Source organism: Neltuma alba, unplaced genomic scaffold (assembly GCF_004799145.2).
Source record: "Neltuma alba isolate B1F8T4 unplaced genomic scaffold, ASM479914v2 tig00007462_pilon, whole genome shotgun sequence".
NCBI lineage: Eukaryota > Viridiplantae > Streptophyta > Magnoliopsida > Fabales > Fabaceae > Neltuma > Neltuma alba.
Genome location: NW_021634792.1, coordinates 1 through 58,952, shown reverse-complemented (window position 1 = coordinate 58,952; position 58,952 = coordinate 1). Strand labels below are relative to the sequence as shown.

Below are 58,952 nucleotides of genomic sequence, written 5' to 3'. Positions count from 1 at the left end.
TACCAACACACTGGCATATGGAACTCTTTCCATCTTCTTTTGTCAGACTCGGTTTTGGGACACATGTCAGAACTCAAAGCCACTCCAGTAGCAACAGGGGTACTCATGGGATTGCAGTCTTTCATGTTAAATCGCTCAAGAATCTTGTTGATGTAATTTTCTTGTGAAAGAGAGAGGATTCGTTTTGAACGATTTCTTTGGATTTAACTCCAAGTATGTATTCTGCTTCACCCATATCTTTCATTTCAAAATTCGACGAAAGCCATTCTTTAATAGCCACCACCGAATCTAGACTATTTCCGGCTAATAGTATATCGTCTACATATAAGGATAATATGACAAAATTACCCTCAAACCGCTTAATGTAGACGCAGTGGTCTTCCTCTATCATTTGGAAGTCATATGAGGTTATTGCTTTGTGAAACCTCAAATACCACTGTCTGGATGATTGTTTCAATCCATAAATGGACCTTTTGAGTTTACAAACTTTATTTTCCTTTCCATTTTCAATGAAACCTAATGGTTGTTCCATATAGATTTCTTCATCCAGATCACCATTCAGAAATGCGGTTTTTACATCCATCTGATGTAATTCTAAATCTAAACTATTTACTATTGCCAGAATAAGTCTAATAGAATTGAAACGCACAACAGGTGAGAATGTATCTTCATAATCTATCCTTCCTGTTGTGTGTACCCCTTTGCCACTAATCGAGCCTTGTATTTGTCAATTGATCCATCCACTTTTCTTTTAATTTTGAGAACCCACTTGTTCCCAATGGCTTTATGCCCTTTTGGAAGATCAACTAACACCCAAACTTGGTTCTTTTTCATTGAGTCCATTTCTTCTTCCATAGCTTTCATCCATTCATCTTTCGCAGGACCTGATAAGGCTTCTCGTACAGAACGGGGCTCATCATCCCCTTCTGGAGTAACTAAGAGAGATTCGCCTTCTATTTGAAAGCGTCTTTTGGGAACACTTTCCCTGTTACTCCTTCTGACGGGAGCTATTTGCTTTTCTTTCTTTCTTTGTTCAGGTCTTGGGTTGACCTTTCTTGGCTCCCACTCAGATTGACACACCTAGACGATTCTGGTTTGTCAATTTGTTCTGTACTGTCTTGTTCCTGTGTCTCATAGAGAGAAACAGTACGGTCAACATCTCCTCTATTAGGAAATTCAGTCTCAATGAATATTACATCTCTTGATTCTATTTCAGTCACGGTTCCATCTTCGTTTTCACCTATGAAAACGTATCCCTTTGATTGTTCAGAGTACCTTATGAAGATACATTTCTTTCCTCGGGGACCCAACTTCCCATGCTTATGAGAAGCATCATGGATATACGCCGCTGACCCCCAGGGTCTCAAGATGCTTAGATCTGGTTTGCGTTTTGTCCATAACTCGTAGGGTGTGGAAGCGACTGATTTTGAGGGTACACGGTTAAGTATGAAGGTAGCCGTTAACAAAGCATCACCCCAATAAGAAATTGGCAGGTTTGCTTGAGCCATCATTGACCTAACCATGTCTAAAAGAGTTCTGTTTCTTCTTTCAGCAACCCCATTTTGTTGTGGAGTGCCAGGGATAGTCAGTTGTCTGATTATCCCTTTTTCTTCACAGAGCTGTTTGAATTGATCAGATAAATATTCACGACCTCGATCAGTTCGTAATGCTTTAATTTTACTGTCCATTTGATTCTCTACCTCATTTGTGTATCGTCTAAAGCACTCAAGAGCTTCAGACTTATGCGAGATCAAATAGACATGACCATATCGTGAAAAATCGTCAATAAAGGTAATAAAATACCAAGCTCCGTGTCTTGCCCTCACACTCATTGGACCGCAAATATCAGAATGGATTAATTGCAATGGAGTTTCAGCCCTTTTTCCCTTACCGAAAGGCTTTCTTGTTGCCTTACCAGCTAGACAGTTCTCACATAGTGACATTTCCATATTGGGAATGGCACCCAACAATCCTTCTTTTGCCAGTTTAATCATTCTATTTTGATTAATGTGTCCTAGTCTAGCATGCCAGGTGTTTATATCAATGTTATTCGAAGAAACAGCAAAGCATTCATTACTATTGAAATCACCAACAATATCTAAAACAAAGAACTTCTTAAACAGGAAAGCTGAACCATAAAGAACTGAGTTGCTAAAAATGTCTGCAACTTTACCATGAAAGTTTACATTAAACCCAAATTCTAACAGACACAATACAGAAACCAAGTTCCGCCGGATGTCAGGAGCATAAAGTACATCATGGAGTATCAAGGTCTTCCCACCACGCAAAGTAAATTTGCAGGTGCCCAAACCTTTAACCTCGATCCTCGCGTTGTTCCCAACGTAAAGCCACTTGCTTTGATACGGTAACCGACGGTACTCGATAAAGGATCCTCGATCCCTGGTTACGTGGTCTGTGGACCTGAGTCTATAATCCAAGAAGAAAAACAGGTTCTGTTAGAAAAACAGTACTTGAAACATATGAAACATGTGAATTCACATAATCCACTAATACCTTTTCGCTTTCAGCCTGTTTTGAACAGTCACGTGCGAAATGGCCCATTCTCTGGCAGGCAAAGCATTTGACCTTCTTCAGGTCTAGCTTCTTCTTCCCACCTTTCTTTCCCTTCTTCTTGAATTGCTTCTTTCCTTTTTGGATTGAGGACCACCCTTCTTCCCTTTCTTTTGAAACTTCTTGCCCTTTTTGGAATCAGGCCTTGATTGGAAAGTACCGGCATCCTCGGTGTAATAAGCTTGTCCAGAGGTCTTGTAAGCCTCTAAACGTTCATCCTCCAGCTCCAAGTGTTTGGCCACATCGTTAAAAGTAACGATGTTTTCATTATGGGTCAGGTTGACTTTCATGTGTTCCCAGCTAGCAGGAAGCGATCTGATAACAGCCTGCACTTGCTGTTCATCAGAGAGGACATGGCCTGCTTCCTTAAGTTCTCTGATCATGTTGGCCATCTCTCTCAAATGTTGTTTCATTGGATTGTTTGGCTTGAGCTTATAGGTGTCGAACTTAATCGTCAACCTTCTAAGTTTAGTGGTAGAAGTACCACCAAACTTGTCCTTTAACGCTATCCACATAGCCTGTGCAGTTTTGTGCCTCTCAAACTCGCACATAATATCATCAGCCATGGCACTCAGAAGCGTAATCCTTGCTATGCTGTTTTTCTTCTTCCACACTAGGTAAGCCTCTTGGTCTCTCCTATGTTGGGCCGTATTGCCAACTTCAGGCTCGACCATTGCAGTGGTTAGAGGTTCAACCGCATCTTGTTCCTCCAAGATGTATTGAACCTTTCGGTGCCATATGTCCCAGTTATCCCCGTTGAGCTTTTCTCCCTTATTAAGCTCAGCAATTATGTTCTTGGTTGCCATTTTCAGTTCTGAAGCAAATTTATCCCACATTATTCTACGTTCTCTCTAAAAGAGACGTACCAGAGAACATCTTAGTTATATATAGCACAGCGAAGTATACAATGTCTTGTACTTATATCATCCTTGATCAGAAAGTAATGATGCTGCAAGATCTATGATCAAGAGCATACGTTTGTACCTCCCATCACACAGATACAAGCAACAAACATTATTTCCTATCAAGGATTTTATATAAGCACTTAAAAATTATGACTTTTAGAAGTCTTATCTTCTAAAAGCTCCCACTTATAAAAGGCATACATATGATATTCATAAATAATCATACAACAATAATTCAAGTAATTTCAATAAATGAAATAACATACTTAGTCTGTTTACAATGCATGAAATCACAAATTCAAGGCGAATACAAATATTACATCATTTGATATGAACATAAATGTAATCAAGCATTGCTTTTCTTAGGCTTCTAAGTTTGCGCGTTTTGTTCATAAAGGAGGACACTAGCTCTATGGCCCAGATCCAGTAAGACTTTCTTATGGGTTTGCCTTTAGGTCCGCCTCTAACTCTTATTGCTCTTATGTACTCCATTATGACTCTTAGGTAGAACTCTGTATTCTTCTTATCGGTCATGTAATGGACGTAGCTAGCGAGCACACCATTGATGCCTTTTATGTTTGTCAATTTAGCTGCATCACTTTCAGCTATTCTCATAGCTAAAGCAGGGGTACAGGGTTGATCCACCTCTTCGCCTTCCTCTACTTCGGTTTTATTGGGAAGATCTAGCGAATCATTACAGACCAAATGAGGTTCGGTACGGAGGGGTTCAGTGGAAAATAAAGATTCTGATTTAGGTCCAGAATCCATTAACTCCTCCGGGATTTCTTGAGGAACCTCTTCAGGGTCCTCTTCAGGATCCTCATCCTCTGGCTCATATTCTGGAACTGCATTATCCATGTATGAGTATTCCAATGAACCATCTTGGATATTTTCAGTGCTACTAGAAGCCTCTTGCTTCATTTTCACCTAGAACAAAATAATTTAAATTATTCTGAATATTCTGGAATTTATTTCCGCATGAAAAATACCAGAAAATACACTGAAAATACTCACAAATAGATCCTTAATTATCTCCAAAATTACCAAATTATATATCAAAATAAATATCTTGATTTTAGGGATTTTTATAGACAAACCGCACCTCAAACGGACCCTTCACGCGCCTACACGCGCCCCTAGAAGGAAAAATTAGCGAAAAAATGAATAAAATATTTTTCCCACTCGCCCTGTCGGCGCGTGTACTTCACGCGCCACCATGAAGCTTGATGCCGACGACACGCGCCGCGCCTTCGGATTCCACGCGCCACCACCTGTCAGGTGGTGGTCCCCACGTGCCAAGGTGGGGTGCCACGTGGCAGAACGCGCCACGTGGCGCTGCTTGGTCCTTTTTTTTTTTTTTAAATTCGTTTTGTTTTTTTTTTTAATTTAAAAGTAATTTGGACCGGTTGGGTTTGGGTCCATCTCGGCCCAACCGGTTACCTTCACATTTTTTTTTTTTTTTGGTCTGGGCTGGATCCTGCCTCCAGCCCAGTACACGGTTTCCCCTCCTTTTTTTTGTGTGGTCTGGGCTGGATCCTACGTCCAGCCCAGTAAAAAACCCTTTTTTTTTTTATATGACGTCAAAACGACGTCGTTTGGGGGGCTGGAGGTTGTCTTCAACCTCCAGCCGGGTCCGTCCGACCCGGTACTGTTCACGGGTCGGGTCCGACGGACCCGAACACGTTTTCAGGCGTAACTTCACCGTCCGACGTCCGTTTTCGACGAAACCGGTGCCATTTTTCTCGTTTTTGCGAGGCCTACATAATGGGACTAAATTTGAAGCCTAAATCTGTGGTTTTTCAATGACCCATTCACGGTTTCGGTCCTTTGTTTCTATCTTGGTGCGTTCTAAGCATTTCCCTCGTGTTCTGTCTGTTCTAGGACTCTTGTACTCACTTATATATGTAATCTAGCATACATATGTTTACCAAAAATAGTGAACGAACACACATATGAAAAGAAAATGCAGACTGAAGAAAAAAAAAGAGGACCGGAGTAAAAGAACCGATGCGCTGAAGTATAATAAACAGAATCTACACAAATCAGAGTGGCGCAGCGGAAGAAATGGTTTGTTAAAAACCTTGCTCTGATACCAATGATGGTTTTCGGGCGTACCTGAAGTATAAGATAGTCTCAGATAGCCACGCGGAGGTCCGGTTACTGTAGGAACTCGGATCTTCAAGACACAACAAATACACAAAGAAGGAGAGGTTCAGAGAGTAGGGGGTCTGGAGGAACGTACTGCCTTTTTGGAGAAAAACGCATTCTCTGAAAATGATCCCCCTTGGATCAGTTACGTAACTCCCCACGTTTGAAATTAATAAACCGCTTCCTTAGTCCAACCGTTCCCCCCATTTTGCATGTCATATAAAAAGGCTAAAACTGCAGTTAAGGACCCATATGTTTTGTAATTTATACCTGGACCCCAAATGATACTAGGCTTGGGTCCAATCCACCAAGGGTGTACTGGCCCATTTTCTTACAAAAGAAAAAGGATTTTATTATGGAAGAAAACACGATTTCAGTCTACAAAATAACAAAGGCAAACCCCCCCCTCCAAAAAAAAAAAAAAACAAAAAGCACCCCAAACATGCATGACTACGTAGAAACTAGCTAATTAAGCATCTTCATGGCTTTGAAGCATCTCAACAACTTGGCTCATGCTGGGCCTCGCATCTTTGTCTTCTTCCACGCACTTCAAAGCCCCACTTGCCAAAGTTTCCATCTTCTTTTTCTCAACCTCAAACTCCGATCCAATGGCTGCGTCAATTATTTGCTCCACCCAACAAGACGATGACGGCGACCCTTCCTCCTCCGACGTCGTTGTCTTCCTCTTCTCTCTCACCCACGTCACAAGCCTCTCATTATGTGCTTCTTCTCCTTCATCACTCTGACCTCCCATCATCGTCGGACTCCTTCCTGTTATCATCTCCAGCACAACAATCCCAAAGCTATACACATCCACCTTTGATGTTATTGGCAAATTAAAAACCCATTCAGGTGCCATGTATCCTCTCGTTCCTCTTACCATTGAGAAGTTTTGAGTGTTTTGGTCACTTCTATTTAGAAGCTTAGATAAACCAAAATCTGCTACCTTGGGTTGGTAATTTGAATCCAAAAGAATATTCTGAGGCTTTATATCACAATGTAGAATCCACTCCAAGCATTCTTCGTGTAAGTATGCTAGAACCCTTGCTGTTCCGAGAGCAATGTTGTATCTTCTGGTCCAATCCAAGGTGTTTGATTTGAGATTTTCTGCTAAAGAACCTTTCTCCAAGTATTCGTAAACCAACAGCCTGTACTTTCCCTCAGCACAATACCCCCACATTTCAATCAAGTTCATGTGGTTTAGCTTACCAATAATGCTCACTTCAGCTAGGAATTCTGCTTCATCTCGTTTGGCTCCAATGTTGTCATTATGAAGCTTCTTTATTGCAGCAATTCGCTGATCTGGCAATACTCCTTTGTACACAATTCCACCAGCTCCTCTTCCAATTTCTTCCGTGAACCCTTTTGTTGCTTGTTTTAGCTCAGAGTAAGTGTATCTTCTGAACCCAAAAGGTGAAACAAAATTGTACCCTTGTTGATTTCCATCAGATTTTTGCTTGGTTCTTATCAAAGAAAACCAAGTTATAGAAATGAAGAGGACTTCAAACACCCCAATTGCAACAGAAAACCAAAGAAAGAACTTCAAAAAACTGCTGACATGACTCTCGGCATAGGACCTATCCAGCTTCACTGAACAAACATGACCATCATCTTGAGCAAATTCTTCATCTGCAAAGAACGAAACATTGTTTCTTTTGGCTTTAGGAAGTCTCAGGTAGGTTGTTCCTCTAAAGTCTGGTGATCGACGACCATTGAGAAGAACTCTTTTCGTATAGCACTGAAATAAGCCGTCATTGTTAAGTGAGTACTGAAATGCCCTGCACTCACAATCTTGTAAGCATTCATTCTCACAATCACTATAACTGATGTTTTTCTTGTAAATAAAGTCATACCCATATAGCTCAACACCTGGCAATTTGAAGAAAGCAGTCTCATTCTTATCGCATGAGAGTTTAAATGTGGGTTCACACCCGTAAGACCAATCGCTATGGTTCTTCACTCTATATCCAGGAAGACACGAACACTTCCTTCCTTCTATAGGATCATACACACACGTGCTGTTAGCACCACAAAGTCCATGAACAATACAGGGATTAGATATGGCTTGCCACGACACATACCAGGGATCATTCTTCCGTCGACTGTACACTCGAATGTTTCCATCAGAATCTAGTTTCAATATTCTTTGCATTACAACCCCATAATCAGAAGTCGTAAATCCATAATTATCTGTTGAATTGAAAGTTCCAATGGAATCTAACACTGCGATTCTGCTACTATTGTATGTGGTCCTTCCTGCATCCCAACTTACTAGCCATTGGACTGGCCAGTATTTGCTGGAGACATCAAGGCCATCGTACAAAAGGCTGAGGATGTTGTCATCATTGAATGAAAGCTGGTAGAAGCCAGAGGAATGGTTGGTGAGGCTTCTATCAGAGACAAGCTTTGTGTATCTTGTGAGTTGTTGTCCAGGAAGTAGAGTGTCGGTCGGGAAATCGAAGCTCTGCCATAGAATTTCGCTTTGTTGAGGATGGAGCTCGTAAAGTACTAGATTCCCTTTATCGGTAAGATTCAGTTGCGTCAACCAAGGCAAAGATGAGGTAGTGTCAGTGGACCACACGTTGAACTGTCCGGCATCAGAGAGGACAAGGTTTCCGGTTTTATGGAGGCGAAGTGATGACCGTTTTCCGTTGACAGGTTGGTCACGGTTAGCCGTCCAAACGACGGTGGGTTTTCGAGTGAACCAAACGGAGAATACATAGGCGTTTTCACCGACGGCGTAGAAGCCGGCAGAGAAGACGCCGTTCGGTGAGAGAATAACATCTTCTGGTTTCTCAACTGAGAGGGAGAAACCACTGTTAAGTGATGGTGATGAAGATGAACAACATTGAAAAGACAGAGACAAGAGGAGAAGAACGTGTAGGATTGATGAAACAGCCATATGAATACGCATGAGCGAAGGAGAAATGGGCTTCTCATACACACACACACACACACATATATAAATGAAGATGGGAATTGCTAGGAAATAGTCGTTGATTGGCAGAATTATTGTTTATTTAGGCTGCTGGAAATTGAACATCAGTCCTTAGACTTCAAAATTCACAGCTTTCGCAGAACGTTCTTCAGTTTAGGACCACACGTCTGTTCCAATAATCCATCAAGTCAGGTACGTAAAGTTATTTAGATTTCCTTACATAAAAATTCAGATATCTATTTATTAAAAAATTCCGATACTTAATATCTATTGAAGAGCCCCAGAAAACTGTTTTGACGTAGAGCACATTCACTATGTAAGTTTCATCAGAAGCTAGTTACCTGGTTTGTTTTTTCCGGTGAATGAAAAAGCTCCGTGGTTTACTATGCACTATGTTTTCAAATACTACTTTCTATCCTAATTTACACTACAAACTAGCCCTAATAATTAAGATTAGAGGTAATAATATACTACCTCTTGTGTTTAATATAAGAACTTATTTGACTTTTATTTTGATCCTAAATAAATATAAGATCCTAATCTACTTTGTCTCTCATATTTATCTATTTTTTTCAAGATAGTCATTGTAATAATGGTAGTTCTAGCTAATACACTTGATTAGCAAGGATATTTTAAAAAAGACAACATCTATTTTTTTTACAAATAACTGACTTAACTAGTTTTTTTAATTTATTCAAATTAGTTAACTACTTCTTACATTAAGGACCGGACGTAGTATATATTACCTTCGGTCCTTAATATAAAACATTGTTTGACTTTTATTTTTATTCTAAATATAAGACTCCCAATTCACTTTGTCTCTCATTTTTATTCATTTTTTTCTAAGGTAGTCTTTCTAATAATATAGTTCTAGCCAATACATTTGATTAGCAAGGATATTTTAGGAAATACAACACCTATTTATAACAAATAACTAACTTATTTTCTTAATCTATTCAAATTAATCAACTAGCTCTTATATTTAGGACCAGACATAGTACTTATTAACATTTTGTTATCTCATATTTGGGATAACATTGAAAAACTCTTTCCCCGAACATTCACAGAAGCAATTGGTGGAGTGGAAGAAATTTTGAAAGAGTTGACATTGAATAGGTCATAGGCTTCAAGAAGAGAAATGAGGATATGTATGACAATATTGAGAGATCCAAATAATGGTAATAGTGCTAATTGATGGTAGGGGAAGTGGCGGTGGTAGTGGTCCAGATAGTGGTGATATGATATTGGTAACAGTATGATAGTGGTGGCAGTCATAATAGACTAGAAATATATATTTTAAATTCTTGACCATAAGTCATACTGAGCTAGCCAGCAATATTAAAGATTAATTGGGTTTTAACAAGAAGAAAATGATTAGCTTAGTCGTCCAAAACAAAACTAATTGGTTGCTTCTGTATTTCTCTCTGTGTCTTAATATATACACACAGAGAGAGAGCATAAATATAAAGAAGGAAATTCTCAATTGCTTCAAACTCATGAATGATGCAACTACCTTATTAAAATAGGACAAATTTTGGAGTCGCACAGACAAATAATCTTGCCATATCACAAGAAACAATATCATTAATGCGTTTTCACCAATAGCGTAGGGGCCAGCTGAGAAGACCCTGTTAGGTGAGAGAATAACATCTTCCGGTTTTCTCCACTGAGAGAGAGAAGCCACTAAGTGATGAAGAAGAAGAAGAGATAAGAGCAGAAGAACGCATAGGATTAATTAAACAGCCATATCATAATAGGTTCAGTCTTTGAATGATAGGGTTTTCATTTATTTCAGCTTCAGGAAATTGAACACTAATTAGTCCCTTGACTTTCACAGGTTCTCAATATTCTCAAGTCTGCAGATTAATTGGGCCGAAATTGCATGTTTTGATCGAGGTCCGTTGTTCTGCAATACACCATTAAGTCAGGCCGCCTTTGATACGTAAAGTTATATCTATTTCGGTACATAAGAATTCATACACTTCCTCGTATTCAGAAATATAAGTCCAGAATGATATGGCCCAAAAAATAAGTCAATTGGAAAGTAATTAATACTTATTTGTTAATTTTATTCCTGTAATTAAGGCTTAAATGTAACTTATTACTCCTTTGTCTTATTTATAAGGCAGTGATAGAAGGTTTTTCTTGGACTTATTTATAAATCACTTTATTAAATTTTTGAGAGAATTACAATGAGGTGCAAAGAAGAAAAATAATTACTACAAAATCCTAATAACAACTTAAACAACCTGTAATGACAAGTTTCATGGTAGAAAATGAAAAATTTTGAACTTGTTTTGTAATTATTTTTCTTCTTTAGGATCTCATTGTAATTCTCTCTAAAGTTTTTGAATGAATTTGCTATTTTATCCTTTATTTATTATGGTGTAGATAGTTTTTTTTGAAAGATGTACACATTAAATATAGGTAAAGTTAAAAATTTATTATATTTCAATAGAGAATTAATGCAGTTTAAAATTTTTCCTGATCTATATAAAACATGCTAAAAATGCCTTATAAATAAGAGTAGAGGGGTATGCATTCCTCTTTCTTTCGCAACCTCATTTAACATATCGCTAAAGTTGAAAAAAACTTCAAGTTGGCATAGATTTAATGAGTTAACTACTATTTTTTGATATTGATGAATTACTTAAAATGACTTATATTGTGGATTGGAGGGAGTACGTAATATTTAAGGTACTAAATAATGAATTATTTTTTTTTTAATTTTGAGTTATAAAGTGCATTTTTTTCATTCATAAAATCTCTGTTATGTTTTATTTTATATTTTTACTTTTGGCCAATTAATACAAGATTTATATACTACTTGTTCCTTACATCTTCTATCATTATTGTTTTGAGCTGCATATTATTTGATTTGGAGTTTTTGACCAAATAAATATACAGATAATATTTTTAAAAGGAGACATGATTAATTTTTATATTTTGTTTGTAAATCCACGGATATAAGAAATTAATATATAATAACAAATAGGTAAGAAACCTTGAAGATCATATTAATTACCCGGCCAAAGACAAATAAAAGATATTGAACTTGGATCTTATTTTTCTGAATTCAAACTTTCTGTATACCTTCTACTCTACGTCCGTCTTTAATTTCTTTCTTGTTTTTTTCTTGCCCTTGAAAAATACTAAGGATTTTTGTAAACAAACAATAAAGTAAATGAAAAAATAGTTGATAATTTTTTTCCGTAAAAAACGGACTTAATTACCGCATCTTGATTATTTTTTTCTTAACTACTGGCTCAAAATTTGAGCATTAAAAAGTATTTTTACTCTCAAACTATTTTTTCTGTAGGCACTGGGTACTATCAAATGATGCAATGTTTCTCTCAAAGAATTGACCATTAGTTAATCCGAAAAATTATGAAAAAAGTCCTTGAAAATCAATTTGACGTATTGCATTTCCAATGTCGTTATACTCTTTAACATAAGCGTTATTATGTTAAACGATGTAGACAGTACAATATTTGCTATGTCGTCTTATTTTTTCTTTTGGTAACGACACATGTCTTTTTACTTTTTTTTTTTTGGGTACAATATGTCGTTTTAGTTTTAAACCAACATAGTTAGTTCGTCCCCTTTCATTAATATTTATCACTTTTTTTCTTCTACATAAGTAAATACCAAATTTTAGTTGTGTAGTGCACGTGTCTTCAGTCCAAAAAAAGTTGAGCACATGTCAGACCTAAAATTCCCTTCCCATGATTACCCTTCAAAGTTGAGCATTTTTAAATAAATTTACTATTCATTGCCCAAACACTAGAGCATAAATTGGTGGAACAGGCATACGTATTGGAAGAAGTTTTGGAATGACGCCTTGGGGATTTATTATATGTATCAACAGGAAATTCTCTTAGAAAGAGAACTCCAATTTGAGGTCCAATCATATCCATTAGGAAGATACCAATATAATGCTGAAGTCCTTTTCAAGGAGTACCATGGCTTAAGCGCATAATAGTTTTCTGTATTGTAGCATTTTCATCCTTTTGTTCTATTGTTTTTCCCCCCTTGTCTTGTAACATACTCTCTATATTTTGATATCATTTTAATTTCACCTAAGAAAAATATAGTACTATCAATCTCCAATCTATTTTGTCTCTCATATTTATCTATTTTTTTAAGAATAGTTCTCGTAGTAGTTGCACATGTTATAAAAGTTTTATTAAATAATAGTTCTAGCCAATACACATTATTAGTAATGGTATTTAAAAAAAACAATACCTATTTATTACAAATAACTAAATTAACTAATTTTCTCAAATCTATTTAAATTAGTTAACTAACTCTTATATTAAAAACCAGAACTAGTATATAAAAAAAGAAATTCTTAATTGCCTAGCACTCATACAATGCAACTAGCTATTTGATATAGGAATTTTTTCAAGTCACCATGCACGACTAAGAAGTAGGGGTGTTCATGAAGCCCAATAGCCTGCTATGCCCGCCCAAGCCCGCAAAAAAATGCCCAGCCTGTCCTAAAAAAATGGCCCGAAAGAACTATTGGGCATGTTCGGGCTGGGCAAACTGTTGGGCAGGGCTGGGCATCGGGCACGATATGCTGCCCTGCCCATTTGGCCCTGCCCACAAAAATATATATAATTTTATTTATATATATTTATTTGCCTCATATTTATTTTCTAAATCAAACGCATTGTTATATCAATATTCAGTATTCATTATACTTATTTATTTTTGAATGATTTTGAGAGTTAGAAACTAGAAAAATAATTAAGTTTAATAAAATATACTAACAACATTTTTTGTCATAGTCCACTCCTCTTAGCTACTACAAAAAGTAGTTTCATAGTATATTAATTAGTAATAACAAAATTAAAGCTAAGTTTCTATTTTAATAAAGTTACATATTTAGAAGGATATAAATAATTAGTTAATTAATATAGTATATTAACTTGTTGGGCATAGAAGCCCGCCCTGCCCAGCCCGCATTTGTCCAGCCCAAATTTATTAGGGCTTTTCATGGGCAGGACTGGGCAACAGGCTGCATTTTCTAGCCCATTCATTTTTCGGGCTGGGCATTGGGCAAGGGTCCTGTCCTGCCCAGCCCTGTCCACGTACAGCTCTACTAAGAAGCATCATCTTCATGGCTTCCGACCACGCTGGGCCTCCCATCTTTGCCTTCTTCCTCACACAACAAAGCCATTTAAGCCAAAGTTTCCATCTTTCTCTTCTCGGCCCCATACTCTGACACAATGGCTGCGTTAGTTTGTTCTACCCAACACCACGTCAGCAGAAACCCCAAACCGAGGGCAATATCTTCCCAAATCAATGAATGGAAGCAATAAAGAAGCTGAATAATAACATCATCGAAGGCAAACAAGGAGAATTAAGGAGAATCCTTATTAGTTGAAGTGAGCATAATCATGAACTTGATTGAAACGTGGAAGAAGGCAAAGATGCGAGGCCCAGCAATGAGCCAAGATGTTATGAGATTCTTCAGAGCCATTAGCGTGAGTTAGATGCATGGCTCACAACACATGCGGTTCAAGCTCTACTCACATGTGTACATTTCAACTATGGCGGGTCATAGAACTTGGGGTCTCATTCTCTGCTGCGCCTCAATTTCCCCCCTACTTCCTAAATATTTTTTCTTGCTTCTTTTTACGATTAGACTCTACATAAAATAAGTGAGATTTTGATATCTCATAAGTAAAAAACGGTGTTGTTTTCAATTTTTTTTTAATGATTTTTCAAAGAAAACACACTCTAAAATTGATGCTGTTTTGTTTTTATTTTAGGTAAAAATTTTCTGAAAAATCATTAAAAAAAAGTTGAAAATATCACCTTTTTTTAACTCGTGAGATATCAAAATTTCATTCATTTTAACTAGAATCCAATGATAACAAGCAAGAAAAAACATTTGGGAAGCAGGGAAAAAAATCGTAGAATTAGCTGTCCTCTTTGCGTGTTTGATTACCCAAACTAGGAAAGTCTAAAAATACATTGGTCCTATCAATTAATTGTTTTCTTTTCAAGTCATCGTTGTGCAATTCGTTTACACATCAACAGTAATGTTATTGACATCGCATAGTCATATATTTCCAAGTTCCAACCCACGTATAACCATCAAAAGTGGGGCTCTTTCCTGAACTAGGCATCCAGAGCAGAGGAGAAAGCTCGGGGGAGGGGAATTGAAGATAAGTGTGAAGCTGGTGAAGTCGTCGCCGGTCAAATCAAATCCCTTTAGTTGCTGTTGCTGTTGATGTAGCTGTCCGATGTGTCAGGGAGGGCAAATGAAAACCTTCAAAATTGAAAGGCCATACCAATTACTGCAAAACACACAAGAAACCAGATTCTGACTTATTTATTAATTTTGCCTCTGGTTTTCCATATCAGAATAGGATATTTTATTTATGGATATTAATTAACTTAGTTAAATTGGTTTTTTAATAGATGCACATATTGAAGTCCCTAAACCATCCTACTCTTTTTCTGTCCATAATCTTATTTCTACCCTCAAATAGATAAAGAAGTGGATAATTCAGATTTAATATTTAGCCAAATTTTAACACTTTAGTTATATACTTACGTTAATAATTTTGTAGAATATTAAATATGAAACCATCCATATTTTTATTTGAAGTTGGATATGAGATTCTTTCTTTTTTTTGGGGTGGGGGGGGGGGGGAAGGAGAGAACCGAGACCCAAATATGACATGCTTGGGTCCTAGAAAACGTGAATTACTGGTATTGGCGCTGGAAGTTTAGTCCCAATTTACTGAAAAGGAACAAATACGTTCACAACTGGCAACCTTGGTAAAGAAAGCCACACCAGGCATGTCATATTCAGAAGCTGAGAAATCGAAAAGTCTAAGGATTAATCTTTGGTCCACGGAAGAGGAAATGAACGAAATGTCGTCTATCATCCAAAGACTGAACAACTTACAAATTTGATCCAAGTATCATTCCACTTGAACTACCTAGCAACTAATAACCTCAAGAAATAGAATATGGCGGCTTCATTAATGCTTCAAGTTCCTCTCCTCTTATCTCTTATTTTCCAATCTTCATCATCATAACATAATAGTTGCTTCTCTCTTTCAGTGGAGAAACCAGAAGATGTTATTCTGTCACAAAAACGGCGTCTTCTCTGCTGGCTTCTACCTCGTTGGTGAAAACGCCTATGTATTCTTCATTTGGGTCACCCAAACCCTCACCGTCGTTTGGACAGCAAACCGTGACCAACCCATCAACGGTAAGCGCTACTCACTCTCCACTCACCGCACCGGAAACCTTGTCCTCTCTGATGCTGGCCAGTACGAGGTGTGGTCGACCGCCACCACCTCGTCTTTGCCGACCCAATTGATCCTCAACAACAATGGAAATCTAGTACTTTATGAGCATCAATTACGAGGAAGCAAGATTCTATGGGAGGGCTTTGATTTCCCAACCGATACTCTACTTCCTGGGCAACAACTCAAGATATACAAAGCTTGTCTCTGCGAGAAGCGAAACCAACTGTTCCTCTGGATTCCACAAGCTTTTCTTCGATGACGAAAATGTCCTTAGTCTTCTATATGATGGCCGCGACGTCTCCAGCAAATATTGGCCATCACCGTGGCATAAGATCTGGCAAAAAAGAAGCATCAACAATAGTAATAGAATTGCTGTGCTAGATTCACCTGGAGGTTTCAATTCAACGAACAAGTATGACTTTAGAACTTCTGATTATGGGGTTTTGACACAAAGAAGATTGAAATTAGATGCTGATGGCAACATTCGAGTGTATAGCCTGCAAAATAATCAATGGGAAGTGACATGGCAAGCCATATCTGATGCTTGTATTGTGCATGGACTTTGTGATGCTGACAGCACATGCAAGTACGATCCCAAGGAAGGAAGGAAGTGCTCATGTCTTCCTGGATATAAAGTGAAGAATCATAGCGATTGGTCTTATGGGTGTGAACCCAAATTTGAATTCTCATGTGATCAAAATTTCTTGAAATTGCCCGGTGTTGAGTTCTATGGAAATGACTATGTCTGTAATCTAAACATCAGTTACAAGAACTGCAAGAATTTGTGCTTACATGATTGTGAGTGCAAGGTGTTTCGGTACACATTCGGAGAAGATATGGGCCAATTCAGGTGCTCTATCAAAAGAATTCTGATCAATGGTCATAATTCACCAAGCTTTCGAGGAACAACCTACTTAAGACTACCTCAAACCAATGAAGGTTCATTCCTTGAAGAAGAAGAATCTGCCCGTGATGATGGTGATGTTTGCTTCGTGAAGTTTGAAGGAGCCTCACAAAATGTCAGCAGTTTTGTCAAGTTTCTTCTTTGGTTTTCCGTTGCTGCTGGGGTGCTTGAAGTCCTCTGTATAAGTCTAATTTGGTGTTCTTTGATTAGACCCAAAAAGAGCTCTGATTCAAATCCACAAGTCTACAATTTTCTTTCTCCTTTCCGGTTCATAAAATTTACTTACTCAGAGCTAAAACAAGCAACCAAAGGGTTCAAAGAAGAAATCGGAAGAGGAGCAGGTGGAATAGTGTACAAAGGAGTATTACCAGATCAACGAGTAGCTGCAATAAAGAAGCTGAATGGTAACAACATAGGAGGAGGCAAACAAGAAGAAGGAGAATTTATGGCTGAAGTGAGCATAATCGGCAGGCTTAACCACATGAACTTGATCGAAATGTGGGGCTACTGTGCTGAAGGAAAGCAAAGGCTGTTGGTGTACGAGTACATGGAAAAGGGTTCTTTAGCAGAAAATCTCAGATCAAACACTTTGGATTGGACCAAAAGATACAACATTGCTCTTGGAACAGCAAGAGTCCTAGCATACTTGCACGAAGAATGTTTGGAGTGGATACTGCACTGGGACATAAACCGCATAATGTTCTTCTGGACTCATATTACGAACCCAAGGTAGCAGATTTTGGTTTATCTAAGCTTAAAAATCGGAATGACCAAAACACTCAAAGCTTCTCAATGATCAGAGGAACGAGGGGCTATATGGCAGCAGAGTGGGTTTTCAATCTGCCAATAACATCAAAGGTGGATCTGTATAGCTACGGGATCGTTATATGGGAAATGATAACAGGAAGGAGTCCGATGATGATGGGAAATCAGAGTGATGAAGGAGAAGAGGCTCAACATGTGAGGCTTGTGACGTGGGTGAGAGAGAAGAAGAAGAACAACAACAAAACGACGTCGGAGGAAGTGTCTTCGTGGGTGAAGCAAATAATTGATCCTGCCTTGATATCAGAGTTCGAGGTTGAGAAGCAGAAGATAGAAACTTTGGCAAATGTGGCTTTGAAGTGCGTGAAGGAAGACAAAGATGAAAGGCCCACCATGAGCCAAGTTGTAGAAATGCTTCAGAGCCAAGAAGACGACTATGCTGCTGAATTAGTCAAGGCGGCTTAGAATACCCAAAAGTTGTCTATCTTCTTTGCAAGTGCACTCTTCAAAAAATCAAGTTGTAGGAATATTGAAATAAAATGATGGCGACCTTGGTTTCATAAGGAATCTTGCGTGTTTAATATATAGCCCCAGTATTGGAATTCTGGGAAGTTAGGAACAAAGAAACCAGGGGTTATTAATTCAATCACTGTTAATTGGGAGGTGTTTGTTTATAGATGGTTTTACATTTTTTCCGCTTTAATTTATTAGAGCTTGATACTGTTTAAGAAAAGACCCAAATGACTGATTTAGTGTTCATTTACTAAATTTTATTATTTTTATTAGGGCTAATATTATTGATAATTCTTATAGTTTGATGAAATTTTGGCTTAAATTAATATTTAAATTTGTCATAGAAGTTTTCATTTAGCAGCGTTAGGCATCCAAAAGTTTTTTTTAATGCAAAATTGCTTTAAAAGTTAAAAATCATCAAAATATCACTATATATTATTAAAAAACTAACGTTGATCCTTAAAATAATGGTATTGATTATTAACATTTTTAACAATAGTGAACAAATTTTAAATTTTTTAGACAAATTTGCATTAAAAAAACTTTAGGGTGCCTAACGCTCTTAAATAAAAACTTTTGAAATAAATTGGCTCATTAACCCTTTTGTTTTAGTTTCTTTAGTTTCAAGTCATTTGTTTTAGTCCTTATAGCTTCATTATTATTATTTTTAATCTCAGTTTATTGAATAATCTCAACAATTTGAACGAGTGTTGATTTTCATCCCTATATTGAAATTCAAACCAAGCCCAAGGAGACCAAAATCAAAACTAGATCAAACCATAACAATGATATTAGCTCTTTTTATTAAGTTTTATTATTATTATTTTTTTATAGGTGTTGGAGATATTCTCACAATAAAAGCAATCATATTCAAGATACTATTTAGCACTAAATGTGAGCACTTCTTTTAATAAGGATTCAACTATTAATTTGTCGCCTTTTTTTTTTTTTTGTGCCATACCTAATGTTTGTTGGTCTATTAATTTTGTATTCAATCAACTCTTTTCCCCTCATACCCATTCCATGGACCAGCATTGATCTACAGAGGATCTGCTCTGTTATAAAAAGCAAACGCAAAAGAAAGAGACCGACAATTGTTTGGGCCGGCCCAAGCATCTAAAATTTGGAAATAACATTAAAATTCTTTTGGAAAAAAAAAAAGGACAACAAAGGCAATCCCCCCTAAAAAAAAAAAAAAACCCCAAACATGTATGACTACGTAGAAACTAATTAATTAAGCATCTTCGTGGCTTTGAAGCGTCTCAACAATTTGGCTCATGCTGGGCCTCGCATCTTTGTCTTCTTCCACGCACTTCAGAGCCACATTTGCCAAAGTTTCCATCTTCTTTTTCTCAACCTCAAACTCCGATCCAATGGCTGCGTCAATTATTTGCTCCACCCAACAAGACGATGACGGCGACCCTTCCTCCTCCGACGTCGTTGTCTTCCTCTTCTCTCTCACCCACGTCACAAGCCTCTCATTATGTGCTTCTTCTCCTTCATCACTCTGACCTCCCATCATCGTCGGACTCCTTCCTGTTATCATCTCCAGCGCAACAATCCCAAAGCTATACACATCCACCTTTGATGTTATTGGCAAATTAAAAACCCATTCAGGTGCCATGTATCCTCTCGTTCCTCTTACCATTGAGAAGTTTTGAGTGTTTTGGTCACTTCTATTTAGAAGCTTAGATAAGCCAAAATCTGCTACCTTGGGTTGGTAATTTGAATCCAAAAGAATATTCTGAGGCTTTATATCACAATGTAGAATCCACTCCAAGCATTCTTCGTGTAAGTATGCAAGAACCCTTGCTGTTCCGAGAGCAATGTTGTATCTTTTGGTCCAATCCAAGGTATTTGATTTGAGATTTTCTGCTAAAGAACCTTTCTCCATGTATTCGTAAACCAAGAGCCTGTGCTTTCCCTCTGCACAATACCCCCACATTTCAATCAAGTTCATGTGGTTTAGCTTACCAATAATGCTCACTTCAGCTAGGAATTCTGCTTCATCTCGTTTGGCTCCAATGTTGTCATTATGAAGCTTCTTTATTGCAGCAATTCGCTGATCTGGCAATGCTCCTTTGTACACTATTCCACCAGCTCCTCTTCCAATTTCTTCCGTGAACCCATTTGTTGCTTGTTTCAGCTCAGAGTAAGTATATTTTCTGAACCCAAAAGGTGAAAGAAAATTGTACCCTTGTTGATTTCCATCAGATTTTTGCTTTGTTCTTATCAAAGAAAACCAAGTTATAGAAATGAAGAGGACTTCAAACACCCCAATTGCAACAGAAAACCAAAGAAAGAACTTCAGAAAACTGCTGACATGTCTCTCGGCATAGGATCTATCCAGCTTCACTGAACAAACATGACCATCATCTTGAGCAAATTCTTCATCTGCAAAGAACGAAACATTGTTTCTTTTGGTTTTAGGAAGTCTCAGGTAGGTTGTTCCTCTAAAGTCTGGTGATCGACGACCATTGAGAAGAACTCTTTTTGTATAGCACTGAAATAAGCCGTCATTGTTAAATGAGTACTGAAATGCCCTGCACTCACAATCTTCTAAGCATTCATTCTCACAGTCACTATAACTGATGTTTTCCTTGTAAGTAAAGTCATACCCATAGAGCTCAGCATCTGGCAATTTGAAGAAAGTGGTCTCATTTTTATCGCATGAGAGTTTAAATGTGGGTTCACACCCGTAAGACCAATCGCTATGGTTCTTCACTCTATATCCAGGAAGACACGAACACTTCCTTCCTTCTATAGGATCATACAAACACGTGCTGATAGCACCACAAAGTCCATGAACAATACAGGGATTAGATATGGCTTGCCACGACACATACCATGGATCATTCTTCTGTCGACTGTACACTCGAATGTTTCCGTCAGAATCTAGTTTCAATATTCTTTGCATCACAACCCCATAATCAGAAGTCGTAAATCCGAAATTATCTGTTGAATTGAAAGTTCCAATGGAATCTAACACTGCGATTCTGCTACTATTGTATGTGGTCCTTCCTGCATCCCAGCTCACAAGCCATTGGAATGGCCAGTATCTGCTGGAGACATCAAGACCATCGTACAAAATGCTGAGGATGTTGTCATCATCGAATGAAAGCTGGTAGAAGCCAGAAGAATGGTTGGTGGGGCTTCTATCAGAGACAAGCTTTGAGTATCTTGTGAGTTGTTGTCCAGGAAGTAGAGTGTCGGTCGGGAAATCGAAGCTCTGCCATAGAATTCCTCTTTGTTGAGGATGGATCTCGTAAAGTACTAGATTCCCTTTATCGGTAAGATTCAATTGTGTCGACCAAGGCAAAGATGAGGTAGTGTCAGTGGACCACACGTTGAACTGTCCGGCATCAGACAGGACAAGGTTTCCGGTTTTATGGAGGTGAAGTGATGACCGTTTTCCGTTGACAGGTTGGTCACGGTTTGCCGTCCAAACGACGGTGGGGTTTTGAGTGAACCAAATGGAGAATACATAGGCGTTTTCACCAACGGCGCGGAAGCCGGCAGAGAAGACGCCGTTCGGTGAGAGAATAACATCTTCTGGTTTCTCAACCGAGAGGGAGAAACCACTGTTAAGTGATGGTGATGACGATGAACAACACTGAAAAGACAGAGACAAGAGGAGAAGAACGTGTAGGATTGATGAAGCAGCCATATGAATACGCATGAGCGAAGGAGAAATGGGCTTCTCATATATATATATATATATATATATATATATATATGAAGATGGGAATTGCTGGGAAATAGTCGTTGATTGGTAGACTCCTCGTTTGTTTAGGCCGCTGGAAATTGAACATCAATCCTTAGACTTCAAAATTCACGGCTTTCGCAGAACATTCTTCAGTTTAGGACCACACGTCTGTTCCAATACTCCATCAAGTCAGGTACGCAAAGTTATTTCTATTTCCTTACATAAAAATTCAGATATTTATTTATTAAAAAATTCCGATCCTTAATATCTATTGTATCAGTTGATTGGAAAATCTATAAAAAGAGCCCCAAAAAAACTGTTTTGACGTAGAGCACATTCACTATGTAAGTTTTATCAGAACTACCTGGTTTATTTTTTCCGGTGAATGAGAAAGCTACGTGGTTTACTATGCCAAATAAAATAGATATTCAGGTGCTAATACTATAAAATGGGTTTTATATTTAACAGCAGAAGAAATAATATTTGTTATGTTGCTTTTTAATCGAGATAGTTGTTTATTGTCCCCTATTAATATTTATAAATTAAAATTAACACCTTTTTTTTTTCTTAAGTTGGTTATATTAATTACCGATATGAATTGGTATAAAGAATTTTTTTTCTCTGGCAGCAGTGTAAATATCGGCCTTAAAATACCCTTCGAAGCTTAGCGTTATATCAAATTTACAAGTCATGCAAATTGATTTACACTATGTTAAAGGAAACAAAAGGCAAGATAAGCTTTGGGATAACAATGAAAAACTCTTCCCCGAACATTCACAGAAGCTACTGGTGGATTGGAAGACATTTTGAAAGAGTTGACATTTAATAGGTCATAGGCTTCGAGAAGAGAAGTGAGGATCCGTATGACAATATTGAGAGACCCAAATAATGGTAATAGTGCTAATCGTGATCATGGTAGGGTTAGCGGCGGCGGCGGTAGTGGTCCAGATAGCGGTGATATTGGTAATAGCATGGTTGTGTTGGCAGCCACAATAGACTAGAAATATATATTATAAATCCTTCACCATAAGTAATACTGAGCTAGCCAGCAATAATCAAGATTAATTGGGTTTTAACAACAAGAAATGATTAGCTTAGCCATCCAAAACAAAACTAATTGGTTGCTTCTATATTTCTCTCTCTGTCTCTCAATGTATACACAGAGAGAGAGAGAATATACATATAAAGAAGGAAATTCTCAATTGCCCCAAACTCATGAATGATGCAACTATCTCATTAAAACAGGACAAGTTTTGAAGTCACACTGAGACATAATCTTACCATATCACAAGAAACAATATCATTAATGCGTTTTCACCAATAGCGTAGAAGCCAGCTGAGAAGACCTGTTGGGTGAGAGAATAACGTCTTCTGGTTTTCTCCACTGAGAGAGAGGAGCCCCTAAGCGATGAAGAAGAAGAAGAGATAAGAGCAGAAGAACGCATAGGATTAATTAAAGGGAGAATTACTACCAAATCCCACAGAAAAGAAATAATTACTAAAAAGTCATAATAACAACCTCAATAGCCTATAATAACAAGTCTCATAATGAGAAGGACAATCTCTGAGATTTGTTTTTCAATTGTTTTCTTTGCTTGGGATCTCATTGTAATTCTCTCTTAATTAAACAGCCATATCATAATAGTTTCGGTCGTTGAATGATAGGCTTTTCATTTATTTCAGCTTCAGGAAATTGAACATTAATTAGTCCCTTGACTTTCACAGGTTCTCAATATTCTTAAGTCTGCAGATTAATTGGGGCCGAAATTGCATGTTTTGATCGAGGTCTGTTGTTCTGCAATACACCATTAAGTCAGGCCGCCTTTGATACGTAAAGTATTATCTATTTCGGTACATAAGAATTCTTATGAGTCGTGAATGATATGGTCCAAAATATTAGTCAATTGTAAAGTAATTCTTGCTTATTTGTTAATTTTATCCCTGTAAGAAATGCTTAAATGTAATTTATTACTCCTTTGTCTTATTAATAAGGCAGTAAAAGAAGATTTTTCTTGAATTTATTTATAAGTTACTTCATTAAAGTTTTGAGATAATTACAGTGAGGTCCAAGGAAGAAAAATAATTACTAAAAAATCTCAATAACAACTTAAACAACCTGTAATGATAAGTTTTAGAATAAAAAGTTATTTTTCTTTCTTGGGATTTCATTATAATTCTCTCTAAATTTTTTTTAGTGAATTTGCTATTTTGTCTTTTATTTATTATGGTGTATATAATTTTTTTTGAAAGGTGTACATATTAAATATGGTTAAAGTAAAAAAAAATTATTATATTTTAATAGAGAGTTAATATAGTTTAAAAAAAATTTTATCTACGTAAAACGTGCTAGAAATGCTTTATAAATAGAACATAATATATTTTTCTCTTTCTTTCACAAGCTCATTTGACTTATGGGTAAAGTCGAAAAAAATTTCAAGTTGGCATAGATTTAATGAGTTAACTACTATTTTTTGATATTGATAAATTAGTTAAAATGACTTAGTTAATATTTAAGGTATTAAATAATGAATTATCTATGTTTTTTTAATTTTGAGTGATAAAGGGTTTTTTTTTTCATTCATAAAATCTCGGTTATGTTTTATTTTATATTTTTACTTTTGGCCAATTAATGTAAGATTTATATACTACTTGTTCCTTAGATCTTCTATCATTATTGTTTTGAGCTGCATATTATTTAATTTGGAGTTTTGGACCAAATAAATATACAGATAATATTTTTAAAAGGAGATATGATTAATTTTTATATTTCGTTTGTAAATGTACGGATATAAGAAATTAATACATAAGAACAAATAGGTAAGAAACCATGAAGATCATATTAATTCCCGGCCAAAGACAAATAACAGATATTGAACCTGGATCTTATTTTTCTGAATTCAAACTTTCTGTATACCTTCTACTCTACGTCCTTCTTTAATTTCTTTCTTCTTGTTTTTTTTTCTTGCCCTTGAAAAATACTAAGGATTGTTGTAAACAAACAATAAAGTCAATAAAAAAATAGTTGATAATTTTTCGCCGTAAAAAACGGACTTAATTACTGCATCTTGATTATTTTTTTAATGATTTTTTAACTAGTGGCTCAAAATTTGAGCATTAAAAAGTACTTTTACTCTCAAACTATTTTTTTCTGTAGGCATTGGGTACTGTCAAATGATGAAATATTTCTCTCAAAGCATTGACCATTAGTTAATCCGAAAAATTATGAAAAAAAAGTCCTTGAAAATCAATTTGACGTAGATAGCATTTACATTGGCGTTATACTCTTAACATAAGCGTTATTATGTTAAACGATGTAGACAATATTTGCTATGTCGTTTTAATTCTTTTTTTTTTTGGGCAAAATATGTCGTTTTACTTTTAAACCAACGTAGTTAGTTCATCCCCCTTCATTAATATTTATGACTTTTTTTCTTCTACGTAAGTAAATACTATATTTTAGTTGTGTAGTGTACATGTCTTCAGTCCAAAAAAAGTTGGGTACATGTCAGCCCTAAAATTCCCTTCCCATGATTACCCTTTAAGGTTTAGCATTTTTAAGTAAATTTACTATTCATTGCCCAAACACTAGAGGAGAAATTGGTGGAACAGGCACGCATATTGGAAAGTTTTGGAATGACGAGTTGGAGATTTATTGTACTACTCCTTCCCTTAGTATAAAATCCTTTTAACTAAATTATGTGGTTTAAGAAAATAGTTAAAAGCAATTAATATGTAGCAAATACAGTTTTTTTCCAAATATACCCCTATATATAAATGGATAAATGTAAGAAAGTAATAGTAAGATAAATGAATAAAAAGAATGTATTAAATATATTAAATTAGGGGTAAAATAGGTAATACTGTATTAAATGCTCAGACAAACTTAAAAAGGATATTATAAAAACGGACAAACTTATTCAAAAAATTGGATCTTATAATAAAGAATGGAGGAAGTGTGTGTCAACAAGAAATTCTCTCAGAAAGAGAACTCCAACTTGAGGTCCAATCATATCTATTAGGAAGATACCAATAAAATGCTGAAGTTCTTTTCAAAGACTACCGTGGCTTTAGCGCACAATAGTTTCCTGTATTGCAGCATTTTCATTCTTTTGTTCTATTTTTTTTTCCTTGTCTTCTAACAAACTCCCTGTATTTGATATCATTTTAATTATTTCACCCAAGAAAAATATAGTACTATACTCCTGATCTTTAATATGAGAGCTAATTTGACATTCGATTTCCAATCCACTTTGTCTCTATTTTTTTTTTAAATATAGTCCCCTTAGTAGCTGTGCATATTATAAATGTTTTATTAAATGATAGTTCTAATTAATACACATGATTAACAAATGTATTTTAAAAAAAACAACGCCTATTTATGATAAATAACCAGTTTAACTAATTTTCTTAAATCTATTCAAATCAATCAACTAACTCTTATATTAAAAACTAGAGCTAGCATATAAGGAAAGAAATTCTTAATTGGCCGGCACTCATACAATGCAACTAGCTTATAGGAATTTTTTCAGGTCACCATGCATGACTAAGAAGCATCATCTTCATGCCTTCTTCCACACACAACAAAGCCCCTTCAGTCAAAGTTTCCATCTTTCTCGTCTCAGCCCCATACTCTGACACATTGGCGCGTCAATAATTTGTTCTACCCAGCGCCATGAGGACTTAGAGGGCATCAGAAACCCCAAATCCAGAGTAATATATTCCCAAATCAATGAATGGAAGCAATAAAGAAGCTGAATAATAACATCATCGGAGGCAAACAAGGAGAATTAAGGAGAATCCTTATTAGTTGAAGTGAGCATAATCATGAACTTGATTGAAATATGGAAGAAGACAAAGATGCGAGGCCCAGCATGAGCCAAGTTGTTATGAGATTCTTCAGAGCCATTAGCGTGACTTAGATGCATGGCTCGCAACACATTCGATTCAAGCTCCATTCACATGTGTACATTTCAACTATGGCGGTTTGGCGGGTCATAAAGACCGGTTCAGCACAGGATTTGGGGTCTCTGTCTCTGCTGCACCTCAATTTCCCCTCTACTTCCTAAATATTTTGTCTTGTTTCTTTTTATAATTAGATTGTACATAAAATGAGTGAGATTTTGATATCGCATAAGTAAAAAATGGTGTTCTTTTCAATTTTCTTATGATTTTTCAAAGAAAATACACTCTAAAATTGATGCTGTTTTGTTTTTATTTTAGGTACGAATTTTCTCAAAAATCATTAAAAAACGTTGAAAATAACACCTTTTTAACTCATGAGATATCAAAATTCATTCATTTTTATGTAGAATCCAATAATAACAAGCAAGAAAAAAAACATTTGGGAAGTAGGGAAAAAACGGTAGAATTAGGTGTCCTCTTTGCGTGTTTGATTACCCAAAGTAGGAAGTCTAAAAATACATAGGTCCTATTAATTAGTTGTTTTCTTTTCAAGTCACCGTTGTGCAATTTCGTTTAAACATCAACCGTAATGTTAATGATATCGCAGTCATATATTTCCAAGTTCGAACCCACGTATCACTATCAAAAGTGGGGCTCTTCTGGAGGAGAAAACCCCTGGGAGGGGAATTGAAGATAAGTGTGAAGCTGGTCAAGTCGTCGCCAGTCAAATCAAATCCCATTGGTTGCTGTTGTTGTTACTGTAGCTGTCGGACGTGTGAGGGAGGGAAAATGAAAACCTTCAAAATTGAAAGGCCATACCAACTACTGCAAAACACGCAAGAAGCCAGATTCTGACTTATTTATTAATTTTGCCTCTGGTTTTCCATATCAGAATAGGATATTTTATTTATGGATATTAATTAACTTAGTTAAATTGGTTTTTTAATAGATGCATATATTGAATTCCCTAAACCATCCTACTCTTTTTCTGTCCTTAATCTTATTTCTACCCTCAAATAGATAAAGAAGTGGATAATTCAGATTTAATATTTAGCCAAATTTTAATACTTTAGTTATATACTTATGTTAATAATTTTTATAGAATATTAAATATGAAACAAACCATTTTTTATTTGAAGTTCGATATGAGATTCTTTCTTCTTTTGGGGGGGGGGGGAGAAGAAAAGGAGAGAACCGAGACCCAAATAGGACATGCTTGGGTTCTAGAAAACGTGAATTACTCGTATTGGCGCTGGAAGTTTAGTCCCAATTTAATGAAAAGGAACAAATACGTTCACAACGGGCAACCTTAGTATTTGAAGCCACACCAGGCATGTCATATTCAGAAGCTGAGAAATCGAAAAGTCTAAGGATTAATCCTTCGTCTACGGAAGAGGAAATGAACGAAATGTAGTCTATCATCCAAAGACTGAACACCTTACAAATTCGATCCAAGTATCATTCCACTTAAACTACCTAGCTACTAACAACCTCAAGAGATAGAATATGGCAGTTTCATTAATGCTTCACGTTCCTCTCCTCTTATCTCTTTTTTTCCAATCTTCATCATCACATAATAGTCGCTTCTCTCTTTCAGTTGAAAAACCAGAAGATGTCATTCTGTCACAAAACGGCGTCTTCTCTGCCGGCTTCTACCTCGTTGGTGAAAACGCCTATGTTTTCTCCATTTGGTTCGCCCAAACCCATGCCGTCGTTTGGACAGCAAACCGTGACCGACCCATCAACGGTAAGCGCTCCTCACTCTCCATCCACCGCACCGGAAACCTTGTCCTCTCTGATGCTGGCCAGTACAAGGTGTGGTCGACCGACACCACCTCGTCTTTGCCGACCCAATTGATCCTCAACAACAACGGAAATCTAGTACTTTATGAGCACCAATTACGAGGAAGCAAGATTCTATGGCAGAGCTTTGATTTCCCAACAGACACTCTACTTTCTGGGCAACAGCTCACAAGATATACAAAGCTCGTCTCTGCTAGAAGCGAAACCAACTATTCCTCTGGATTCTACAAGCTTGTCTTCGATGACGAAAATGTTCTTAGCCTTCTATATGATGGTCCCGATGTCTCCAGCAAATATTGGCCATCACCGTGGCTTAAGAGCTGGGAGGTCGACAGAAACATCTACAATAGCGGTAGAATTGCAGTGTTAGATTCACTTGGACGTTTCAGTTCAACAGACATGTATAACTTCACAACTTCTGATTATGGTGTTTTGATACAAAGAAGATTGAAATTAGATCCTGATGGAAACATTCGAGTGTACAGCCTACATAATAATCAATGGGAAGTGACATGGCAAGCCATATCCGATGCTTGTATTGTGCATGGACTTTGTGGTGCTAACAGCACATGCAAGTACGATCCCAATGAAGGAAGGAAGTGCTCATGTCTTCCGGGATATAGAGTGAAGAATCATAGTGATTGGTCTTATGGTTGTGAACCCATCTTTCAACTGCCACGAGGTAGAAATGAGTCCACCTTCATCAAATTACCCAATGTTGAGCTGTATGGGAATGACTTATTTCAGAAAGAGAACATCACTTACGGTGAATGTGAGCGTAAATGCTTAAAAGACTATGAGTGCAAGTCATTTCAGTACTCACTTGCCAGTGAGGGCGACCCGTTTCATTGCTTTACAAAAGGAGTTATGCTCAATGGTCGTCACTCACCAAGTTTCAGAGGAGCAACCTACTTAAGAGTCCCAAAAAACCTAAGCAACAATGGTTTGTTCCATACTGTAGAAGAAGAATCGGCTCAGGAAAATGGTCGTGTTTGCTTAGTGAAGCTTGAAAGAGTTTATAGCAAGAGACACGTCAGCAGTTTTGTGAAGTTCTTCCTTTGGTTTTCGGTAGCAATTGGGGTAGTTGAAGTGCTCTTGATTTTTATAATTTGGTGTTCTTTGATTAGAACAAAACACAGGTCTAGCCGAAATCAACAAGGCTACAATTTTCTCTCTCCTTTTGGGTTCAAAAGATTTACTTACTCTGAGCTCAAACAAGCAACAAAAGGGTTCACAGAAGAAATTGGAAGAGGCTCAGGCGGAATAGTGTACAAAGGAGCACTGGTTGATCAAAGAATTGCAGCAATTAAGAAGCTGAACAATAACATCGTTGGAGCCAAACAAGAAGAAGGAGAATTCCTCGCTGAAGTGAGAATAATCGGTAGGCTTAACCACATGAACTTGATTGAGATGTGGGGGTATTGTGCCGAGGGAAAGCACAGGCTGTTGGTGTATGAATACTTGGAGAAAGGTTCTTTAGCAGAAAATCTCAAATCAAACACTCTGGATTGGACCAAAAGATACAACATTGCTCTTGGAACAGCAAGGTGTCTCGCTTACTTACATGAAGAATGCTTGGAGTGGATTCTTCATTGTGATATAAAGCCCCATAATATCCTTTTGGATTCAAATTACCTACCCAAGGTAGCAGATTTCGGCTTATCTAAGCTTCAAAATCGGAATGATCAAAACTCTCAAAGCTTCTCTATGATTAGAGGAACAAGGGGATATATGGCACCTGAATGGCTTTTCAACCAGAGAATAACCTCAAAAGTGGATGTGTATAGCTATGGGATTGTTATGTTGGAGATGATAACAGGAAGGAGTCCAACGATGATGGAAATTCAGAACGACGAAGGCGAAGAGACACAAAGCAGGAGCCTTGTGACATGGGTGAGAGATAAAAGAAAGAAAACAACATCAGAGGAGGGGCCGTCGTCGTGGAGTTGGGTGGAGCAGATAATTGACACAACCATTATATCAGAGTATGGGGTTGAGAAGCGAAAGATGGAGACTTTGGCTGAAGTGGCTATGGAGTGTGTGGAAGAAGACAGGGATGCGAGGCCCAGCATGAGCCAAGTTGTTGAGATGCTTCAAAGCCATGAAGATGGTGCTTCTTAATTAGTCCTTTGCATGGCAGCTAAAAGAAATTTCATCATGCTGTCTCTTCGATGGTATTGCTTCTTTGTGATATGCTAAGATTATAATTATGTCAATGCATGAGTCTAAACTTGTTCTATTTTAATAAGGTAGTTGTCTTTATATGTGTGGGGCAGTTAAGAATTTCAATTGATATGTCTATGGTTGGTTATTTAAATGATGATATAAGTTGTGTGATTTATTAGTGTTTTGGATGAGTTTCACGTGACGGAATTTGGGAGAATTTGTGCCTTATTATTTATAAGTCATCCTTGTGGATTTACAAGTGGAGTCGTGGTCTTGTGAATGAAAGTTGAATCGGGAGAATATTTGCTATGTCGTTTTACTTTCTTTTTTTTTGTAACAACATATGTCGTTTTACCTTTTTTCCTTTCGGTACAATATGTCGTTTTACTTTTAAATCAATATTGTTAGTTCATCCCCCATCATTAATATTTATCACTTTTTTCTTCTACATAAGTCAATACTATATTTTAGTTGTGTAGTGTACATGTCTTCAGTCCAAAAAAAGTTGGGTAATGGGTACATGTCAGCCCTAAAATTCCATTCCCATAACTAGCCTTCAAAGTTTAGCATTTTTAAATAAATCTACTATTCAAACACTAGAGGAGCAATTGGTGGAACAGGCATGAATATTGGAAGAAGTTTTGGAGTGACGACTTGGAGATTTATTATAGTATCAACATGAAATTCTCTCAGAAAGAGAACTCCAATTTGAGGTCCAATCACATCTACTCGGAAGATCCCAATATAATGCTGAAGTCCTTTTCAAGGACTACCATGGCTTTAGCGCATAATGGTTTTTTGTATTGTAGCGTTTTCATTCTTTTGTTCTATTGTTTTTTTTTTTCCCTCCCTGTCTTGTAACATACTCTCTATAAATATCAAAATACATTTGGTCATTAATATGAGAGCTAATTTGACATTCAATTTCATCGTAAATATAAGATCCCAGTCTACTTTTGTCTCTTATATTTATCCATCTTTTTAAGATTATTTTTGTAATAATTGCACATATTAAAAGTTTCATTAAATAGTAATCATAGCTAGTATACATTATTAGTAAGGGTATTTTAAAGAAGATAATACTTATTTATTACAAATAAGGCTTAAAGGGCAGCAGGAACCCCAAATCCTGGGTAATATATTCCCAAATCAATGAATGGAAACAATAAAGAAGCTGAATAATAACATCATCGGAGGCAAACAAGGAGAATTAAGGAGAATCCTTATTAGTTGAAGTGAGCATAGCCATGAACTTGATTGAAATGTTGAAGACAAAGATGCGAGGCCCAGCAATGAGCCAAGTTGTTATGAGATTCTTCAGAGCCATTAGCGTGAATTAGATGCATCGCTCACAACACATGCGGTTCAAGCTCTATTCATGTGTACAGTTCAGCTATGGCGAGTTGGCGAGTCATAGGATTTGGGTCTCCTTCTCTGCTGCGCCTCAATTTCCCCCCTACTTCCTAAATATTTTTTCTTGTTTCTTTTTACAAGTAGAATCTACATAAAATGAGGGAGATTTTGATATCTCATGAGCAAAAAATGGTGTTGTTTTCAAATTTTTCAAAGAAAATACATTCTAAAATTGACGCTGTTTTGTTTTTATTTTAGGTACAAATTTTATGAAAAATCATTAAAAAAAAGTTGAAAATAACACCTTTTTGACTCATGGGATATCAAAATTTCATTCATTTTTATGTAGAATCCAATGATAACAAGCAAGAAAAAACATATGGGAAGTAGGGAAAAAATGGTAGAATTAGGTGTCCTCTTTGCGTGTTTGATCACCCAAACTAGGAAAGTCTAAAAATACATTGGTCCTATTAATTAGCTGTTTTCTTTTCAAGTCATCGTTGTGCAATTTCGTTTAAACATCAACAGTAATGTTAATGATATGGCATAGTCATATATTTCCAAGTTCCAACGCCACGTATCACCATCAAAAGTGGGGCTCTCTCCCGAACTAGGCATCGAGAGTAGATGAGAAAGCTCGTGGGAGGGGAATTGAAGATAAGTGCGAAGCTGGTCAAGTCGTTGCCAATCAAATCAAATCCCTTTAGTTGCTGTTGCTGTAGCTGTCCGATGTGTGAGGGAGGGCAAATGAAAACCTTCAAAATTGAAAGGCCATACCAATTACTGCAAAACACGCAAGAAGCTAGATTCTGACTTATTTATTAATTTTGCCACTGGTTTTCCATATTAGAATGGGATATTTTATTTATGGATTTTAACTTAGTTAAATTGGTTTTTTAATAGATGTACATATTGAATTTCCTAAACTACCGTACTCTTTTTCTTTCTATAATCTCATTTCTACCCTCAAATAGATAAAGAAGTGGATAATTTAGGTTTAATATTTAGCCAAATTTTAACACTTTAGTTTTATACTGATGTTAATAATTTTATAGAATATTAAATATGAAACCATCCATTTTTTTATTTGAAGTTGGACATGAGATTTTTTCTTTTTTTTTCTTTGTTTTTTTTGGGGGGGGGGGGAGAGAACCGAGATCCAAATATGACATGCTTGGGTTCTAGAAAACGTGAATTACCGCCGGTATTTGCGCAGGAAGTTTAGTCCCAGTTTAATGAAAAGGAACAAATACGTTCACAACTGGCAACCTTAGAAAAGAAAGCCACATAAGGGATGTCATATTCAAACGCTGAGAAATCGAAAAGTCTAAGGATTAATCCTTCGTCTACGGAAGAGGAAATGAACGAAATGTAGTCAATCATCCAAAGACTGAACACCTTACAAATTCGATCCAAGTATCATTCCACTTAAACTACCTAGCTACTAACAACCTCAAGAGATAGAATATGGCGGTTTCATTAATGCTTCACGTTCCTCTCCTCTTATCTCTTTTTTTCCAATCTTCATCATCATCACATAATAGTCGCTTCTCTCTTTCAGTGGAGAAATCGGAAGATGTTATTCTGTCACAAAACGGCGTCTTCTCTGCCGGCTTCTACCTCGTTGGTGAAAACGCCTATGTATTCTCCATTTGGTTCACCCAAACCCATGCCGTCGTTTGGACAGCAAACCGTGACCGACCCATCAACGGTAAGCGCTCCTCACTCTCCATCGACCGCACCGGAAACCTTGTCCTCTCTGATGCTGGCCAGTACAAGGTGTGGTCGACCGACACCACCTCGTCTTTGGCGACCCAATTAATCCTCAACAACAGTGGAAATCTAGTACTTTGCGAGCACCAATCACGAGGAAGCAAGATTCTATGGCAGAGCTTTGATTCTCCAACAGACACTCTACTTCCTGGACAACAACTCACAAGATATACAAAGCTTGTCTCTGCTAGAAGCGAAACCAACAATTCCTCTGGATTTTACAAGCTTATCTTCGATGATGAAAATGTTCTTACCCTTCTATATGATGGCCGCGACGTCTCCAGCAAATATTGGCCCCCGCCATGGCTTGTGAGCTGGGAAGCTGAAAGAAGCACCTATGACAGTAGCAGAATCGCAGTGTTAGATCCACTTGGACGTTTCAATTCAACAGACATGTATAACTTCACAACTTCTGATTATGGTGTTTTGATACAAAGAAGATTGAAATTGGATCCTGATGGAAACATTCGAGTGTACAGCCTGCATAATAATCAATGGGAAGTGACATGGCAAGCCATATCTGATGCTTGTATTGTGCATGGACTTTGTGGTGCTGACAGCACATGCAAGTACGATCCCAGGGAAGGAAGGAAGTGCTCATGTCTTCCTGGATATAGAGTGAAGAATCATAGTGATTGGTCTTATGGTTGTGAACCCATGTTTCAACTGCCACGCGGTAGAGATGAGTCGACCTTCATCAAATTACCCTATGTTGAGCTGTATGGGTATGAGTTTTTTCATAAAAAGAACATCACTTACAGTGAATGTGAGTATGAATGCTTAAAAGACTATGAGTGCAAGTCATTTCAGTACTCAATTGAGAGTAAGGACGGGCTGTTTGGCTGCTATACAAAAGGAGTTATGCTCAATGGTCATCACTCACCAAGTTTCAGAGGAGCAACCTACTTAAGAGTCCCAAAAAACCTAAGCAACGATGGTTCGTTCCATACTGTAGAAGAAGAATCGGCTCAGGAAAATGGTCGTGTTTGCTTAGTGAAACTTGAAAGAGTTTATAGCAAGAGACACGTCAGCAGTTTTGTGAAGTTCTTCCTTTGGTTTTCGGTAGCAATTGGGGTAGCTGAAGTGCTCTTAATTTTTATAATTTGGTGTTCTTTGATTAGAACAAAACACAGGTCTAGCGGAAATCAACAAGGCTACAATTTTCTCTCTCCTTTTGGGTTCAAAAGATTTACTTACTCTGAGCTCAAACAAGCAACAAAAGGGTTCACAGAAGAAATTGGAAGAGGCTCAGGCGGAATAGTGTACAAAGGAGCACTGGTTGATCAAAGAATTGCAGCAATTAAGAAGCTGAACAATAACATCGTTGGAGCCAAACAAGAAGAAAGAGAATTCCTAGCTGAAGTGAGAATAATCGGTAGGCTTAACCACATGAACTTGATTGAAATGTGGGGGTATTGTGCCGAGGGAAAGCACAGGCTGTTGGTGTATGAATACTTGGAGAAAGGTTCTTTAGCAGAAAATCTCAAATCAAACACTCTGGATTGGACCAAAAGATACAACATTGCTCTTGGAACAGCAAGGTGTCTCGCTTACTTACATGAAGAATGCTTGGAGTGGATTCTTCATTGTGATATAAAGCCCCATAATATCCTTTTGGATTCAAATTACCAACCCAAGGTAGCAGATTTCGGCTTATCTAAGCTTCAAAATCGGCATGACCAAAACTCTCAAAGCTTCTCTATGATAAGAGGAACAAGGGGATATATGGCGCCTGAATGGCTTTTCAACCAAAAATAACCTCAAAAGTGGATGTGTATAGCTATGGGATTGTTATGTTGGAGATGATAACAGGAAGGAGTCCAACGATGATGGGAATTCAGAACGACGAAGGCGAAGAGACACAAAGCAGGAGCCTTGTGACATGGGTGAGAGATAAAAGAAAGAAAACAACATCAGAGGAGGGGCCGTCGTCGTGGAGTTGGGTGGAGCAGATAATTGACACAACCATTATATCAGAGTATGGGGTTGAGAAGCGAAAGATGGAGACTTTGGCTAAAGTGACTATTGAGTGTGTGGAAGAAGACAGGGATACGAGGCCCAGCATGAGCCAAGTTGTTGAGATGCTTCAAAGCCATGAAGACGATGCTTCTTAATTAGTCCTTTGCATGGCAGCTAAAAGAAATTTCATCATGCTGTCTCTTCGATGGTATTGCTTCTTTGTGATATGCTAAGATTATAATTATGTCAATGCATGAGTCTAAACTTGTTCTATTTTAATAAGGTAGTTGTCTTTATATGTGTGGGGCAGTTAAGAATTTCAATTGATATGTCTATGGTTGATTATTTAAATGATGATATAAGTAAAGTAGTGTGATTTATTAGTGTTTTGGATGAGTTTCATGTAATGGGATTTGGGAGAATTTGTTCCTTATTATTTATAAGTCATCCTTGTTGATTTACAAGTGGAGTCGTGGTCTTGTGAATGAAAGTTGAACCGGGAGAATATTTGTTATGTCGTTTTACCTTTTTTTTTTTTTTTTAGTAACAACATATGTCGTTTTACCTTTTTTCCTTTCGGTACAATATGCCGTTTTACTTTTAAATCAATATTGTTAGTTCATCCCCCTTCATTAATATTTATCGCTTTTTTTCTTCTACATGAGTAAATACTATATTTTAGTTGTGTGGTGTACATGTCTTCAGTCCAAAAAAAGTTGGGTAATGGGTACATGTCAGCCCTAAAATTCCCTTCCCATAACTACCCTTCAAAGTTTAGCATTTTTAAATAATTTAGTATTCATTGCCCAAACACTAGAGGAGCAATTGGTGGAACAGGCATAAAAATTGGAAGAAGTTTTGGAGTGACGACTTGTAGATTTATTATATGTATCAACATGAAATTCTCTCAGAAAGAGAACTCCAATTTGAGGTCGAATCATATCTACTGGGAAGATACCAATATAATGCTGAATTCCTTTTCAAGGACTACCATGGCTTTAGCGCATAATGGTTTTTTGTATTGTAGCGTTTTCATTCTTTTGTTCTATTGTTTTTTTTTTCCCTCCCTGTCTTGTAACATACTCTATATTTTGACATCATTTCAATTTTCACCAAGAAAAATATAATAATACATTTGGTCATTAATATCAAGCTAATTTGACATTCAATTTAATCGTAAATATAAGATCCCAGTCTACTTTGTCTCTTATATTTATCCATCTTTTTAATATTGTTTTTGTAATAATTACACATATTAAAAGTTTCATCAAACAGTAATAATAGCTAATATATATGATTAATAAGGGTATTTTAGAGAAGACAATATTTATTTATTACAAATAACACCATCACCACGAGGGCTTAGAGGGCAGCAGAAACCCCAAATCCAGGGTAATATATTCCCAAATCAATGAATGGAAGCAATAAAGAAGCTGAATAATAACATCATCGGAGGCAAACAAGGAGAATTAAGGAGAATCCTTATTAGTTGATGTGAGCATAGCCATGAACTTGATTGAAATGTTGAAGACAAAGATGCGAGGCCCAGCAATGAGCCAAGTTGTTATGAGATTCTTCAGAGCCATTAGCGTGAATTAGATGCATCGCTCACAACACATGCGGTTCAAGCTCTATTCACATGTGTACAGTTCAACTATGGCGAGTTGGGGAGTCATAGGATTTGGGTCTCCTTCTCTGCTGCGCCTCAATTTCCCCCTACTTCCTAAACATTTTTTCTTGTCTTTTTACAAGTAGAATCTACATAAAATGAGTGAGATTTTGATATCTCATGAGCAAAAAATGGTGTTGTTTTCAAATTTTTCATGATTTTTCAAAGAAAATACACTCTAAAATTGACGCTGTTTTGTTTTTATTTTAGGTACAAATTTTCTGAAAAATCATTAAAAAAAAGTTGAAAATAACACCTTTTTTGACTCATGGGATATCAAAATTTTACTCATTTTTATGTAGAATCCAATGATAACAAGCAAGAAAAAACATATGGGAAGTAGGGAAAAAATGGTAGAATTAGGTGTCCTCTTTGCGTGTTTGATTACCCAAACTAGGAAAGTCTAAAAATACATTGGTCCTATTAATAATCTGTTTTCTTTTCAAGTCATCGTTGTGCAATTCCGTTTAAACATCAACAGTAATGTTAATGATATATTCATATATTTCCAAGTTCCAACCCACGTATCACCATCAAAAGTGGGGCTCTCTCTTGAACTAGGCATCGAGAGTAGAGGAGAAACCCCGTGGGAGGGGAATTGAAGATAAGTGTGAAGCTGGTCAAGTCGTCGTCAATCAAATCAAATCCCTTTAGTTGCTGTTGCTGTTCCGACATGTGAGGGAGGGCAAATGAAAGCCTTGGGAGGGCAAATGAAAGCCTTCAAAATTGAAAGGCCATACCAAGTACTGCAAAACAACCAAGAAGCCAGATTCTGGCTTATTTATTAGTTCTGCCTCTGGTTTTCCATATGAGAATAGGATATTTTATTTATGGATATTAATGAAAATAGTTAATTTGAGTTTTTAATAGATGTATATATTAACTTTCCTAAACTATACTACTCTTTTTCTCTCCATAATCTCATTTTTACCCTCAAACCACAAAGTGAATGATTCAGATTTAACTATATTTTTTATTTAATTTGCTCTGTACTACAGTCATTTGAAGTGTGCAAGCCAAATTTTAACATTTTAGGATCTGTTTGGATTAGCAGTAGAAAAAATAATTTATTTGCAATCTGACTTTTAAAAAATTGAGATTGGGTAAAAGTTAAATTAGGTAATGTGAATTGTGTTTGGACTAAATTTTATAAAAGTTGGTTTGTAAAAGATAGAATGGGTAAAAAGTTATTTGAATTATGATTGAATAAAATTAAGTTTAGGTTATAAATTTACCAAAATGGGCATGAGTTTCATTAAATAATGAGAGAATAATGAGAGGAGTGAGAGAAAATTATTATTCTAACAATTTTCAATCGTCCTAAACACAATTTTTTTTAACTAAAGTACATATATCCTCCTATTAGAGGCAATCCTATTCGAGACACTATCGGGCTCTAAATGTGGATACCTCTCCAACAAGAATTCGAACCTTTGCTCGTTATATTGTAAGGGTCTAACCCTTTCTGCTAAACCTAATCCCCGTTGGTCCTGAGCCCGATTACCACTTGAAAATGTTACCTCCCCCGGCTTAAGGTAAATCGCGCGTTTGGCCCTATTTTTGGCCCCCAAGTGCGATCTTATACAAGCTCTCTCAAACCGGCTTACTTTTTAAATCGGGCTTCTGTTGCAAAATGAGCTACTTCTGGTCCATAAATTGCTCTCCCAACCACACACTTAGTCATATAGAAAACGTGAATTACAGGTATTGGCGCTGGAAGTTTAGCCCTCATTTAACGAAAAGGAACAAATACGTTCACCGCTGGCAACCTTATTAAAGAAAGCGACACCAGGCATGTCATATTCAGAAGCTGAGAAATCGAAAAGTCCAAGGATTAATCCTTGGTCTGCGGAAGAGGAAATGAACGAAATGTAATCTATCATCCAAAGACTGAACAACTTACAAATTTGATCCAAGTATCATTCCACTTAAACTACCTAGCTACTAATAACCTCAAGAAATAGAATATGGCGGTTTCATTAATGCTTCACTTTCCTCTCCTCTTATCTCTTTTTTTCCAATCTTCATCGTCATCACATAATAGTCGCTTCTCTCTTTCAGTGGAGAAACCAGAAGATGTTATTCTGTCACAAAACGGCGTCTTCTCTGCCGGCTTCTACCTCGTTGGTGAAAACGCCTATGTATTCTCCATTTGGTTCGCCCAAACCCTCGCCGTTGTTTGGACAGCAAACCGTGACCGATCCATCAACGGTAAGCGCTCCTCACTCTCCATCCACCGCACCGGAAACCTTGTCCTCTCTGATGCTGGCCAATACGAGGTGTGGTCGACCGCCACCACCTCGTCTCTGCCGACCCAATTGATCCTCAACAACAATGGAAATCTAGTACTTTATGAGCACCAATTACGAGGAAGCAAGATTCTATGGGAGAGCTTTGATTTCCCAACCGACACTCTACTTCCTGGGCAGCAACTCACAAGATATACAAAGCTCGTCTCTGCTAGAAGCGAAACCAACTATTCCTCTGGATTCTACAAGCTTGTCTTCGATGACGAAAATGTTCTTACCCTTCTATATGATGGTCCCGATGTCTCCAGCAAATATTGGCCATCACCGTGGCTTAAGAGCTGGGAAGCTGACAGAAACATCTACGATAGTAGTAGAATTGCAGTGTTAGATTCACTTGGAGGTTTCAGTTCAACAGACAAGTACAACTTCACAACTTCTGATTATGGTGTTTTGATACAAAGAAGATTGAAATTAGATCCTGATGGAAACATTCGAGTGTACAGCCTACAGAATAATCTATGGGAGGTGACATGGCAAGCCATATCTGATGCTTGCATTGTGCATGGACTTTGTGGTGCTGACAGCACGTGTGTGTATGATCCTAGAGAAGGAAGGAAGTGTTCGTGTCTTCCTGGATATAGAGTGAAGAACCATAGCGATTGGTCTTATGGGTGTGAACCCACATTTAAACTCTCATGCAATAAAAAGGAGACCACTTTCTTCAAATTGCAAGATGTTGAGCTCTATGGGTATGACTTTTTTTACAAGGAAAACATAAGTTATAGTGATTGTGAGAATGAATGCATAGAAGATTGTGAGTGCAGGGCATTTCAGTACTCATTTAACCATGACGGCTTATTTCAATGCTATGCGAAAAGAGTTCTTCTCAATGGTCGTCGATCACCAGACTTTAGAGGAACAACCTACTTGAGACTTCCTAAAACCAAAAGAAACAATGTTTCGTTCTTTGCAGATGAAGAATTTGCTCAAGATAATGGTCATATTTGTTCAGTGAAGCTGGATAGAGCCTATGCCAAGAGACATGTCAGCAGTTTTTTGAAGTTCTTTCTTTGGTTTTCTGTTGCAATTGGGTTGGTTGAAGTCCTCTTCATTTCTATGACTTGGTTTTATTTGATAAGAACCAAGCAAAAATCTGATGGAAATCAACAAGGGTACAATTTTCTTTCACCTTTTGGGTTCAGAAAATATACTTACTCTGAGCTAAAACAAGCAACAAAAGGGTTCACGGAAGAAATTGGAAGAGGAGCTGGTGGAATAGTGTACAAAGGAGTATTGCCAGATCAGCGAACTGCTGCAATAAAGAATCTTCATGATGACAACATTGGAGCCAAACGAGATGAAGCAGAATTCCTAGCTGAAGTGAGCATTATTGGTAAGCTAAACCACATGAACTTGATTGAAATGTGGGGGTATTGTGCTGAGGGAAAGCATAGGCTATTGGTTTACGAATACTTGGAGAAAGGTTCTTTAGCAGACAATCTCAAATCAAACACTTTGGATTGGACCAAAAGATACAACATTGCTCTCGGAACAGCAAGGGTTCTAGCATACTTACACGAAGAATGCTTGGAGTGGATTCTACATTGTGATATAAAGCCTCAGAATATTCTTTTGGGTTCAAATTACCAACCCAAGGTAGCAGATTTTGGCTTATCTAAGCTTCTAAATAGAAGTGACCAACACACTCAAAACTTCTCAGTGGTAAGAGGAACGAGAGGATACATGGCACCTGAATGGGTTTTCAATTTGCCAATAACATCAAAGGTGGATGTGTATAGCTTTGGGATTGTTGTGCTGGAGATGATAACAGGAAGGAGTCCGACGATGATGGGAGGTCAGAGTGATAAAGCAGAAGAAGCACATAATGAAAGGCTAGTGATGTGGGTGAGAGAGAAGAGGAAGAAAATGACGTCGGAGGAGGAAGGGTCGTCGTCATCCTCTTGGGTGGAGCAAATAATTGAGGCAGCCATTGGATCGGAGTTTGACGTTGAGAAGAAGAAGATGGAAACTTTGGCAAATGTGGCTCTGAAGTGCGTGGAGGAGGACAAAGATGCGAGGCCCAGCATGAGCCAAGTTGTTGAGATGCTTCAAAGCCATGAAGATGATGCCTCTTAATTAGTCCTATGCATGGCAGCTACAAGAAATTTCATCATGCTGTTTCTTCGATGGCATTGCTTCTTTGTGATATGTTAAGATTATAATTATGTCAATGCCTGAGTCTAAACTTGTTCTATTTTAATAAGGTAGTTGTCTTCATGTGAGTGGGGTGTAATGGTTAAGACTAAAAATACAAATATGAATGACGAAAATGATAAAATATATGGTTCAATGGATTAAGTTCAGTCACATATATAGAAACTATGCACTCAATACAATGGAATATGCAAATATCAGTGAATTACAGAGTTGCAGAAAAGAGCAGAAAGAAGGAAGCAGAAAGTTAGCAAGGAAAGAATCTTCTGGGGGAAGAGAGAGACCATAATCATTTCCACCCCCTCCATAACAGACTTTGTCCTTATTATACTTGGCCTAACCCTCCAAATCCCATAGTAACCACGTTTTGTGTCTCCTCCTTTGGTTGTGCTTGCATATGAGATTTGCGTCATCTTTTGGGTCATTTCCTGGGCTCGCTTCTTTTGGGATCATGACATGGGGCAGTTAAGAATTTCAGTTTTTTTATGTCTATGGCTGGTATTTAAACAATGACATAGTAGTTGTAATTAATGTTCGAGGGAATGATTCACATGTCATAATGGTTGATTTATAAGTAAAGTTGTGTGATTTATTAGTGTTTGGGATGAGTTTCATGTAATGGAATTTGGAAGAATTTGTGCCTTATTTTTTGTAAGCCATTCTTTTTTAAAAAAAGAAAAAATTAGGCACAAGTATCCTCCTATTACAAACAATCTTATTTGAGATATTATCAGACACTAAATATGGGCACCCCTACCTACGGAGATTCGAACCTTAACTCATCACGCTATAAGAGACCACGTCTTTTCATTAGATCCAATCCTGTTAGTATTTATAAGTCATTCTTGTGGATTTATAAGTAGAGTCGTGGTTTTGTGGATGAAAGCTGAATGGGGAGAATGTAATTTCAAATTCAAATTTTGAGTGCATTTGTGTGCTTATTAGCAGGGATGAGAAGGTATTTTATCTTATCGTACAGATCAACCTTTAATAATATGCAAAATTCAGGAGATATATTTGTATTTACATTTTTTTGTCCGGCTCAATAAATAATTTTCCTTGAAAATATAGCCGGGTGGTTTTCTTTGATGTGGTCGCGTGGTTAGTTATTATTTGTCCACATGTTTATTGGACCACACGTTTTTCTCTTTCTTTTTCGGAGACCAGCAGCTTCTATTTCTGTACAAATGCTACATATGCCCGATACTTGTATTAAATTTAGATAGTACACGTCCCGTCCTAAATATAATACTCATTTTTATAGTATAATTTACACTATAAAATTAGTCCTATATTTAGAATAGGAGAAATAATAATTTCTCTTTTCTTATGAGAAGTGAGTAATAATTTATTTTACTACTTTCGCATTACAACATAAAAGAAGTGGAGATGGTATTATTTTTTCATTTAAAAGTTCCCTCCAATAAGACTAAGACGTATTTTATAGTGCAAATTTTAATATAAAATAAATTTTATATTAAGGACCAAATTAATACAATTTACACTCTGCGAAGATATTTTCATCTGTAAACTAGCTTTCATTTTGTTTTATCATTTTCATATGAAACAAGTCCCTTTTTTCCCAACAAACGAGACCTTATTATATATCTCAAATATATATTCAAACTTAAAAACTTTAAAAGAAAAATATGAATTTGGAAAAATATATTTAATTTTTTTTTGAAAAAATTTAAATCTAAATTAAATTTACGAATATAGACACTAAGAAAATGATATGGCGCCCAAAAAGAGTAATTTGTCAAGGTTAAAGGCATACTTTTTCAGGAATTTAGACCCCCAAAAAAAAAAAATCAAGGCCTGTCTTTACTTCTCTGCGTCTTATTAGTTAAAGTAACAATAATTGTAATAAATGAATCGTACATGGTTGGGTTCACCTGGAAAAGTGTTAATTTCTCGTAATTAAATATTCAAATATATATAGTGGATACTATACTAACCTTATGTGTAGAAAAAATCCTGTTGGAACTACATTCAATTAGGTTAGTAGTATGAATACAAGATAATTATTCTATCAAAAAATAATTATAGCAAAAAAACAAGCGGCTCATGATGATTAATTCAAGTTATAATTGAAAAAATCTAGTTCACACATAAGTTTTTACTTACCTGAACTGCAGACTAATCTGGTTTGGCATTCATGGTTGCCTCTCCCAATGTAAGTGTCTCTTCTAAGACTCAAATTTGAGACCCGAAGAGATCTGATGGAGCTTTGCATCACTTGACCAACTCAATGTTGGTTATAATTTGTTTATTTAAAATAGATGCTGGTTGGAGTTTTATTTATTGAATTAGCGACTCGTCATTTAGTTATAGAGGTCATCGAATCCTTTTAGATTCAATTATAATATTTACCAACTTTAATTGTTATTTAGTATTAATCAAGATTATTGTTGGAGAAAATCAGGGGGAAAAAAAAGGAGAGACACGTAATGATCATTATCATATATTGAACCATATATAAAATGTGCCAAGTGTTGGCCCAGTTAATAAAAAATCAAATCATAACCTACAAGGTCAATGAATTCAAATGATGCTATTGATATGATGATCTTTTGGTGAGTGATCTATAATCTATAAATATTTCTACAAGCACTCTTTGAACCTAAAAGCATATCTTAGTCTTAGTAAGCTCCTTGACCTAACTCATTTAAAATTTGCATTCACAAAAAAAAAACTATATATAAATTGTGAACCCTCAATCTCAATCAAGTTTATGTGGCTAAGCTAAGCCAACCGACTATGCTCACTCCAGTTAACAATTCTTATTCTTTTTGTTTGGCTCTAATGAAGTTCCACCTGAGCATCTTTAATTTTGTGAACCCTTTTGTTGTTTGTTTTAGCTTGAAGTAATTCTTTGAACAAAAGGAGAGAGAAAATTGTGCCCTTTTTTATTTCCACGTGGTTAATTATATGTTTGTCCAGGAGTTCTTGTTTTATATAAAAACCGAATAGCTGAGTACATGATATTGAGGAAATGATAGTTCTCAAAAAGCTTTATTACTTAAAGTTAATTTTAGGGATGCTAGTCGTTATTTTTCTGGATCGTTCAGGTTCTCTTTTTCCTTCTCTAGTCTTGTTGGTCAAAGTCGTTAATATTGATATTATTTTTTACTTTAGGGATATTAGTTCTTATATATGAATGTAGAATCTTTTTAAAAGAAAAATGTAGAATTCTTCCTCTAATTTTTTATTGTTATTTTCTTAATAAATACTACCTCTGGTCCTAATTATAAGACATCATTTGTAGTCTATAAACGAGATCTTATAATTAAGATCAGAGGTAATATATAAGGTTAACAAATTATTAACTTTTAAAATAGTAATGAGATTTAAGACTTTTTTTCATTCCGTTAAAATCCATTAAAATGTTTTATAAATAAATACTACCTCTTGTTCTTAATATAAGAGCTAGTTTGACTTGTAATTTGATCATAAATATAAGATCCCAATTCATTTTGTCTCTTGTACTTATTCATTTTTAATTTTTTTAAAATACCCCTTTTAGGAGTTGCACATATTAAAATACCATTGCTAATACAAATGATTGGTAAGGGTATTTTAGAAAAGACAACATCTATTTATTACAAATAACTAACTTAACTAATTTTCTTAATCTATTTAAATTAATTAACTAATTCTTATATTAAAAACTATAACTAGTATATAGTAGTAGATGGCTTCATGAGGAATTGCAATCGATTTGTTGCAGTGATAGGATTTGTCTTCACCTCTAAAACCAAACACTTTGATGGGCAAGAACAAGAACTGTCATTGCCATGTTTATTTTTTACATATTTATTATTTTTAATTCTATTTTTAAATCACGTAATTCAGTTATCTTGTTATTATAAAAAGAATGATGTATTTAAACATTTAAAAAATAAAAAAATCTTTTTTTTAATCATCAATCAATCAATATCACCGGTAAATATATATACACATATTGTCATGGCAAAAAAATCTTGCATTGTCGTAGTTGTATTGTGATTGGCCAAGCAATGTGACTACATCAACGACACGGAGGACTTCCATGGGTTTAGCTGGGAGGTGGAATATTAGGTCGGTCCATTTCATCAAGAGTTTGGGGCATTTATTATTTGTTTAATTAGTAATTACCATTAGTTTGGAAAACTCCCCTGATTAATTTTCCTGGTTGCGAGGTGCTAACTCCAGTTTTTAATAAAAGAACCATTTGATTTTTATTTTAATCCTAAATATAAGATCTCAATTTACTTTGTCTCTTATATTTATCCATTATTTTCTAAGGTAACCCTTGTAATAATGATAGTTCTAACGAGTATACTTGATTAGTAATAATATTTTTTTAAAAATAATACAAATTTATTATAAATAACTAACTTGACTAGTTGTTTTATATATTTAAATTAATTAACTAATTTTTATATTGAAAATGGGGGGTGGTAGTATTAACCTTCCAATGCAAATTGCTTCCAACTCTGCTTTTTTTTGGGGGGGGGGGGTCAAGCTTCCAACTCTGGCTTTGAATTCAAAATACGTTTTTAATGACTTATCAACACTGTGACTCTAATATATGAAGAAGAGATGGCAAGGTTGTCATCAAAAGAGAAAAGAGAAAAGTTGAAACCAATGAGATTCAGGTCTAATAAAAGTGATTAGTCCTTCATAATATAAAAAACTAGGGTTCGAATCTTTGTTAGCAAAAAGTAATCTCTCGAATATGATTGTCTTCAACAGAAACATATGTATGCTTTAGTCCCAAAAAAAAAAAACAGAGAAAAGGCATATACATAAAAGGTTATGGGGAGTATTCCCTTATGTTGCTTTTTATAAGATCACATTGGTTTGATCTTTTTGAAAAGATACTGTTTAAATGTGTTTAAACATTAAATGTGCTTTTATTAATTTTGCTTATATTTAATTTCCTATTCTTTTTCCTCACCTTTTTCTCATAATACATAATACATTCTCTTTATCCTTTACCTTATTGATCCCCTTATTATATATAGTATATTCGGGGGAAAAGTTCAATTTTATATTTTTGTTAACTAATTTTAACTTTTTTCTTAAATCACGTAATTTGTTTATAAAAGGTAGGAGTAATTTATGAGGAAATGGCATTCACTTCTGCATTTGAATTGTATTTAGATTAGTTTATTTTAAGGGATTTTATGGTGTATTTTTCTAGTCTATTCATAAATCACTGTTAATATGTTTTACATAGATCAAAAAAAATTTTAGACTTCATTAACTCTATTTAAAATTCAATAAATTTCTAACTTTATCATTATTTAATATACATTATACCTTATATAAATAAAGTTAACACCATAAAAAATTTCTCTTATTATCTTATAAATAAGACGAAAAAAAATGTATTCTTTCTCTATTCTATAAATAAGATCATATGAGCACCAAATAAATATATGTGTGAGGAATTTTTATCTTGGAAAGTGTAAAGACACCAAAATCATACCCCACCTACGGAGGAGAGGAAAAAGAGAAGCACATGTGCCTGAATAAAAAGAAATATGAGGTTGAACTAGATTTTTTTTATTAATTAGTTATAAATTACTCTTTCTATCCTAAATTGAAGCCAATTAAGAAACTGACTTTAATATTAAGTATAAGAGATTAATTCATTTTATATATCATATTTTTAAAACAAATTATCTAACTTTTAAATTTATATTTAATCTAATGTTATATAAGAGTATTTGAGAGATTGTATCATATTTGTCAAAATTAAATAATTTGATTAACTTCTTTAATATCTTCAAATTGGTAAACAAAGTTCATAAGATGTCTTTATTATGGATATTATTAGGCATTGTGATGGAGTTAGAGACAAAGAAAGATGCGTTGGCCAACAAAAAGGGTATTTGCTAAAAAAAATGAAGAGCATTTTATGACAGAATGAGATACGCAGGCGCAAAATTAAAAAGGGGGAATGATGCGTGTATTTATTTATTAATTTATTATGATGTCATGACAATATTACCCCTTATTATTAAAAAAACTAAGTGATTGATAACATTTTTAATGGTAAGAACAAATTTGTTACGGTTTTAAACTTACAAGGCAAATATGTGCCCAAAGAAATGTTTGAGCATCCACTACTAACGCTCTTGAATGAAAACTTGCGAAACGAATTTCTATTTTAACCCATTTATTATTTGAGTTTGTCTCCAAACATCTTGCTATCAAATACTATTACTTTCGATATTAATATAAGAACTAGTTAACTAATTTGAGTAGGTTAAGAAAATTAGTTGAGTTAGTTATTTGTAATAAATAAGTGTTATCTTTATTAAAATATCCTTACTAATTAAATCTCATTTGATGAAACATTTAATATGTACAATTAGTATAAGGATTATCTTAAAAAAATAGATAAATATAAAAAATAAAATGAATTAAGATATTATATTTAAAATCAAAATAAAAATGAAATAATTTCTTATATTAATCACAAAAGGCAATATTATACTAGAAGGGCAGGAAAAAAGCCTCAAGGTTAAGAAAGCAGAGAAACTGGGCAATTATACAAAGTCAATCACAAGTTGACTTGTTGATTCCTACAGTAAGCCGGATGCTTGGAGGTTCCTACTTCCTATTGGCCGATCATAGCTTTACTCGCGGCATGATGAAATGCTAAGTTTTTACTTTCTTACTCAGTTCTTCAGAACCTCATCTTGCTTTCGCTAATCATCTGGTGTTACCCTTCTCTCTGTTCCCGGCTCCGGAAATATGGCCTTACAGAGAATGGAGAAAGCAAACGAAGATGCAAATCTTCCCGACAATGAGCAAGAAGAATTCTCGAAATCCTTTGTTTGCTGCGTTTGCCTGTAAGTTTCTTTTCATCATTATAAAGCGAAGCATCTCCAAGCCATCTGTTAATGTTGATCTATAGTATGTCGATTTCTTCTTTCATGATTGGAAAAGGGTCATGGAATTTTGTTTTTCGAAGATCGAGTTGAGTTAATGGTGATAATTTGAAAGTCACATTTTTTTTCCCTTGTCACATATTTCAATTAAATTCTGGTTGATGAATGCGTTGATCTATGGAACTAGGAACGATTCTGAATTCAACTTTATTTGGTTTTTAGTTTTTGACTCCATTTTTAAGGTTTTGTTTGCTAAATCTAAGTCTAACTTGATCATGCAGGGATCTATTATACAAGCCTATTGTGCTGCGTAAGTCAACATTATCTTCATTAAGGAAAAAATTAGTATTGTTTCACTCTGATTAGAATCCTGTAAGCCTATTATTTTTCATTTTCAGCTTGCGGCCACATATCCTGTTTCTGGTGTGTCCACCAGTCAATGAGCCCCCTTTTGAGTCTCATTGTCCAAGTTGTGAGCATCCGTATCATCACTTTCCTGCAATCTGTTGGATGCTTCACTTCTTGCTTCTGAGAGTGTATCCTGTTGCTTACAAGAAAAGGGAAATTCAAAGTCTTGGTATGCCTTTTTCCGGGGCCTTGTGCATGAGCACGTGTGTCGCGTGCAGTTTGCCACTTTTGGTCCTTGCTTTTAATTTATCTTCTCGCAGAAGGAAAATAAATTAAAATGTGTTGGTGCTAGATTTAGTACATTTTTCTGTCAAAAACTGCCAAGTCATTGATGCTGGTGCTTGTTACTGTTCCTCAGTTCACATGTTCAAAATGTGTTGAGTAAGCTGATCTGATTTTCTTAATTGAAATTATGTTTCTGCACAAGGTAAAGTGAACCTTTGAATTTTGACATGGCCATAATTTAAGGTCAAGAGACTTTTATGTAAATAGGCATTAAAAATTATAATAAAAACTATTAATAGACCTTCATTTGACATCTTAAACTTCAGAGTCAAAATAGTTCTTGGAAATCAAGAAGTCATTTCTTTTGCAATTCTTGGTATGCAGCAAAAAGAGAAAACGAAATTCATCACAAGTCTTTGAAGTGCATGTGATGACAGTAAACTCCAAGGATAAGAACTTTCCGGCGTCTACTTTTTGAAGCAGAATGCAGATCCATAAATTTCTGCTGCTCTGTTTATTGGAGGCTTTTTTTTTTTCCCCCCTCCTCGTGTTGTATTTGTACTGTTTTGGTGTAACATGTAAAACTTTTTTCGTGTTCTTTTGATTCTTGGTTTGTCCTCGTATATTGTTTGTAAGCTTCGGTTTCCCCTTCTTCTTGTCACTTTCTTTCAAGTACATTTGCATATATTATAAAAAGACGAGTTTTCCTTTTTGTCTTCTTCTGGCAAAGTTTGAAGCAACGGTTTATCTGTTTCCTTTTTCCAGAGGACGAAAAGAAAGGGGGCTGCTACTCTCCTCAATTTGATGGTGATAATCTTGCATCAGAAGTTAAGCTTGATCATCTAGGTACTTCATCTTCCTGCTATACCGGGAATCTGGTTTCCAACCCGCAGAATATAGGACTTTCTGCAAGTATGGAGCCATCAGGGTCAGAAACTGAAATGCAACATAAGGGAACCATCTGTTCTAAAGATGTTTTTGGTGGAACTCCTGAAGCTCTCGGGACTCCTGCTCAAGCAAAAGTGCTGCCTCAGAATGATAGGCAGCAGAGGATATCAGTTGCAGATGTGATGTGTTCAACATGCAAGCAACTGCTTTTTCATCCTGTTGTTCTTAACTGTGGTCATGGTATTTATGCACAATATTTACCTCTCGTTTCTAAAATAATAAGACCATTGATAGAAAATCTATTCAGTTGATACATAACTTCTCTGCTTTTTCTTCATTCTCTACAGTATACTGTGAGTCTTGCATCAAGAACTCAGCTGATGAGATGCTTATATGCCAAATTTGTCAACTTCCACATCCAAGGGGATTTCCAAGAGTTTGTTTGGAGCTTGATAACTTTATAAAGGAAGAATTTCCTGAGGAATATGCAAAGCAAAGAGATGCTGTTCAACTTAGGCATATCAACGATAAACCTGATACCCCTTCTTGTATGTATCTTTGCCTCCTGGTTTTAGTATAATTTGATTGTACTCTGTTGATGAATCCATGAGGAAATCAAGTTTCTTCTAAGAAACTTTTAGGATAATCGATCCTTCAAAATAAATCGTAGGAAATAGCACATGCATAAAATATATGGTATATTAGGGAGATTCCATATAGTAAGCTGACATCTATTATTGTTGATTATTAAAGAAAAGAAAACAAAAGTTACTCTTCCGGTCCTTAATACAAAACCTATTTAACTAATTTGATTAGATTAATAAAGTCAGGTAAATTAGTTAATTATAAAAAATATGACATGTTTTTTCTAAAATAGCATAATCATCTTTCTTCATATCCTTCTTTCATGTCCTACTTGATAATGGTTAAGGGAGCATCAATAAGGGTAATTTAGAAAAAATTGATAAATGTGATAAATAGGTCTTATATTTAGGATCAAGATCAACTCAATAATTAGGTCCTATATTAAGGACTAGAGGAGTACTTTGATAAGCGGAATTGGCTGTTATGATTTGGAAATCATTGACCATTATGATTTAGGAAGATGCATGGGCTCATCCAATTGTTTTCTCCTCTCATCTTGTGTAAGTTCAGATGCAGGCCACAACCATAGTGCTTCAACCTCCAGCCTTTCTACTCGGCCCATTCCCCTTTTCTGTCATATCATTAATTCTCCTCTTTTCAATGTCATTGTTTCAAACTTCTGGCTGATACACTTGCGTGTTTTAGCCACCTCATGCTAATCGTTCCAAGTTTATTCTTGAGGGACATGTTTGTTTTCAATTATTAATTTCTTTGAGTTTCGATGATGATTCTCACATTAAGTTTTTGTCATTCCTACTAATTGGTTCTTTCCCTATATGTAAAAGTTTTCCCTCTTACAATTTTCCCCTTTCTTACACATTCGAAATTTGATTCACTTCAGTGTTTCTTTAATAATATTATTCCATCTTATTGGTATCTCCTAGTTACGCTTTAGCTTCTGCTTCCAGGTTCACTGAATAATGATGGCGGAGGAAGAGCAGCATTGTGGTCTGATCCTCACTCAAAAGTACATGTTGGAGTTGGTTGTGATTTTTGTGGGGTATGTAAAATCTCTAATCTTTCCTTTCTTGAATTTTTGCTTGTATTTTTTTCCCCCTTGATGTTTATCTATATTTGGGGTTGTTCACGTGGAAATGAGCAATGAACATTACCAAGTAGAAACCTTATTTTATTGACCCAGGATGGTAGTGGTCTTTTATACTAATGCCTTGTTCCTTATGCAACCATGTAGTTGTATTTTGTTTAGTTCCTGATGTTATGAAATGACTGATGAGGACTACTGCTAGGATTCTTGGTGTATGAATGAAGTCTAAGGCTAGACTTTTCTTTGAGAAATTCTTTTCCTCCCATCTTTTCTGAATTAAAGTCGTTCTCTTGGCTTCCATTGAGCTGTGGGTTCATGAATAATGCTAAGGGGTTTGCATTGCAGATTTGTAGGGCGTTTAGAGAGCTCTTTTGATTTGATATTTCTATTTTTTGGAATGCAAAGGCCATGGCAAGAAGCTATGCAGAAGAAACAAAATTAAGACATCAGAAATCATAATACCCCCACACTTTGATTCCCCATTCCCCCCACCCCGGGGGTTTTCAGTCATTTTCTTTGATACTTCTAGTTTTCTAGTGTGGTAACACAAGGCTTGTCTGTTCAGATGTTTCCAATTGTTGGGGATAGATACAGATGCAAAGACTGTAAGGAGAAGATTGGTTTTGATCTTTGTGCGGACTGTTATAAAATTCGCAGCAAGATTCCGGGTCGGTTCAATCAGCAGCACACTCCAGATCACGAGTTTGAGCTTGAACAAATCAGCATTATCCATAACATAATGAGACTGGTTACTGGACAGTTAGGAGATGGTTCCATTGAAAACTTGCCTATGGAAAGCTTAGGATTTAGACCTGAAGATCCCAATTTGGTGGTTGATGCTGATGGAGAACATAACCAGAATGACTCTGGCGGCACCAATTGAGGAGTTGAATTGACAAAAATCCCAACTTCATCTGCCGCTGTTTTGGTTGGGAATCACTCACTAGTTTATTTGGAAAATGGCAGTTGAGGAACCATCAGTAAAATTAAGTTCTGTTTTTTTTTCTTTTTTTAAACGTGAGGATCCAAAGTTTGAAGACATCTTTGTTAACTTATATATTAAAAGTGCTCAGTCTGGTTGTATGATGTTGAAGAATTATGAGTCAAGAATGTTATCATATGGTTTATCTAATACTGTTCTATATATTCACCTTCAGTTTGGTGTCTTTGGATTCTATCCTTGTCCCAATGACTATTAACTGTGTTTTTTTCTTTGGTAACAGAATATGTGTGTTTAGATAATATTTACTACTAATGCAGTTAGTCTGTTCCCTTCATTAATATGTTTAGATAGTATGGAGTCAGACATACTCTTATCATATCACAAGATGCAATATCATTGGAGAGAAGTTGCATGTAAATTTGTAAGCCGCCATAGATGACTAACAAGCATCATCTTCCTGGCTCTGAAGCATCTCAACAACTTGGCTCATGGTGGGCCTTGCATCTCTGTCTTCTTCCACACACTCCATAGCCACTTTAGCCAGAGTCTCCATCTTTCTCTTCTCAACCCCATACTCTGATACAATGGCTGCGTCCAGTATCTGCTCCACCCAACTGCACGACGTCGTTTTCTTCCTCTTCTCTCTCACCCATGTCAAAAGGTTCCCATTATTTGCTCCTTCGTCTTCATCAGTCCCAGTTCCCATCCTCGTCGGACTCCTTCCTGTTATCATCTCCAACACAACGATCCCATAGCTATACACATCCACCTTTGACGTTATTGGCAGATTAAAAAGCCACTCAGGTGCCATGTACCCCCTCGTTCCTCTTATAACTGAGAAATTTTTGGAGTTTTGGTCATTACGATTTTGAAGCTTGGATAAGCCGAAATCTGCTACCTTGGGTTGGTAATTGAATCCAGAAGAATATTATGGGGCTTTATGTCACAATGCAGAATCCACTCCAAGCATTCTTCGTGTAAGTAGGCTAGACCCGTTGCTGTTCCAAGAGCGATGTTGTATCTTTTGGTCCAATCCAAAGTGTTTGATTTGAGATTTTCTGCTAAAGAACCTTTTCCCATGTACTCGTACACCAAAAGCCTGTGCTTTCCCTCTGCACAATACCCCCACATTTCAATTAAGTTCATGTGGTTAAGCCTACCGATTATGCTCACTTCAGCGAGGAATTCTCCTTCTTCTTGTTTGGCTCCAACGATGTTATTGTTCAGCTTCTTAATTGCTGCAATTCTTTGATCACCCAACACTCCCTTGTACACTATTCCACCTGAGCCTCTTCCAATTTCTTCTGTGAACTCTTTTGTTGCTTGTTTTAGCTCAGAGTAAGTAAATCTTTTAAACCCAAAAGGAGAGAGAAAATTGTATCCTTGTTGATTTCTACTAGAGTTTTGTTTTGTAATCAAAGAACACCAAATTGTAAAAATGAGAAGGACTTCAACCACCCCAATTGAGACAGCGAACCAAAGAAAGAACTTCACGAAACTACTGACGTGTCTCTTGGTATAGGCTCTTTCAAGCTTCACCGGGCAAACATTACCATTTTCTTGAGTTGGTTCTTCTTCTTCACGGAACAAAACATTGCTGCTAAGGGATCTTGGGAGTCTCAAGTAGGTCGCTCCTTCGAAACTTGGTGAATGATGACCGTTAAGCATAGCTCTTTTCGTAAAGCATTGAAATAAGCCTTGCTGGTCCATTGTGTACTGAAAAGCCTTGCAGTCACAATCATTCAAACAATCATCCTTACAATCATTCAAAGTGATGTTTCTCACATAGACAACGTCATACCCATATAGCTCAACATTGAACAATTTGAAGAAGGTAGACTCATTTTTATCGCACGAGAGTTGAAACTTGGGTTCACAACCATAAGACCAATCACTATGGTTCTTCACTCTATAGCCTGGAAGACACAAGCACTTCCTTCCTCCTTTAGGATCATACATGCAAGTACTATTAGCACCACAAATTCCATGCACAATACAAGAATCAGATATGGCTTGCCACGTCACCTCCCATTGATTATTCTGTAGGCTGTACACTCGAATGTTTCCATCAGGATCTAATTTCAATCTTCTTTGTATCAAAGCCCCATAATCAGAAGTTCTGAAGTTATACTTGTCTGTTGAACTGAAACCTCCAATTGAATCTAACACTGCGATTCTGCTACTGTTGTAGGTGTTTCTGTCAACCTCCCAGCTCTTAAGCCATGGTGATGGCCAATATTTGCTGGAGACATCGGGACCATCATATAGAAGGCTAAGAACATTTTCGTCATCGAAGACAAGCTTGTAGAATCCAAAGGAATAGTTGGTTTCGCTCCTAGCAGAGACTAGCTTTGTATATCTTGTGAGTTGTTGTCCAGGAAGCAGAGTGTCTGTCGGGAAATCAAAGCTCTGCCATAGAATTTTGCTTCCTCGTATTTGGTTCTCGTAGAGTACTAGATTTCCATTGTTGTTAAGAACCAACCGGGTCGGCAAAGACGAGGTGGTGCCGGCCGACCACACGTTGAACTGTCCGGCATCAGAGAGGACAAGGTTTCCAGTTTTGAGAAGGGAAAGTGATGACCGTTTTCCGTTGACGGGTTGGTCACGGTTTGCTGTCCAAACGACAGTGAGGGTTTGGGTGAACCAAACGGAGAATACACAGGCGTTTTCACCAACGAGGTAAAAGCCGGCAGAGAAGACGCCGTTTTGTGACAGGATAACATCTTCTGGTTTCTCCACTGAGAGAGAGAAGCCACTGTTAAGTGATGAAGATGAAGAACATCGAAAAGACAGAGATAAGAGAAGAAGAATGCGTAGGGTTGAAGAAACAGCCATATCAAAACAGCAGGAAAAATGGGATTTGATTATATCTGCGGAAGATGAATCATTGTGATCAGTGCCTTTATGGTTCGGTCTTCGAATGATGCATATAAATAGACTCTGAATTCATTTCATCTGCGGAATTGAGATTTGATCCTTAAAATTTAAAGTCAATGTGTGTGAATGTTTGACTTTGATGTTCCTTGCTCTAATAATGTTCTCCGTGGTTAATTATTTATTTGTCCACGAGTTCTCTTGGACCACGTGGAAGAGCATACAATTATACTTTTATCTATTAAACTAGACTTTTAATTTTATTTAATTATCTCATATCAAACAAGCCCTCAAATCTCATTTTGAACTGCATATGATATATTTAAATAACGTTATGAAAATATAAAGGACGGAGAGAGTATAGTATAAATAGTTATCTCTTTTGAAAGCTGTGTTTATTAAATATAGATAAAATTAAAAAATTACTATATTTTTATAAAGAATTAATGTATTTTAAGGTTTTTCTTACTCTATGTGAAAATTGCCAAAAGTGTTTTATAAATAGAATTAAAGGAGTAGATAGCAACTCCAAATAATCCTTACAAGCACTTAAAAAATTATTTTTATGTAAGTTAAAATAAAACTCATCTTACATGCTTACTTGGTGCATTATAAAATCACTTTTAAAAAGCTAATCCAAACCCTATCTTAGAGGGTGTTTGGATTTGGCTAAAAATACTTTCTAAAAGCATTTTTTCGTAAATTGAGGTGAATTTTTCTATATATTTATTTTGTATATGTAGCATCCTAAAAAAATTTATTTCAAATAATAATAATTAAATAATATGAAATCATAATTTAAAAAAAAAAGAAAAAAAATCACACATCTTTCCACCGAATTCGGTGGAAAAAGGTTGAGAACATTTAAAAGGAAGAGAAGTTTGGGAGAGAAGTCATTTACTAAAGGAAGAAAAATGGGGGAGATTAATAAATGAAGAAGGAAAATTGGGGATGAAACGGTTGGGGTTTGAAAGATAAATGGAAAACGGAGGTTTTTAGCAGAGAGAGAAAGTGAGAGTGAGAAGCATAGAAAGAGAGATAGGAAAAAAGACAGAGGAGTATTAGCATTTTGAAAGACAATATAAGTTTTGAGGATCATTTAAATACATACATATACTTCTTTTTATTAAAATTTTTTATGAATATTTTCTATATATTTAGAGCTTTATATCAGTAATATCATTATAATGTTTAGAGAAGATTTTGTGATTTGAATATGGAGAGTAAGTATTGAGTTTTGACAATAGATGACCATAGAGATTTAGAGGTAAATGAGTAGTTAATTTTAATTAGTTTAGATTTGTCCATTTATTACTTTTGGTATTTAAATCAAATTTATTTTGTTAAAATTCTGTCATTTATGATATATATCATATTTATACTGATTAAAATTAAGTCAAATAATTTATTTGAGTTGTTTGATATATTATTAAAATTTAATCAGTTTATATTTATTTATTGATTGTTTCGAGAATTTTAAATTAAAATTTTAGTTGAAAAATATATTATTCATGATATATAGAATGTTTTTATCGATTAAATTTAAGTTAAGTAACTTATTTGGGTTATTTAGTATATTATTGATATTTAATCAATTTAAAATGTGAAATAGGTTAAAGATATATTATTAGAAAATCTTTTGAAGTTGGAAACTTAAGTTATAAATTGAGATTTTTATAATGTTAGATAAAAACAATATTTTTATAATTTAAATGAGTTATTTGGGGGAAGAAAAATGTTATTTGAGGTAAGAATTTTTGGATAGTAAATATATGTGTGTGTGTATATATATATCAATAACAATAAATCCTATATAATTTAAGTTATTTATTTGTATGTATGTTAAATCGCATCTATATTATTTGTAGATTATCTTGTACTTCGAAGTCTGTAATTTGTACTCTTATTTCTCAAGCCATGAAGTTAAATTTGAGTAGAGTAGATGTAACCGGGATTAATTTATTTTATATACATGTTTTAGATTGTAAGGTGTTTTATTATGTTTTATTTTCTCAAATTAATTTGTGAAAGTATGCCTGTGAATAAAAATATATTTTCTTATATGACAAATTTTGGTGAAGTGGAAAGTATGTTAATTTAATTATGTATGAGTTGTGTTTTATTTGAAATTATGTTTTGTTGTGGTGTGTTGAATTTAATATACTAATATTATGTTATTAAATAAAATGAAAATATGTTGTTTTTGTTTGAAATTATATCATCTTATTTGAAGAATTATGATATTTTCAATATACATTATAACCATGCATGGGATTCATATGTGGAAGTTGAGATTTTGTTATGTGCAGGATAATTGTTCTTGAAATTCACGTGGCATGCCTACACTATTGATTCTAGTGTTTGACTTTTTTATTAAACCCCTGTAGTTCTTCCTTTTCCTTGGCCCGGAATTGAGAACGAGCTTTTAGATAGACATCTTTTACACTATAGTCTATTTTTGGGCAGTGTAGGTACAAGAAGGGGCCCATTGCTTAATGTGCGTAAGGTAACCTTTGGTCGAGTTACGCAATATAGAAAGCCTGAGTCCTTGTCAAGCAGTTATAAGGAGTAAGGTGATGGGAAGGCATATTTCATTGTGTTGTTACATATATGTACTTTTGTATGAATTGTGTTGTGGATGGTGAGATATGCTCCTTTTATGTGATTGTATCTGTTAAAACATTATTTATTACTTAAATTATATTTAAACACTACTTCACCAATTTGCCATCATACTTGTATATGTTATAAATTAATGCTTGGTTACTAGGACTTTATGTCTCACCCCACTATTTACTAATGCTTTTCAAGAAAGTCATTTAGTTTAGCTCGGCACAAGGAGAAGCAACCAGAAGCATAGGCGAGTATAGCCTAATAGTCCTCTTTTAGTTTAGGCATGTAATGTTATGTATTGCCATCTTGAGGCCCATAGTTTTGTTGATATATACTTTTTTTTGTTGGGTTGTTGAATGACTGTATTTGATGGAATGTTATTAGAATAACTGGAAGCCATAAGACTCTATTGTTTGTACTACTCTTATGTGTATGACTTGTGGACTGGATGAGCATCCTGTGTCTTATGCTCTAAATTTTTGTGGGATGAATATTTTTGATGGGCTTGGGGTAGTTATTGTACCCTTAGTCCTTGTTCTACATGTTGTTAAACTCATAGGTGTTTTTTATATATCTGGAGCCCTTTTTGATATTTTCGAAATAAGACAAATT

The 58,952-nt window shown here is 35.8% G+C and overlaps 6 protein-coding genes and 3 pseudogenes across 6 annotated transcripts; 6 read left to right on the top strand and 3 right to left on the bottom strand.

The window, feature by feature from the left end:
- Window positions 1-6,039: 6,039 nt before the first annotated feature.
- On the bottom strand, window positions 6,040-8,526 carry LOC114752645 (putative receptor protein kinase ZmPK1). Its single transcript, XM_028941389.1, has one exon. The coding sequence runs from the start codon at window positions 8,524-8,526 to the stop codon at window positions 6,094-6,096; it is 2,433 nt and encodes an 810-aa protein (XP_028797222.1). The 3' UTR covers window positions 6,040-6,093.
- Window positions 8,527-13,796: 5,270 nt separating this feature from the next.
- LOC114752653 (putative receptor protein kinase ZmPK1) lies at window positions 13,797-17,970 on the top strand (annotated as a pseudogene).
- Window positions 17,971-19,252: 1,282 nt separating this feature from the next.
- LOC114752654 (putative receptor protein kinase ZmPK1) lies at window positions 19,253-21,685 on the bottom strand. The gene has a single exon (XM_028941394.1). The coding sequence runs from the start codon at window positions 21,683-21,685 to the stop codon at window positions 19,253-19,255; it is 2,433 nt and encodes an 810-aa protein (XP_028797227.1).
- Window positions 21,686-28,132: 6,447 nt separating this feature from the next.
- On the top strand, window positions 28,133-30,723 carry LOC114752649 (putative receptor protein kinase ZmPK1). Its single transcript, XM_028941392.1, has one exon. It carries the CDS (start codon window positions 28,133-28,135, stop codon window positions 30,548-30,550), a length of 2,418 nt encoding a protein of 805 aa, XP_028797225.1. The 3' UTR covers window positions 30,551-30,723.
- Window positions 30,724-33,415: 2,692 nt separating this feature from the next.
- On the top strand, window positions 33,416-35,835 carry LOC114752647 (putative receptor protein kinase ZmPK1; annotated as a pseudogene).
- A 3,354-nt stretch (window positions 35,836-39,189) lies between these two features.
- On the top strand, window positions 39,190-41,734 carry LOC114752648 (putative receptor protein kinase ZmPK1). Its single transcript, XM_028941391.1, has one exon. The coding sequence runs from the start codon at window positions 39,317-39,319 to the stop codon at window positions 41,732-41,734; it is 2,418 nt and encodes an 805-aa protein (XP_028797224.1). The 5' UTR covers window positions 39,190-39,316.
- Window positions 41,735-48,434: 6,700 nt separating this feature from the next.
- LOC114752646 (LON peptidase N-terminal domain and RING finger protein C14F5.10c-like) lies at window positions 48,435-49,231 on the top strand. The gene is made up of 3 exons (XM_028941390.1): window positions 48,435-48,660; window positions 48,981-49,009; window positions 49,098-49,231. Exons 1-3 carry the CDS (start codon window positions 48,563-48,565, stop codon window positions 49,229-49,231), a joined length of 261 nt encoding a protein of 86 aa, XP_028797223.1. The 5' UTR covers window positions 48,435-48,562.
- A 745-nt stretch (window positions 49,232-49,976) lies between these two features.
- Window positions 49,977-53,085, top strand: LOC114752651 (E3 ubiquitin-protein ligase PRT1-like). The gene is made up of 4 exons (XM_028941393.1): window positions 49,977-50,460; window positions 50,568-50,768; window positions 51,774-51,865; window positions 52,476-53,085. The coding sequence occupies exons 1-4, from the start codon at window positions 50,247-50,249 to the stop codon at window positions 52,791-52,793; spliced, it is 825 nt and encodes a 274-aa protein (XP_028797226.1). The 5' UTR covers window positions 49,977-50,246; the 3' UTR covers window positions 52,794-53,085.
- Window positions 53,086-53,211: 126 nt separating this feature from the next.
- Window positions 53,212-55,804, bottom strand: LOC114752650 (putative receptor protein kinase ZmPK1; annotated as a pseudogene).
- Between the last annotated feature and the right edge of the window lie 3,148 nt (window positions 55,805-58,952).

Excerpts from the sequence above, each read along its gene's own strand:
- LOC114752654 (XM_028941394.1), bottom strand. The coding sequence starts at position 21,685 with ATGGCTGCTTCATCAATCCTACACGTTCTTCTCCTCTTGTCTCTGTCT.
- LOC114752645 (XM_028941389.1), bottom strand. The coding sequence starts at position 8,526 with ATGGCTGTTTCATCAATCCTACACGTTCTTCTCCTCTTGTCTCTGTCT.
- LOC114752646 (XM_028941390.1), top strand. The coding sequence starts at position 48,563 with ATGGCCTTACAGAGAATGGAGAAAGCAAACGAAGATGCAAATCTTCCC. Across the intron at positions 48,661-48,980 it reads TTTGTTTGCTGCGTTTGCCT|GGATCTATTATACAAGCCTA; the intron begins GTAAGTTTCTTT and ends TTGATCATGCAG. Across the intron at positions 49,010-49,097 it reads ATACAAGCCTATTGTGCTGC|CTTGCGGCCACATATCCTGT; the intron begins GTAAGTCAACAT and ends TTTCATTTTCAG.
- LOC114752649 (XM_028941392.1), top strand. The coding sequence starts at position 28,133 with ATGGCAGTTTCATTAATGCTTCACGTTCCTCTCCTCTTATCTCTTTTT.
- LOC114752648 (XM_028941391.1), top strand. The coding sequence starts at position 39,317 with ATGGCGGTTTCATTAATGCTTCACTTTCCTCTCCTCTTATCTCTTTTT.
- LOC114752651 (XM_028941393.1), top strand. The coding sequence starts at position 50,247 with ATGGAGCCATCAGGGTCAGAAACTGAAATGCAACATAAGGGAACCATC. Across the intron at positions 50,769-51,773 it reads TAAACCTGATACCCCTTCTT|GTTCACTGAATAATGATGGC; the intron begins GTATGTATCTTT and ends TTCTGCTTCCAG. Across the intron at positions 51,866-52,475 it reads TTGGTTGTGATTTTTGTGGG|ATGTTTCCAATTGTTGGGGA; the intron begins GTATGTAAAATC and ends TTGTCTGTTCAG.